Source organism: Triticum dicoccoides, chromosome 3B, assembly GCF_002162155.2.
Source record: "Triticum dicoccoides isolate Atlit2015 ecotype Zavitan chromosome 3B, WEW_v2.0, whole genome shotgun sequence".
Classification (NCBI taxonomy): domain Eukaryota; kingdom Viridiplantae; phylum Streptophyta; class Magnoliopsida; order Poales; family Poaceae; genus Triticum; species Triticum dicoccoides.
The window spans coordinates 776,524,868-776,596,956 of NC_041385.1; the positions used below are offsets into that span (position 1 = coordinate 776,524,868).

Below are 72,089 nucleotides of genomic sequence, written 5' to 3' on the forward strand. Positions count from 1 at the left end.
TCGTGTCGTGTGGCAATAAATCGCACGTCGCTGATCGACGAGATGGCCTCTCGCCTTCCTTCTATCCCTCTCCTCTCAGGTCCTACGTCGACTTAACGTGTGTCTGCGGTCCGAGCTGAACTGTTTACGTCCTCATCCGGATGAGCCTCTGGGAAGACTCGATGGGTCAATTAACGAACGCGTCCTGATGGACTTGGAATGCGTCGCCTCGCGCGCGCGTGGCGTGGGCCGTCCGCGATGGGAGGATGGGAGGTTGGTATCGTCAGGGTGAGACCGACCAGAGCACGGAACCATTCATGCAATCCCGCGTGCGTGTTACCGTCGCGTGCTGGGATTGCTTTGACGTCTGAACGGTTCAGGCTCGGTTTATCCATCTCAGAGTCAGGATGGGATAGAGGCAGCTGATTTGGACTTGAACGAATGAATGGGGCCGTAAAAGCTGAGGTACAAGGGTGGCTGGGGAGGTCCAGCTGATGCTGATATGATCGTCGAGGAAAAACACGAGGAACAAGAACCAGCCGACGCTACAATCGAGTTGATGTTCAGACGTGTGGTCGTACCAACTCAGATGTACTATTATTTTTGGGTGTGGCTAGGTCTCACTCAGTCGACTGAGATTTAACATAACATGCAAGTGAGAAAAAGAAAAAAACTGAATTCTTTTTGCAAGTAACATCCCACGAAGATAGCGTCGACTGATTTCGTTAAGTCTCAGTCGACTGAGACTTAGCAAGACTGTTCTTTTTTATTTTGGCAATGCTCTACGCCGGTCCACCAGCAGAGCATTGGGCCAGTCCATCATGGATAGTTCATCGTTGGATGGTCTTGCATGAAGCTGTTAGATCGGGATCTTTTCTTTCGTCCACTCGTTCTCCTTGCATGCACCTCTTATCCTCAAAAAAACAAAAATCCTCATACCGAAGCTTTCGTCACGCTGCGTCCTCGCCCGACCTCGCCGCTGATGCAGCTCGTGTCCCCCTCGCAGCAAGCTCGTGCTGGTTTGCCACATGCCCACAACACAGTGCCCACCGGCTAGCTCGCAGCACCGTCGTGGCCACTCGCACCACTTGTGGAGGTCTTCGTTATTTCTTCCCTCTGTCTCGCCCGCACGTCTCAGCCATGGACTCCAGATCCAAACAACAGCTCTGTCGTTGGACGGTTGCAGCCCAGAACAGCACCCCTCTCTGCCTGTCGCTGCTCATTGGCTCACTGCAACGCTCACTACAGTTGCTGTACGTGGGTGCAATAACGTACGTGTGCATTGTCGGCTCATCCCTCGATTCCATCTGGTCTTTCTATGGCTTGTTGAAACGTTTTCCGTTTACGATTGAAGTTTTTTTGTGGACGGTTGTAGCTTTCTTTCATTTCTCGGTGCTCCGGTTGAAGCTTTCTCTATCACTGGTTGAAACTTTTTCATCTATGAGTGAAGCTTTTTATGTGAACGGTTACATCTTTTTTTCGTTTCGCAGTGCCCGGTTGAAGCTTACTCTATGACTGGTTGAAACTTTTTTCATCTACTATCGACGCTTTTTTTGTCAATGGTGGCAATTTTTTTCCATTGCGTAGCGCCCGGTTGAAGGTTTTTCTATCAACGGTCGCAACAACCCGCAACCACGATTACAGCTTGCCATAGTGCAACTCGTCAGAAGGCTGAGGTCGCCGTTTGTATCAACACGTGACCACAGTTCCAGCTCGCCGCGGTGACCGTCATTGCTCGCCGCCATGGGACGTGCAGCTAGGTCGGACGCTAGTAGTCGCACCTAGGGTTGTCTGGTTGCAGCAACCCGCGACAGAAGGCTAAGGTCACGGCTGTATCAACACGCGACCACGGTTCCAGCTCGCCATGGTAACCTTCGCCGCTCGCTGCCGTGCGAGATGCAGCTTCATCGGACGCCGGTCGCAGCACCTAGGGTTGTCCGGTTGCAGTGCCGGTTCATCCTTCTTGCACGACCGTGGCGATCGGCTCCGGTCGCATTCGCAGCAGTACGTACAGGGGACGTGAGAACGGGACATGGGGCATGTAGCACTACGCTCCCATCGCGGGAGATGTGGATGAGAGATATAATAAATAAATAAGTTTTTTTAGGGTAACTAGGGATTTTATTCAAAGTTCACGACATTCGGAATACAAGCAATCTATGGCAAAACCCCTAGCCACACATGGCGGCCCACCGCGAGAGACGCATCTCCCTTAGCTAGCGAGTGGGCCTCAAAATTATTTTCTCTACTCTTGAAACGGAACTCAACAGAAGAAAAATTATTGCTACTAGTTTGAATCTCTCTAAGGATAGGAGCATAAGAGGGAGAGCCTGCATATTTGATGTTTGAAATCACTTCTGCACAATCTGAGGCAATGGCAAGATCTTGCAGATTCAAATCCCGGGCTAGGGCTAGTGCCTCGCTGCACGCTTGTGCCTCCAAACCAGCCGGGTCGGTGAGGCCGTCAAAAACCATCGCTGAAGCACCCAAGAATTTCCCAAATTTTTCACGGCATACTACTCCCGCTGCACCCTTGTCTCCTAACGTTGACATGCCCCCATCATAGTTGAATTTTGCAGCCTCGCCCAGAGGCGGTAGCCACACTTTTGCATTCGGCCGGACCGCTCGTGCTTCATTTGCGCTGGGTCTGTGCGAGTTAGCTATGTCTAGCTCATGGTGGAAAGTGGGCTCTGATATTCATTCTCATGGATAGCCTTCCTCTTAGCCCACCATATCGCCCACATGATCACTAAAATTCGAGGTAGGTCTTGTTGATTTGTTGTCTCAAAAAGCCAGAACAGCTAAAGCCTTGCATCTTTGTTTTGGTTTGAGATCACATGCTCGAGCAGCTCATCGTCCTCCAAAGCCCAAACACATCTTGCCATGCGGCAACTTAGTAGCGAATGGTGCCAAGTGTCCTCCTCCGCTCCACAGATAGAGCAAGATGGAGAATCTGCCATATGCCTTTCATGTCTAACCAAGACTGTTGGAATTGATGTATGCGCCAAACGCCACACAAAAACTTGGATTTGTGAAGGAACCTTCACCTTCCACAGCTGGGTCCATGAGTTTTTGTCAGCAATTAGAATGGCATGGTCAATGTTCAAGCCAATCTTCTCTTTGTGTTTTGATAGCACAAATCAATCTGTATGCTGACTTTACCGAAAAGATACCTCGATTATCGTAATGCCAAGCCTAGAAGTCCTCCTGTTGCCTGGTGCTGAGTGGTATATCAAGAATGACCTCAATATCAGCAGGGATGAAATGATTAGTTAGGGCTTGCTTGTTCCATGACTGCGTGACAGGATTAATAAGGTCTGATACCATCATCGTAGGGTCCATTGAACGGGCACAAATGGGCCTCAACTTATAGTCCCTCGGCAGCCAGTTATCATGCCAAACATTAGTGCTTGCACCGGTGCTGATTCTCTTGATAAGCCCCAAGGACAGAATGTCCCGCCCCTCCAAAAGAGAACGCCAGACCTGGGAAGGGGCATTTCCTAATGTGGCATTCAACAAATCTATATTTGGGTAGTACGAGCTTTAAGAACTCGAGCACTCAGGGATTCCGCTTGCTGCATTAACCTCCAAGCTTGACGGGCAAGTAGAGCCAAGTTGAACAGCTCGATATCTCGGAAACCCAGGCCACCCATAAACTTTGATTTTGACATCGTTCTCCACGACATCATGCTGTCCTCTTCTCGCCGTTTTTACTCCCCCACCAGAATTTCCGGATCAAACTATTGATGTGCTCGCATAAACCCCGAGGTAGTTTAAAACATGCCATCGAATATGTTGGGATGGCTTGGGCTACATATTTGATAAGGACCTCTTTCCCTCCAGCTGACAGACACTTCTCCATCCAACCTTGAACCCGTTTCCAGATTCTGTCTTTCATGTATTTGAAAGATCCTTCTTTTGCTCTGCCTACATCTGAAGGCAGTCCCAAATATTTCTCAGTTAGCGACTCGTTGTGTACGTCGAGGATAATCTTGATCACAACCTTTGTCGAGTCTGCTACCCCCTTGCTGAAAAAATCGAAGATTTGTCCACATTTATCCTCTGACCGGATGCATCACAATAACCTCTAAGGAGCCCATTAACACGTGTAGAAGACGTCTCGTTAGCCTCAAAAAAGAGTAGATTGTCATCGGCAAAGAGGAGGTGATTAACCAACAGGGCTTCCGATGCCACTGCTATTCCCTGAACACCATTTTGGGACTTCAACAAGCAAGAAAGTCCCTCCGCTGCAAGCAGGAATAAATATGGCGAGATCGGGTCTCCCTGCCGCAGCCCACGTGAAGGCCTGAAACCATCCAAACTACCACCATTAAACAAAACGGAGAAATAAACCGAAGTCACACACCTCATAATAGTCTCTGTGAATCTGGGGCTGAAACCCAATTTGATCATAACCGCTTTCAGATATGGCCACTCCAAGCGATCATATGCTTTCATCATATCAAGCTTAAGCGCACAAAACCTATTACCCTTCAACCTCCTGGTTTTCATATAGTGCAAACACTCATATGCCGTGATAAAGTTGTCTGTAATGAGTCGTCTAGGGACAAAAGCAAACTGCTCTTCAGAGATGATGCCAGGGAGAATTAACTTCAGCCGGTTAGCTAAGACCTTCGACGCAATCTTGTAGATTACATTGCAAAGGCTTATAGGCCGAAATTGTCCTAAAACTTTTGGACTGGCGATCTTGGGAATTAATACGATGAACATGTTGTTTATCTCCTTCAGGGAATCAGCTCCATCAAGCACTCGGATGATCATCCTTGTAACCTCATCACCATACAAATCCCAATTATCGTGGAATTAACACGTCAGATGTCCTCACGAAAGGACTTAGTCGTGGAGCCATCGCTACGGGTTAGCTTGAAGGGGTTAAACCGGACAAGGGACACGGGAGTTTTATACTAGTTTGGCCCCTTCGAGGAAGGTAAAAGCCTACGTCTAGTTGTGATGGGATTGATTGGGTTTCGATGACCAGGGAGCAAATACGCTTTTCCTGAGTCTCGAGTTGTTGTTCGTCGTCCCCTGAACCGCCGCCGGGTCATCCCTTTATATACACAGGTTGACGCCCGGCCGGTCTACAGAGTCCCGAGGCCGACTCATAAAAGTGTCTGGCTCGGTCTCTCCTTTCCTAACTTACAGTACAAGTTACATAACCATGGCGGTTTAATACTGTGGGCCCTAATCCGCCTTTGGGCTCCGGGCCTCTAAGCTTTATTAGTAAAGCGTCATCTTCTGGGTCTTCGTGGGCTTCAATGTAGCTGAGGGTGAACCGGCCCCTCCTGGGCGGTTTACACCCAGTAATTATATCCCCAACATTAGGCCCCAGATTGATTTGAACCTGTTCATGTCAATCCTTAATACTTAAAGAATTTTTACGAATATCTCCTTACATTTCTAGTAAACCGCCGTAATATCTTCTCCTGCAACTTTTGTTGAACCGCCGCCGTGACGTCATCCTCTGGATACAGCAACGGGTCACCATGACGTCATCTATATAAAAGATTAAAAAGATTCCCTTCATTTAATGGTATCCCGGAAATCGAGGCGACAACTACGCCCTCGTTCGCCGCTTCAGGCTCCTCGATCCCCGCGCCTGCCACTTATCCATTTTCCTTTATAAATAGGCTTGGGGGCCCTTTCTTTCTTCCCCTTCCGTGATTCTTCTTCCTCCTCGTGACTCCCAAGCTCTGAAGCTCCGCCTCCGCCCTCAACCTTCGAGTACTGCATCACCACTGGTCGCTGCATCAACCTGACTATACCAGAGATCTTCGGCTTTTCCTCCGCTATCCCTGCGCATCTGGTAAGTTTCTCCCTCTCAACCCTAGATCTGTACTGAGGGTTCCTGTATTCATCCGTGTTCATAGCTGTTCGTCTCGGTTTCTTCATACCCGCTTCTGCCATAGTTTCTTTGCTCTAACTGTAGCATAAATCTCGCGCGGTAGTTGCTCCGCATCCAATTTTAGCACTAGTAGATCTTCTTTCTTTGTTCAAAATCCTTAGTGGAGCGCACGAACTTCTCTGTTCTTTTTTAACGCCTTTATAGATCGCAGAAATTTTTTCTTACTGAAGCATTGGTAGATCCAAATAAATTTCATCGTTGTGTGAAACCTGTTTTTGTCAACACTTAGCAAATTTTCATCTCTGGCTCCTCCACCTAAGGGCGGTTTAACTCTTTAGTAGCTGGTAATCCGCCATACACCATTAGCCCTCACTTAAACCACCGTATGGTCTTGAATAATAAACTCCGGTTTAACTCACTTGTATGCTTTCATCAGTTTCCCCGATTTAACCCCGATTGGTACACACCAACCATTTGTCGTAAACCAGCCTTATTTTCCCTTTTACAGTTTGTTTCCAAAATGGCCAAGCAATTCGCCTCTTGCAACTGGGTTCCGTCCCGGATCATGGAGACGCAAATCAACGGATATGTTGTAACGGGCGCTTTGGCTCCAAAAAATGTCCTTCACTGGCGAGTTCCTGGCCCTGAGTGCCCTCCTGAGCCTCAAGATGGAGAGGTTATTGTTTTTATGCAGCACCTAGACCGGGGTTTCAGCCCTCCAGGATCAAAAAAATTTCGGGATGTCCTCGCTAGTTTTCAAATCCATCCACAAGATATTGGACCAAATTCCATATCAAATATATGCAACTTTCAAGTATTTTGCGAAGTTTACCTTCAAGAGGAACCATCCATTGAGCTCTTCCGGGACTTTTTCCATTTAAACCGCCGGACTCAGTTTTCTGATGGTCCTAACACGGAACTTGGTGGGGTATCAATCCAGAAGAGGAAAGAAGTCGACTTCCCACATGCAGCACACCACAGCCATCCCAAAGACTGGAACCAAACTTGGTTTTACTATCAGAACACTGCCCCTGCTGGAGAAAATCCCTTGCCGGGTTACCGCCCTCACCGGCTTACCAACCGCCACCCTTTGCCTCGATGATTAACTGCCAAAGAACGGCAAGCTTATGCACCTCAAATCGCCAAGCTCCGGGCCCTCTTGGCTAACGGTTTAACCGGTGTTGATCTTGTTCGCTGCTGGGTCAAATGGCGCATCCTGCCCTTAATTCGCCGCTCCGGATTAATGCATGAGTATACCGGCGATGCCAAGGACCCTCAACGGTTTAATGAAATAGAAATGACTGACGATGAAGTTGCTGAATCTGTGAAGAAGATGTTAGACATAACCATCATCGCCTGCAGCCAAACCGTGCTGGCCCCCTTTTACACCGCCAACAAACCACCAGCGGTAAAGATTTTAACTCTGTGCTTTCTTTGATCCGTTTCCGCTTTTAACCATGTGCTAATACTCTGTTTTAATTTCACAGGCTACCAGCTCTTTCTGGAAGATGAAAGCCCAAGACAAACCGGCTAGGGCTCCCCGTGTGAAGACCAAAGCTACAAAAAGAGTTGGCAAGAAGAAAACCACCGAGTCTTCTAATCCGCCAGAAGATATTGACGAGTCGGATCAAGAGGTAGAACTTGACTCCCTTGATTCCTTTTTCATACACCTTATTGACAATGACTATTCCCAGGATGACGCAGAGGCCAGCCGTGCGGACCATGTTGAGGTAATCTCTCTTTCCTCCGATTCAGATATTGTGCCGGTTCAAAGATTTCGCCATGCAGTTCGGAAAGTAAAATGCTCTCACCCTCTTGCTTACTTGGATCCGCAATTTTCTTTGAAGACCCAGCAAACTGAAGGGTGTCGCACAACCCGACACAATGGCCAACAGGTCACTTCTTCCGGTTTACCGGATACGCCAACCCGGAAATGTCGTCCAGAGGTGACTTGTTCTCCTGAAAAACTTTATCCTTTGAAGGGTTTCTTCCGATGCCCACTCAATCCGTCTGATCCGAATTATCAGGCATCTTCCAATTCATCTGGCGGTTCATCAACCACTCAGCTGCCTCCCCTCAAGACCGTCGCTGGGTAAGCGTATTGCTTTTTGATTTGTTCTCTTCATGCGTCGGTTTATTATATTATTCCTTACTTTTGATGCTGTAGCGCCAAGGCCCGATTGAGCAAGAAATCTAAGACCAGCGGTCCTACTGACGATGTTGATCCGGAGAAGACCCCAGAAATTGCTGGTGAAAATCTTGATATTGGCATAGATGACTCTGCTCCGCAAGACCCAGCTACTGACGCTAATCCACCGGAGGCTGATCCGGTTACACATGTTGATACATCAAGTCCAAATGCCACACCTCCAAGTCCAGTTGTTGATCCGCGGACTTCAGCTGCTGATCCGCCAAGCCCTGCTGCCAATCCGCCAAGCCCTGCCAAAGATAATATCAATCCAACGAGCCCAGCCAAAGATGATGATGATGTTGTTGTTACTGGCACTGCTTATACCGCCCCGGGCAATCCAGTTGTTTTGTCAAAACATTACGCCAAGGATGAATTTGCTTTTATGGGCAAGGGGAAGGGGAAGACCGACTTGTCAAGCTATGCTGATCTGTCTGCTCAGCATCTTCATTCCGGTTTCTTGAACCGCCTCTTCACAAGCCGGGATTATGAGGCCGGTTTGGTAAATCTGATGAAGGAACGCTATGAGGTAAACACTTTTATCCTTATTCTGTACCTTCATTGTATTGTAGCCCCCAAGGGCCGGTTTGTCTTGCAAAGATAAACCGGGACTTCTATATATTGTACTTTGTTGATTTTCCTTGTGTATTTTTTGATCAAACACACATTAGCCCCCAAGTGCCAAGAATAAAACTTATATTAATCCTTGGGACTTCAAACAATCAGTAGAAAAAAAGCCATCCGCATTAGCCCCCAAGTGCCAAGTGTATAACTGGTTATATGCTTGGGACTTTCGATAAGATATTGACATGCTCTTCTGACTGTTGCAAACTGAGATAAATGAACAAGGCTCTCAAATTGCTGATCTTCAAAGAGAATATAAAATCCCAACAAGCAGAAACTTCCAAGGCTAAGGATGAGTTGAAAACCGCTTTAACCACCATGGAGCAACTCAAAGAATGGTTCAAGACCGAGCGTGTCAACTGGGATACTGAAAAGGCTGCATTGCTGAAGCGGGCTGAAGACGCCGAGTCGGCTCTTAAATAGGTGGCGGAAGAGCTTACTGGATTGAAACGCCAAGTGAATGCCATGACCTCTGCAATATTTGGTAAGTACTTTTTGCCAAGGCTTCTTGAATGACCATCTTTGAAATTTGCTGGTTTAACATAAAATCCTTAAACCGCTGTAGGTGGCCACATTGCGCATCTGGGCTCTGATATACGGATGAAGCTGAAGGCAGCATATACTGTGATTGAATAGTTGTATACCGGTGCCCAACGGGTTATCTGCGCAACCTCATATGACAATTCGGCCCCAACATTGATCAAGGACACTCTAGCCAGGTTATCCATGATGCCAGCACGGATAGAAGAGGTGAAGCAATCCGCTGCCAGGGCTGGCGCTTTGTTGGCACTTAGCCGAGCCAAAGCATGGATAGCTGATCTAGATCCGGTTGACATTGCCAAGGGCTTTCCCAGTGAACAAGAAAACGGGGCAGAGTTTGATAACGAAGCCCTCAAAAAGGTGACAAGGGAGATGCGTCCTCTGGCGAGTCAGCTGGCAGAAGAAGCTAACTTGACTGTTCACCGGTCCTTCTATGATGCCAACAACAAACGGATTGAGGCTGTCATTCCAGCAGTGCAAAATCTTATTCCGCCAATCCGTAAGCACACTTACGCCCCTGACGTTGATCCGACTGAACTTATAAGTGAAGAGGCTTTCTTTCAGGCTTTAACCTGGATTGACTGGACCACCACTGACTTCCAGCCACTGGATGGGGAGGAGGAGGCTGAACCGACGCTAGATAACCCATCAACTTCACGGCAATATGGTGATGAGGCTTGATCCGGCAATCTGGTTGACGCTTCATAAACTTTGTCCTGTTGGAAGAAACAATTCCATATTTTGGGCCTTAAAGCGCCTTGTAATAGGCTAGCAAAAATACTTTGATCTGCTGCCATCGTACACTGGGATATACTTTGTGTGATCCGCCATGATAATTTCAGTGTTGGCTTATATATCATATATAGTATGCAATCCCTATGTCTGCATAAAAAGAATTGTCCTGGCGGTTTACCGCCGGACGGGTCATAATGCCCAAGATAAAGCCTGACTAATAACCAAAGCAGAATAAATATGAAATAACTCATACCTGTGATATGAAATCACTTAGTCGGTTTACCAACTTTTATTGTAGTAAGGGTGGAAACCCAAATCTTGAACTGTTTGACCTCTCACCATGTAATAATTAAGTAAGAAGCCATGTCGGGTTACGATGAACACCAGATGATCAAAGTGGCGACACATAGTCAAAGCCAGACCGGGTTAATAAACACCGGTTTACAGTTGGATTTGGTTTTACAACTTATAGTTGAAACCAAGCCGGGTTAACAAACACCGGGTTAATATAATGACTGAAAAGTCATACGGGTCAAGAGACACCGGTTTAACTGAAAACTTTAACAAAGGAAAGAACTTTCAGAAGGCAAATAAAACTTGTAGTCGAGGCTTTTCAAGGGCTGCCAGGCCCAAATTCGAGGCTTTTCATGGGCTGCCAGGCCACTGAGTTGAACCATTTGACAAAGCCTTTTAAGATGGTCCTCCAACTAACCAATCATCGTTTTAACTTTGACAAGTTCAGGGTCTCAATGAGAGTAACTGTCAAACGTTCGACGGGTCATGCCAGGATTACCTGGATAGGAGTGGCTTACTTGATGAAGGCAGGTTAACCCGGGGTTTTAGGTGAATACACCAGGCTTCCAAGCCGTGGGTCGATACCCAGCTACAAGGGTCCTTTCAAACTCCTCGGTATTTTACACAAGGAGCCCCCAAGTAACTATGTGAGTTGTGCTCATGGGTGCCTATGTTTGAGCTGTGCATAGCATCCAGACTCTCTTTGGCCCCTTGGGTGTGAAGCTCCCAAGATGTATTATGGCATGATAGCCGGTTTAATAGGTAGTACTCCGCTTTGTCAGCTAAAGCCCCCATGTAACTCAAAGGATATTTGAGAAAAAACAGCAGAAGCCCTACTTATAGCAAGGATGCTGGTTTATTATATTTGATCATAATATATACATTGTCGAAATATGTACATAAGAAAAGCCTATGGCTCAAGTGTAGTAAGGCCGAAGGAGAACTATGTTCCAAGGCCGCCAGGTCTCCTCCTCAGAACCGCGTGAGTCTTCTCGAACGTCAATGAGGTAATATGATCCATTGTGCAGATTTTTGCTGACCACAAAGGGTCCTTCCCAAGGTGGGGATAACTTGTGCATATCGGTCTGATCCTGGATGAGCCGGAGCACCAAGTCGCCTTCTTGAAAGTTTCGTGTCTTAACCCGGCGGCTGTGATAACGCCGCAGGTCTTGTTGATAAACTGCCGATCGAGCCAAAGCCATGTCCCGTTTCTCATCTAACAGGTCCAGCGCCTCTTGGTGTGCTTGCTCATTGTCCGCTTCAACATAATTACCAACCCGGGGCGAGTCATGATGAATATCACTTGGGAGGACAGCCTCAGCCCCGTAAACCATGAAGAAAGGTGTATAACCCGTGGATCTGTTTGGGTGGTGTTTATACTCCATAACACAGATGGTAATTATTCCACCCAACAACCCGGCGTCCGCTTCAAAGGAACCATAAGCCGGGGCTTGATACCCTTCAGGATTTCTTGATTCGCCCTCTGTGCTTGACCATTAGACTGGGGATGAGCCACGGATGCTATATCAAGCCGGATGTGCTCTCGCTGACAAAACTCCTCCATCTCGCCTTTAGAAAGATTTGTGCCATTATCTGTGATGATCCTGTGTGGAAAACCAAAACGGAAAATGACCTTTTTGAGGAATTGAACCGCCGTGGCTACATCACACTTGCTGACGGGCTCCGCTTCATCCCATTTAGTGTACTTGTCAAGCGCCACCAACAGGTGGGTCTTCTTATCTTTGGAACGCTTAAAAGGGCCCACCATATCAAGCCCCCAAGTGGCAAAAGGCCAAGTGATAGGAATCATCCGTAGTTCTTGAGCCGGAACATGAGCTTGATGTGAAAACTTCTGACAAGTGTTGCACCGCTTTACCAGATCCTCCGCATCAGCATGAGCTGTCAACCAATAGAACCCATGACGAAAAGCTTTAGCTACCAGGGATTTTGAACCGGCATGATGACCACAATCCCCTTCATGGATTTCACGTAGAATCTCTTGTCCTTCTTCAGGAGAAACACAACGTTGAAACACGCCTAAGACACTGCAACAGTGTAACTCGCCATTGTGAACAACCATGGACTTGGACCGTTGGATTATCTGCCTGGCAAAAACCACATCATCTGGTAGCTCGCCCCGGTTCATATACGCCAAATATGGAATCGTCCAATCCGGAGTGATGTGTAAAGCAGCCACCAATTGAGCCTTCGAATCAGGAACAGCTAAATCTTCCTCTGAAGGCAACTTAACAGACGGGTTATGCAGGATATCTAAAAAGGTATTAGGTGGTACCGGTTTAAGCTGAGATCCCAGCCGGCTTAAAGCGTCTGCTACTTCGTTTTTGCGTCGGTCAATGTGCTCAACCTGGTAACCCTTAAAATGACCTGCCACAATATCCACCTCACGTCTATAAGCCGCCATGAGTGGATCCTTAGAATCCCAAGTACCAGAGACTTGCTGAGCCACCAGATCAGAATCTCCAAACCAACAAACTCAACTTAAGTTCATCTCTTTAGCCACGCGGAGACCATGGAGTAAAGCTTCGTACTCAGCTGCATTGTTAGTACAGGGAAACATCAAGCGAAGAACATAGCAAATTTTATCACCTCGAGGGGAAGTAAGGACAACTCCAGCCCCCGAGCCCTCCAATTGCCTGGATCCATCAAAATGAATAGTCCAGTATGTGCTGTCCGGTTTGTCCTCTGGTGCCTGTAACTCGGTCCAATCGTTGATGAAATCGACAAGCGCCTGAGATTTGATGGCCGTTTGAGGCATATACTTCAAACCATGTGGACCAAGCTCGATTGCCCACTTTGCAACCTGGTTAGTTGCTTCCCTGTTCTGAATTATATCGCCCAAAGGAGCAGAACTAACCACTGTAATGGGATGGCCTTGAAAGTATTGCTTGAGCTTTTGACTTGCCATAAAAACTCCATACACCAACTTCTGCCAATGTGGATATCGTTATTTTGAGTCGATCAGGACTTCACTGATGTAATACACGGGGCGTTGAACCAGATACTCCTTCCCGGTATCCTTACGTTCAACTACAATTGCCACACTGACCGCCCGGGCATTGGCAGCCACGTACAATAGCAAGGGCTCATTGTCAACCGGAGCAGCAAGAACCGGCGGTTCAACCAACTGCCGCTTTAACTCCTCAAAAGCCGCATTAGCTGCATCACTCCAGACAAAATCTTCCGTATTTTTCAACATTTGATACAAAGGAATCGCCTTCTCTCCCAAACGGCTGATAAACCGGCTAAGGGCTGCAATCCGACCCGCCAGACGCTGAACATCATTGATACACTTCGGTTTAGCCAGAGATGTAATCGCTTTGATTTTTTCCGGATTAGCCTCAATGCCTCTGTTGGATACCAGAAAGCCTAAGAGCTTGCCTGCCGGAACACCAAAAACACATTTGTCCGGATTAATCATCATTTTGTAAACCCGAAGATTGTCAAACGTCTCCTTGAGGTCATCTATCAGGGTTTCCTTCTTCCTGGATTTTACCACAATGTCATCCACATAGGCATGAACATTACACCCAATCTGCGTGTGAAGACAGTTCTGCACACAACGCTGATAAGTTGCCTGGGCACTCTTGAGCCCAAAGGGCATAGACACATAGCAGAAGGCTCCAAAGGGAGTGATGAAGGCTGTCTTCCCCTGGTCCTTAACTGCCATCTTGATCTGATGATAACCTGAATAAGCATCCAAGAAACTCAGGCGCTCACAACCCGCCATCGCATCAATAATCTGATTAATACGCGGGAGAGCAGAGGGATCGGCCGGACAAGCTTTATTCAAATATGTGTAGTCCACACACATACGCCAAGTGCCATTTTTCTTGAGAACAAGCACCGGATTAGCCAACCACTTGGGGTGAAATACTTCAATGATAAACCCAGCAGCCAACAGCCGGGCTACCTCTTCACCAATGGCCTTGCGTCTTTCCTCGTTAAAGCGGCGAAGAAATTGCTTGACCGGTTTAAACTTGGGATCAATATTGAGAGTGTGCTCAGCGAGTTCCCTCAGTACACCTGGCATGTCAGAAGGCTTCCATGCAAAAATGTCCTGGTTCTCACGGATGAACTCAATGAGCGCGCTTTCCTATTTCGGATCCAGATTGGTGATGATGCTAAACTGTTTGGATGAATCGCCAGGAACAAAGTCAACAAGTTTAGTCTCATCAGCCGCTTTGAACTTTAGTGTCGGGTCATGCTCGGTGCTGGGCTCTTTAGAGGGGTCATGTCTGCCGGATCAACATTTTCTTTATAAAACTTCAGCTCCTCTGTAGCACAAACCGACTTAGCATAGGCCGCATCACCTTCCTCACAATCCAAAGCGATCTTTCGACTTCCATGTACTGTGATAGTCCCCTTATGACCTGGCATTTTGAGCTGTAGATAGATATAGCAGGGTCTCGCCATGAAATTGGCATAAGCCGGCCGCCCAAACAGTGCGTGATACAGGCTCTGGATCTTCACCACTTCAAAGGTCAATGTCTTAGACCTAGAATCATGCTCATCTCCAAACACAACTTCTACAACGATCTTGCCAACAGGATATGCCGATTTACCTGGCACCACACCATGAAAAACAGTGTTTGACGGTTTAAGACTCTTGTCTGTCAACCCCATGCGACGGAAAGTCTCATAGTACAGGATATTGATGCTACTTCCTCCATCCATCAGCACTTTGGTGAACTTATAACCTCCCACCTGAGGCGCCACCACCAAAGCGAGGTGACCCGGATTATCAACCCGGGGCAGATGATCCTCTCTGCTCCACACTGGGCTGCTCGGACCACTGCAAATAACGTGGCACCGTCGGTTCAACAGCATTAACTGCTCTCTTGTGAAGCTTCTGATCACGCTTGCCTAAACTAGTAGTGAACACATGATACTGCCCACCATTCAACTGCTTGGGGTGACTTTGATAACCTGACTGCTGCTGATTCCCTTGATTATTTTATTGGCTGCTACCACCTTGGTTGTTCTGGTTGCCCTGATTATTCTGAAATCCAGAGCTTGAACCGCCGCCACCATGAAAACCTGGTCCTGAACCGCCCGACGGGCCCTGATCATACCGGAATAGATCAGTTTTTTTAAACTCTTTCATAATGTGGCAATCCTTCCAAAGATGTGTTGATGGAGCTTCCTTGGTCCCGTGCTTCGGGCAGGGCTGATTTAACAAACGTTCCAAATTCATCCCTCCGCCGCGCTGGGGCGGTTTACCTTTACGACGCTGCATATTGGTGTTAGCTACAAAATCTGAAATATATGCTTTGCGTTTACCATTACCTCCGTGGCCTCCTTGGTTGTGATGCTAACCTTTTGCACGACCGTTTTTCTTTCCCTTCTCCGGTTTCTCTTCATCAGAATCGGGATCCTTGGTATTATCAGAATCGACATATTTGACCAAGGCTGCCATAAGTGTTCCCATGTCATTGCAGTGGCGCTTGAGCCGTCCCAACTTCATTTTTAGTGACTTAAACCGGCAATTGCGCTCCAGCGTTATGATCGCTTGGCCAGCATTAATCCGGTCCGACGAATGCAAAACTTCTGAAACCCGGCGCACCCAATGAGTTGTTGACTCGTTCTCCCCTTGAACACAGGCATCCAAATCCACAATGGACATAAGCTATTTGCATGTGTCTTTGAAATTGGCTATAAACCGGGCCTTCAACTGGTCCCACGACTCGATGGAGTTAGCTAGTAGGTTTTTTCAACCAAGTACGGGTTGTCCCTTCCAACATCATCGTGAAATACTTTGCACAAGCTGCTTCATCCACATCCAGCATCTCCATTGCCATCTCATAACTCTCGACCCACGCCTCAGGTGGCTGATCAGCAGTGTAATTCGGCACTTTACGTGGACCCTTGAAATCTTTAGGCAGTCACACATTATGTAGAGCCGGAATGAGACAAGACACTCCCCAGGAACTGAAGGCTAACCCGGTACCGCGGTCTACTGACGCCGCAGGCTGAACCGGGGCGGGTTGATAACGACCCGTATATTGTGCTACCAAAGCGGCCTCCCTTCGTGCCCTGCCATTATCCACCACGTCTTGAGCATTTACCTCGCCACGTGCCAGATTGGGTGCTTGGGGAACATTGCGATGCCGCGCACTGCTAGACACTTCCGGTTCATCCATGTGCCTGCTGTAACTTTTGCTCAGACGGGGAGTTGAATGAATTCTATCCCGGCTGTAGGAATAAGCCTGCTGCTACACTACGGCGGTTTGAAGAAGATCTCTGGCCCACCGTGTCTCAATTGCTGCCAGTGAATCACCCTTCATCGGAATAGCTGCCAGGCGAGATGTCCCAGCAATCATGTTATCCAAAGGGCTCGAAAAGTGACCCGGCGGTGTTGACACGTATTGCGGCGGCTTATCCATTCGTCGAGGTGGTTCCATCATCCGCGGTTGATCCGGTGCTGCCCTCGGCGCGTCGGTCCGGTTTGTGGCTACCGGATTACTCGGCCCAGCCCCCGGCTTATTGAAAAGATTTACTCCCTCGAAGACTGGTGGCATACGTGACCGATACTTTCTCCGCATTACATCATTTGGTGCATTCTGATCCAGCATGAGCCGGTAGTTCTGCGCCTGTATCTGTAGTTGCTAGGTCCTCCTTAGCCTGTGATATCTGGTCCTTCAGCTTCACAATATTCGCATTTTGTTGATCCTGCGTCTCCGGGGTAACTGCCGTGGTTAACAAGGTTGCCCAGGCATCCATCAAACCGGAGAGGACTTGAGCCGGTCGGCACGCCGGGCCTCCTACCGTGGCGGCTGATCCGGTATTCATTGCTGCTGTGGATGAAGATTGCAGAGTGGGCTATGTTCCGGCCATGAAAACAGCAACCCGACTTGGCGGTTCAAGGAGGTCCAGAATACTATTGTCATTGGAATATCCTTCAAAAAAACCATCATGAATTCGGTACAGGGACTCGGTTTCACCAGTGGATGACTCGCCATCGGAATAAACAACCGTCTCGACTTCAGACACCGGTTTAGATCTGATCCCATGGACACATCATACGAACGCACGCTTCATGGCGGGTTTCACCTGGGCAGGACTCGCACGCTGAGCCGTCTCGACGAGGTCGGTGTAGATGTCCGGCTCAGGGCCTGGTTTGCCAATCTTGCCAATGAAGACATGAATTCCTCCAAAGGGAACCCGGTACCCGTACTCGATTGAGCCGGCCTCGGGGCCCCATCCTTCATCATCGATGTAGAGCTTGCCGCGACGACTCTTGGTCATCCGGCCAACCACGTACCCCTTAAGTCCTTCAGAGCTGCCCTTCAAGAACTCGAAACCATCGTGCGATAGCCCCACGGTGGGCACCAACTGTCATGGAATTAACACGTCAGATGTCCTCATGAAAGGACTTAGTCGTGGGGCCATCGCTACGGGTTAGCTTGAAGGGGTTAAATCGGACAAGGGACACGGGAGTTTTATACTAGTTCGGCCCTTTCGATGAAGGTAAAAGCCTACGTCTAGTTGTGATGGGATTGATTGGGTTTCGATGACCAGGGAGCAAATACGCTTTGCCTGAGTCTCGAGTTGTTGTTCGTCGTCCCCTGAACCGCCGTCGGGTCATCCCTTTATATACACAGGTTGACGCCCGGCCGGTCTACAGAGTCCCGAGGCCGACTCATACAAGTGTCCGACTCGGTCTCTCCTTTCCTAACTTACAGTACAAGTTACATAACCATGGCGGTTTAATACTGTGGGCCCTAATCCTCCTTTGGGCTCCGGGCCTCTAAGCTTCATTAGTAAAGCGTCATCTTCTGGGTCTTCGTGGGCTTCAATGTAGCTGAGGGTGAACCGGCCCCTCCTGGGCGGTTTACACCCAGTAATTATATCCCCAACACCAATGCTTCTGAAAGAAGTGCGCGGGAAATCCGTCTGGGCCTGGTGCCTTGGTTGGAAACATTTGAAAAGGGGCCTCTTTAACTTCATCTTTGCTATATTCTTCATTGAGGCGAGCATTCATATTTCCATCCACCCGTGTAGGTATATGGGACAAGACCTTCTCCATGCCAATAGTGCCTTCTGAGGCATACAGATTCTTATGAAACTCCGTGGCCATACCAGCCAGCTCGCTCGTGTCAGTGCACACCGTGCGATCAACACATTCAAGTTTCACAATCCTATTTTTTGCCTGACGAGCACTCGCTTTCCGCTGAAAAAACTTTGTATTACTATCACCTTGAGCCAACCAAGTGATTCGAGAGCATTGTTTTGCCATGATTTCCTCCCTGTACGCTAACTCGATCAAGCGATCCATAACCTTCTTCTCTTCCTGTCCTGGGCACGTCGGCATTGGTTCCGCTCGGAGCTCGGCAAGCTGCCGGCGAAAAGCCCTCATCTCCTGACGTACAGAACCAAAAGTTCTCTTACCCCACCGTGACATAGAGGCCGAAACAGATTGCAACTTGTTGGCCAAGTCAGCCACTGTCATCGCCGGTCCATCTCCTATCCATGCTTCGTCCACCATCTCTCGGAAACGATCATCAGTCTCCCATGCACAGTCATATCGGAATGGTTTCTTTCCAATCGTTTGTTGGTAGCCTGTATCTATGTCAGTCTTGAGAAGAATCAGACTGTGCTCACTCTTGGCAGCTGTAAGGTGTTCCAGAGTTGCAAAAGGAAATAAGATTGACCAACTCGGTGAAGCCAAAGCCCAGTCTAGACGAACCCTACAGAATTGATCACCTGTCACTCGCTTCTCAAACGTCCAATCAAGGCCCATATATCCTATATCCGACAAGCCACATACATCCACCGCATCTCTGAATCCCGCCACTTGTGCACTGTCACGGGTATTAGGCCCCATCTGTTCCTCCTGACGAAGTATCTCGTTGAAATCGCCAATACATAACCACGGCAGGGTACTCTCCCCCCTCAACCTCGTCATAGTCTCCCATGTTTTGTACCGCAAGCTTCTTTTTGCCTCCCCATAGAAGCATGTGAGTCGCCACTGATCCGAACCTGGACTCAAAACCCAGGAGTCAATGTGATACTGCAAAAAGTTTTTTGTTATAAATTTAACATCTGACTTCCAAAAAATACAAAGACCTCCACTCCTGTCACTACTAGCTACTGCAAACCTATTATGAAAACCTAAAGACACCGCCAAACCCTCCACTCGATTCTTTGCAATTTGCGTCTCCACAACACAAAGGGACGACGGCGCACTTTCCTCCACGAGAGCATGGAGCTCGTTAACTGTCGCAGGGTCGCCAATCCCATGGCAGTTCCAGCATAAAGTTCTGATCAGGCTTGGCGGCCCTCCTCGAGGGAGGCCGCCTTATTCATAAGCTCCATATCTTCACCCTCTTCTCCCTCCTGTCTCCTCTTCTTTACGATGTGTACCTTCTCCGGCGTAGAGACCACTGTGTTGCTGGGAGAAGATGAAGATGCCCCTTCAATCAACAGAACGGTCCCTGCAACCTTGTCTGCCAGATGAGAAAGTTGTTGTCCTCTAATATTTAGTGAGCCATCCGCAGCTACCAACCTCTTCCGAGCTCCCTTCTCTACTCCATCACCAGAATTTTCCCTCCTATCATCCACATCCATCTGCTACGACCCATGCGTATTTGCTCCTCCAGCTTCTCCCCTTCCTCGACCCCCGGACGGGCCTCTACCTCCTCGTCCTCTAGCCCCTCTTCCACCATCGCCTCCCCGATCTCTGCCAAAACCATCTCCTCGACCTCCACCCCCGTACGGTTGAGCCGCTGGCAGCTCCGGCTCCCACAGCATCCAATCACCCCATTCGAATGAGTCTGGGTCATGTATGCCGTATCCACATTCATCAGCCAGATGACCGATCCGACCACAAGCAAAGCAAACCGGTAGCTTTTCATAGAAAATGCTGAACTTTTTGTGCTCCTTCAAAGTAATTGGAACAAGCCTGACCAGTGGCTCGTAAACATCCACAAAGATCCTGGCTTGTAACGTCATCGCCGGATTTATCCTCCCCTCATTCACTACAACTGTAAACGGAGGGTCTCCCACCTTTGCTGCAACCTTCTTCGCCAACTCCCTTCTCCTTGTAAGTCCATTCGGCAAGCCCTTTACTCGAGCCCACAACGGGATCTTGTTTAGTCTGTAACCATTAACATCAGAGAACCCATCGTACTCCTGAAGCACAACGGGCGCCCGCCGGAACAGTCACGACCCTCCATCCATGATCTTCCTCCAATCTCCCAAACAGTGGCACTGGACAAGAAACATGTTGGGCCCCTTGATATTGAAGGTGACCCCCTGCGCCGCCGACCAGGCATTACGCATCTGTGTTAAGAGCGACGCATGGCTAAACGGCGTTGTCGTATGAACACGAAACAGGGCCAACCAGCGAACATCCTTGATCAAATCTTCCACCTCCTCCGAGAAATCAAGATCCTCCCCTTCCTTCCCATGTAGCTTCATCCCGGCGAACTTATCCTCAAGATCATGCCCCGGCCCAAAGAACGCGCGGTGCTCATCTTCCCCCCCTAAGATGCGTTCCTTCTTGCCTGCAAGCTATGACTCCCCCCATCCGCAGCCCTGGAATTGACTTGGCTGCCTCTTTTCTCTAGAACCCTTAGGCGCTTCAGATCCAATCGCCTCCCCTACACCCAGACCTACTTCCACCGCCATCTCTTCCCCCTGACCCCTGGCTTCTGTTGCGTTTGATCCGCCATGCAAGCGAACGTGCGCGACGGGAATAGGTAGATCTCACCGGCAGCCGGATGGAACCGGCGATCGGCAAGGTTTTACATGGACTCTAGCGAAAATCGCCAGAGGAAGGGTGGAACCCTAGAAACCTAGGGGACTGTCGCTGTAATAAATAAGTAAGTGAAGGATGGAAGAGCGTGGTGGGCCAAAAGGAGAGATGTGCGTGCTTGGGAGGACGTGACCGGTGGGAAGCGTTTTCCTTCTTTATTTTTTTTGAGATGGCTATTCGCTTATTCCAAGCGGAGGATGTAGTATGTGATGCGTGTGTACCTTCTATTCACATGCTACGTACCGGCCCTCAGACATGAGGCGGTCTTCTCTGCAATTCATCTCGAAGCTTGTTTTGGTCGTTGTCTCGATATAAAATGTAAACAGCTTTGCGTCTCGATCAACGGATCCATCCAGGAAAAAAGTTATCTATAATAATCGCCGAACAGACCGAAAAGTCATGGAGAGAACCGCCATTGCCCCGTTACATTTCACCAAGTTATCCTTGCTTTTGCGCGTCTCTCTCTCTCTCTCAAAAAAAATAAATTGCTAGCTAATAGATTCCGTCTTTGGTGCCAGGGACATGGCAGATCGCTAGAGCTTTATCACATGAGTGTCAATCAGTCTTGTTGAGTCGGTTATGCATGTCATTGCAAAAAAAAAAAAGTTTTGTTATGCGAGAAGTTCGTGAGGATACACACCTGCGCAGCCGTCTACAACCATGGGTTGCGCCGTGATCTGGAAACTTGTTTCGGTTGAAATTGTCTGAAAAAGAGATGAAAACTCGATTCGAAATGTCGATATGACACAATATACATGTTCATCATCTACTAAAATACTTCTTCCAACCATTATTGTACATCATTTTCCTCCACGTTCTGTCCTGTTCGTCTCCTTCTTCGATCGGTTATTATTTTCAATCATGTTCCATCCATTCTTACCATTCATCTTCTTCTTCCTCGGTGCCCTGTTACACTGTCATCTTTCAATACTCTTTCCTTTTGTGTCAGTTTTTCTTTCCAATCCTTTCATTATATTCTTGTTAACTCAAAAATCATGGCATGCCTTTTTTCCTTTCAGTACTTAATTTGTTTTCCGTTTGTCCAATTATCTTGTTAACTCAAAATTCATGGCATGCTTTTTCCTATCGTCAACCATGCACTTTTTATGTGACGTCCTTATTCATCTGCCAAACATACACTATTTATGCAACGATTCTTCCAGCTGTTTTCATTCTTAATCCTAATATATTGAATCTTGTTGTCTCAGGTTATGTTCGAAACCTGTATTTGTTTGTTTTTTAACATAATCTTTTACAGTCAATTGCCTAAAAAAGGAAACTTGTTTGCACACGTGTATGCACACATCTAGGTTCTGCTTTTTCCAAACTAACAATGTCAGCAATGTGTGGGTCAGTTTGGTCCTTCCATACTTAAATTCATAATTTCCTTTTCGCCGTGATCGCGCACCGCGTACGTCCTTGGATCAAATTACAAGGAAATTAATTCTGTGTTGGAAATTCCAGTTGGCCTGCATACGCATGAACTTCTTCCTTCCTGCACTTTTCCGCCTAGGGTCTTCGTTCCCAATTGCGTCCTACATATCTGGTTTCTTCTCACTTGTACCAGACGCAACAATCCACTGTCGCAATGATTGCCACCCACGACACCTACTGGATGTCCTTGTTTGTTGTACCCACTCATGGTAGGCGAGAAAACCCTGACGGAGGTGGATATATTGGATGAAATAGAGATAAATTTCCATGTATCGCTCTTAATATCGTTCAAAACAGGGTGAATGCTTCTTTGCTACTGAATCAACTATTTCTATTCATAGTGACCATTCTGTTATGAGGATAGGTGCATGCAGGGACGGAGCATGCACTTATGCCAGACGAACCTGGTTGCAAAACCATACTAAAACTTAAACACAACAGGGTGCCGTCAGGAGGGAAGTAATAACACGGACACATAAAATGTATCCATCATTAATAATCATCAAAATAGCATAATAAATACATAAATGAATGCATCCATCCATATTTCGTCAAAAGAGCGTAAAAATTACATCCATTTATTAATCATCAAAGGAGCATTAAAATATATAAATGCATCCATCTATCCATAATAAATCAGAAGGGCATAGAACTACATGAATGCTTACATTTACAATCATAAACCAAAAATAGTTCCAGCAGAGTGCATAAATTCATCCACAACAACTTGCCGCAACAAATAAATAAATAAATTCATCCACAACAGTACATCGAGCTTTAAATTATGGCTGAACTCTCGTTGTGGAAATGGAATCTAGTTGTGGTTGTCTGGCTGAATTCCGCCGAAAGATCCTTGAGTTGCTCCACGAGCGTTGGATTTCCACAATAGAAAACACCTAGAGATTCGAGTACGTAGTTTAACTATTGTGTGTTCTCGTAAAAGAAGAACTATTGTACTTCATGACAAAGTGTTTATGGAGAATTTAGCTCACCTATACGAGAGTTCTTGTGGGCATTGGCCAAGCAAGAGAACACCGTCCTCCAATTAGGTCTTGCAAAATGCGTCCAAATCTACAAGAGATGTATATGAAGGAAATACCAGAAAATTTAGCAAGCAAAGCCATGCGCGATGGGATGAGAAGTCATAGGTGAGAAAATACCTTGCTTCCAGAGATGACATCAACGCCAGTTTTGGCGTGTTGGAGTGACTGAAGCACGGAGATCATCGCTGACCTTGGATCGCCTTCTTCATACATGCTGGTGAGGTAATTGTGCATCTCTATTACATTCTGCAGTTGCCATATTCTTAGCCCACTCCCTGATTAATCATGTGACTGAACATCTTGGTAAAATGGAAGGAAGCTTAAGATCTTGAGTGAGATAAGTACGCTGCGGTCGAGGTAGGCAATGTCATTCATGATTCCTTTGAACCAGTCGAAGGATTCTTGCTCTCTGGTGACCCAGTAGAAGTAAGCTCTTTCTGGCCAGTTGTTCTTGACCTCAGAACCACGTGTGCTTTCCGCCTCCTATTTCCACAAATCATTTTGTCAGTGACATCCTTCTCTCCTGAAGCTATATATATATACTATGAGCATAATGTTGGGAATACTCTACAGTGAAAGAAATTTACATCGGTGGGATAAACATTGTTCATGATATCTATTAGTACGCTGATAAAAGCAGTGACGCCGAACCCAAGACCGATAAATAAGACAATGTCGTATTTCTTGTAATTCTGCCCCGGTGCACCATAAGGACCGTCAATAAAGACCATGGGAAACCTGAATGAGACACGTCAATGATGATATGTTAGTAAAAGTCTATACTGAAAATTTGTTGAATTTGCATATTAAAAGAAATGAGCTCGAAATAGGCTTTTGTTCTACTTATATAAAGCCCAAATGGCCAAAGTGATACAAAGTGGTGAGAAAATCAAACATGGAGTTTTGGCTCTGGGGAGCATTTGCTCTTGTGATGAACAGTAAATTCAAAACAAAGGCTAAACAAGTTTAAAAAATCTTTTTTTTTCTGTGTACATGTGCATGTTAAATGTCCAAGGCATGCATGGCAATTTTCAAGCGAAAACAGAACAGTACTATTTCATCAATGAAAAAACAAAGTTAATTAGCAGAGAAAATTTGTTGTCCAACTTGCCTTTTTGCACGATCAAAATGCTTGGCCATTCATCTAAACATTTGCACATAACATTTAGACATGAATACGTGCATGTATAATTTTTTCGCATATTTTTGGCATTTAGAAAGCTATTTTTGATGGGTAGGAGCCAATGCTCCCGAGAGCCAAATTGAGTATTTGGAGAAAACCCGCATACAAGGCGGTGGTGAAAGAAATGAGCTTACCGGGCGATTTCGTTCCGGGCAGGTGGCTGGCAGCACTGTATGAATATGAAATTTAATTCTTCAATTTTGGATAATCCACATTAATCTCGCTCTCTATTATAATTGAATGCCCAAACTTATTGCTCTTGTATGTATATTGGCTGAACTGACCTTTGCGAAAATGTTCACGAGCTGAGATGCCCAGTCACCATTACCAACGGTACGGATATACACGGTTAGATTGTCATCTCCAGGTGCAGAGGTGATGGGGAAGGGATGCCTGCAAGATCATCAACTGTAAGCAAGAAGCCCATGTAAAATTATACAAGTATCCTGATAGTATAAGTGGGTAAGGGGTAAAGTGACAGTAATACCATTCAGAAGTCGAGACTTGAGTACATTTGATAAACAGGTGCATCCCACTCTTGTACTTGAAACCCTGTGGGTTATGCATGCCAAGACAAAGCACATTTCCTGGATAAATTGCAACCTGTATATATAGTAGTAAGAAAGAGGCAAACCATGCACGGTGTCCATGTTACTAGTAAGAATGAAATAAACTAGAGCCATGTGAATCGAGTAGACACCTAACCTTGAGAAATTCCATCTGCTCATTGTTCCAACGAACCTTTCTAATAATTCCCTGGCAGGCAGACAAGAGGACAGGGACTATCAGGTGCATCCAGTTCCCGCAGGCCGTTTGACGGGACCAGCCGCGACCTCCTCTCCAGCTTCCCCTCGTGGCCAAATTCACTGTTTTGACCCTTTTTCGTTAGTTTAGCACGATCTGACTCTATATACAAAAGTTTTTCGGATCTGACCCTTTTCCTACCGCCATTGTCCATGGCGGTAGGGTAACACACCCTACCGCCAAGGCCTTTGGCGGTAGGACTTACCTGCACCGTCGCTTTCATTTTTTGCAGAAAGGACCCTACCGCCGCAGTCGATGGCGGTAGGACGTGTAACCCTACCGCCATAGCCTATGACGGTAGGGTCCTTTTTGTAAAAAATGAATCTTTTATTGCATGCGTGTCCTTATTATAATTACATGCATGCCCCTACCGCCAAAGACCATGGCGATAGGGTCCTTTTCACATCGAACGGACGTGACGGTGTAAGTAAGTCTACCGCCAAAGGCCTTGGCGGTAGGATGTGTTATCCTACCGCCATAGACAATGGCGGTAGGAAAAGGGTCAAATCCGAAAAACTTTTGTACATAGGGTCAAATCGTGCTTAAGTTAAGGAAAAGGGTCAAAACAGTGAATTTGGCCTCCCCTCGTACTCCGGCGCCCGCGCGCTCACCGTCCCACGCAGCAACGTCTCCAGCTGCCACATCTGCAATGGAGCAAGCACGTACACGCACACCTTGAGCAACCTCTATATATGTATCGCTTCCTTTCGTTGATTAGATGGGATATAAATGCTTGCTAGTTACTACGAGTCCACGACCTCGATGTAGCCACGGTGGTCAGAGTCGAGCTCTTCCATGACCAGTAGCGCGTAGGCGGCGGCGTCGATCTTCAGCTTGTTCGCCGACGCGCTCAATATAATTGCCTACAATATATATAGTAAGTAGGTAGCTGGGTAAAAAATGGTTACCAATGCTGGACCTGCTTCATTTGTTAAGGGTTTATCAGTTCATTATTTCCACTAGACGAGTGCAGCTGGTGAGTGTGAGATCCAATCGGGCAAACCTTCCCCACCTCTTTGACCTCGTCTTCCGTGAGCCTCCCATCGCCGTTCTTGTCACATCTGTTATGTTTGCGTGATTATAACCACAACTTTGGTGCATTCGGAAAACTCAAAAAAGAAAAGAGAGAAGAAGTTAGCTAGCTTACATGTCAAAGAAAATGCGGAGGCGCGAGTCGAAATTGCGGTCGGTGACCTCCTCCCACAGCTCCTTGAGCTGATCCTTGTTGACACCCTCGTCTGGATCAAGGTTGCTCCGCCTCGACATTGCCACCAACAGCTCCGCCGCGAACTCCTCCGAGTCCCCCATGCCTTGGATGCAGAAGCATGGCCGTTAGTTAGTCTACCATGGATCGTTTTCTTCTTCTTTGTGTTTTTTTTTCGAATGCTTTATGGATTCTTTTTAAGATAGTGTGCCACATAAGGGTCCAACTCCAACATTGGTTGCTTGATACTCCCTCCGTTGCTAAATGTTTGTCTTTCTAGAAATTTCAACAAGTGACTACATACGGAGCAAAATGAGTGAATCTACACTCTAAAATATGTCTATATACATCCGTATGTGGTAGTCAATTTAAAATCTCTAAAGACAAATAATTAGGAACGGAGGGAGTGAACATACACGGGCATGATTTGCCAGCCAGAGATCCATGTTAGCAGCGCGGGCTAGCTACTTTGCTAGTAACTATTCAACTGTTACTGCTAGTACTACTAGTGGTCAGTGGAGTACTCGATTTCTGAGTTCCTGGAACGTTTGGGATAACAGGCACTATTTCGAGGTAATTCTTGTGGGCCAAATACTGGATCTCGGTTAGTTAAGCCAACTCTTTGGGCAGATTAGCTAAAAGGCACAGTTCGTGAGAACAAGCAAACAGCAGTGGCATTCAAATTAAGCATAAAAACGGTGGATTCGACTCCAGTAACCTACGATCCCCATAGTTGCTGCCACTTCGTCCGAATAATTCGCGCACAGTTCTTGCTCAGAACCACCTGCTATCCCGTCTACAGATTTGCCACTCCGAAAATCGCACCATTGCCAAACGTAACATTTTTTCGACAAAGTGCCAAACGTAACATGATTAGCACAGCAGCTTGGCACTCACCGATGCACTTGCCAAAGCTCTCCTTTGGGATGCGCCCGGCCTTGTTCATCTCGTCGAAGCGGCGCTCCACATCCTTCCAGCCTTCCTTGCCGTCCGAGCTCTCGTCGACAAAGTGAGACCCCATTTTCACGGTAGCTACACTGCATCTGTCTCCACTCCCTGTTGTGGGATATACTCGTACTTCTCATGTGGGCCACGAGTTGCTGAAATTAAACTCTTTTAGGCCGCCAAACCATGTGCGAGAGACCACTGTTTACTAGGGCTATCTATCTATCTATCTATTATATATATATTACAAAAGTTAAACAAGCCTTCACGTTCATCCACATAGATTAAATTATTTTGACCATCAATTTTATATATTAACGGTTAAAATTTAATACATGTAGCGTTACATACAAATATAGGTGCGTCAAAACAATTTGGCCTGACACGTATAAATAAATCAGCACATCTTTCGTGCAGTCATATGTTTTTCTATTATAAAAGTCTCTCCTAGACAATTGAAATTGTACGTTCGTTGGGATTGTAAACCAATGCTGCCATCTGCCTAAAAAAGTACGACTCCCAAAAAGCTAGAAAAAGGCACAGCTGCCAAGTATAAGTATAAAGAGTCCGAGCGCCACCCAGAAAAACAACAGTCCGACCGCAACTTCCGACCAAGTTATATGTTTTTTCTATTAAAAATACTGCCCTAGACAATTAGAAGTGAGCGTGTGTTAGTTGTCAGAAAAAAGTGAACGTGTGCTGGGGATTGTAAAGCAAGGCTGCCCGCTCCCGTAAAAGCAGCATGGCTACCCAACAGCTAAAATAGGCACGGCTTCCAACTATAACAAGTCAAAGTGGCCTGCAAAAAAAAACAAGAGTCCAATCTTATTCTTTTTTTTCTGCTTTTGAGGTGAAAAGCATCAGATCATAATACTACTTTTAGTGACATCATTTATGATCTCAGCCAAAAAATTGGGATACGATTTTATGAAAGTAATCAATCTGGACGGCTACATTAGTGCTTCACGTGGAATAAGAAACTTTCTCTAAGTCACAAAAAAAAACTTTCTCTACCCATGGGCGATAACATACTTTCTCAACCCAGATAAAAAAGAGTGCATGTGTACGCACATAGCATAGAGTTTCGGGGAAGCAAATTCTCAATATACTCTTGATCCAGAAAGACACGTCATGAGGCATATCCACATGATCCAAGTATATCATATTGATTCAGAGTGTTGACCTCATGAAGATACGATATTAATAGAGAGAACATAAATAATTCTTTATGTTTATTATATGATGGGTCCTAATTCCGATAGTTGAGATTAAAAACTGGAACTAAAAGTTATATGTGTATTAGTAGCCAAATCAGCTATGATGAAAATCAATCGGAAGCAATCCATATTGCATGAAGTGCATGCAATACCATAATTGCAGATGGCACCAGTTAACCAAGTAATCAGTCTGATCGGTTTTATATAGATTATGAGAATCAATCTTATTTGATAGCCATAAAATAACATCTGAATATGGTTTTCCTCGCAAGCACATGCAAGCAAGAATGCAACAAAAAAGTTACTTATATGTCATGATAAAATTTATTCTCTAATTTTGGTTAAATAGTCCACAATGATGGCACTTTGCAATTTCTTCATGTAACAAAAGAACACTACTAATTGAAAGACATATGTGGTAGTAAAATATTTAGTGGAGACTCAATAGAAATATAAGTATGATTTTGATAAGGATATTAAAAGAGTAGTGCCGTGAACAGAAGCCTAAAAATGATTATATCTAGCTAAGTAACACGTCTCCTTGGAATTCAATTTTGCAGAACTTCCCTATGGACAATGTATAGGTGAATATAATCAAGCTAAGTAACACTACTAATTATTGACAAAAAAAACTATGTACAACAATATGTAATAAATTTACGGCCACAAATGCACGAGCCACCATGCCGGTAATGTTGAGTCCTGCGGAGGACGAAAACCTATGATAGGATGTAATAAATTCATATTTATATTTATTCCAATGTTGGAGTTTATTTATATATTGAAAATATCAAAAAGACTTATGCCTCCTTTGAGGTCATTGCAAATCGACGATGAATGTAAAATAGACCGAGAGCGTGTGTGTCCATTTATCATTTATTTCCTAAATATACCAACATCCTATGTGGCATATTCATATGAAAGTAATGAACAAATTAGTTACAAGTTAAAAATCTAGCCGCGCGAATGCGCGGGACACTCTGCTAGTTAGTTTATTAATCTAGGAGCGCTCTGAACTTTACACATGAGAAATGAGATGTTTAAACCTCGCAAACGGTGGTAGTAGTCAACGAGAGGTGCGAGGAAAATACCAGGTTAGCTTCCACTATAGAAAAGAAAAGCCGAAAGGAAAAGGAAGGAGAGAAGATTGAAAATATCCATCTCACTGTATCTTTTCAGTTGTGGTCGCACCATCTTTGAATCCTTGATAGAGATTGTTCTGGTCTTGGCTTCTGCAGAAGTGTTGCTTTTGCAATGGAGAGCAAACCATTCAACATTGGTTGATCTCTTGCCCGTTAGCACCACTGGTGTGGTGGGTGGTTTTTACAGCCTTCAACTTGCCACTCCAAATAGTCAAATCGGGATGGGAGTTTGTGCTATATGAAGAAGTCATAATGATATTATTTTTAACAAACAAAGGGTTTCCAATTCTTTTGCACGTTATCCACTGACCACGTTTTAGATGTGTACACGGTTCTCGCTTCAACATGTAGATGCGTGGAATTCTCAATTACTCCCTCCGTAAAGAAAAAATTGGATTACTAGGTGCAACCACTTAAAGACAAGTGTAGCGACCACTATGTTCGGCCTATTTGGATGGTAGTCTAGCCGATTTGTTTCCGCACTTTTTACCCTATTGTAAGACCTTGATACTTCACAATAAAAGATGATTGTGTGCATAATTTGATGCTAAAGGGGGTTAATTATTGTCTTAAAAAATGACTTCTTGCTGGTGCTATCCAAGAGCATCTCTAGCTGAATCTTCAAAGTTTAACTCCTCAAACACCTTCTCAAACCTTAGAGCATCTCGAAAAGCCCCCTTATAATTTAGGTCTCTATATGACATCTTATCCTTTAACTCCTTATGTTTGCTCTGTTGGAAATATGCCCTAGAGGCAATAATAAAAGGATTATTATTATATTTCCTTGTTCATGATCATTGTCTTTTATTCATGCTATAATTGTATTATCCGAAAATCGTAATACACGTGTGAATACATAGACCACAATACATCCCTAGTAAGCCTCTAATTGACTAGCTTGTTGGTCAACAGATAGTCATGGTTTCCTGACTATGGACATTAGATGTCGTTGACAACGGGATCACATCATTAGGAGAATGGTGTGATGGACAAGACCCAATCCTAAGCATAGCACAAGATCGTGTAGTTCGTTTTGCTAGAGCTTTTCCAATGTCAAGTATCTCTTCCTTAGACCATGAGATCGTGTAACTCCCGGATACCGTAGGAGTGCTTTGGGTGTACCAAACGTCACAACGTAACTGGGTGACTATAAAGGTGCACTACAGGTATCTCCGAAAGTGTCTGTTGGGTTGACACGGATCGAGACTGGGATTTGTCACTCCGTATGACGGAGAGGTATCACTGGGCCCACTCGATAGTGCATCATCATAATGAGCTCAAAGTGACCAAGTGTCTGGTCACGGGATCATGCATTACGGTACGAGTAAAGTGACTTGCCGGTAACGAGACTGAACAAGGTATTGGGATACCGACGATCGAGTCTCGGGCAAGTAACATACCGTCTGACAAAGGGAATTGCATATGGGGTTGATTGAATCCTCGACATCATGGTTCATCTGATGACATCATCGAGGAGCATGTGGGAGCCAACATGGGTATCCAGATCCCGCTGTTGGTTATTGACCGGAGAGCCGTCTCGGTCATGTCTGTGTGTCTCCCGAACCCGTAGGGTCTACACACTTAAGGTTCGGTGACGCTAGGGTTATAAGGAAGACTTGTATGTGATTGTTGAATGTTGTTCGGAGTCCCGGATGAGATCCCGGACATCAAGAGGAGTTCCGGAAGGGTCCGGAGGTGAAGATTTATATATGGGAAGTTGTCATGCGGACACCGGAAAGTTTCGGGGGCATATCGGTATTGTACTGGGGCCACCGTAAGGGTTCCAGGGGTCCACCGGGAGGGGCCACCCCTCTTGGTGGGCCACATGGGCCGCGTGGGGCAGGGAACCAGCCCCTGGAGGGCTGGGCGCCCCCCCTTGGACCATGCGCCTAGGGTTGGGGGGGAACCCTAAAGGGGGCGCACCCCCTTTGCTTGGGGGGCAAGCCCCCTCCCTGGCCGCCCCCCCCCCCCATCTAGAGGGGGCCGGCCCCCTTCCCCCTTCCCCTATAAATAGAGGGGTGAGGGGAGGGCTGAACAGCTGATCCAAGGCGCAGCCCCTCCCCTCCCCAACACCTCTCCTCCTCTGTTGAGCGCTTGGTTCAGTCCTGTCGGAGTACTGCCTCTCCACCATCATCACGCTGTCGTGCTGCTGCTGGAGCCTTCTTCCTCAACCTCTCCTTTCCCCTTGCTGGATCAAGAAGGAGGAGACGTCATCCGTATCGTACATGTGTTGAACGCGGTGGTGCTGTCCGTTCAGCACTTGGTCATCGGTGATTTGAATCACGGCGAGTACGACTCCATCATCACCGTTCCCTTGAACGCTTCCGCACGCGATCTACAAGTGGTATGTAGATGCAATCTCTCTCCCATGACTCTTTGCTTAGATGAACTCATAGATGGATCTTGGTGAAACCGTAGGAAAAAATTTAATTTTCTGCAACGTTCCCCAACAGTGGTATCAGAGCTAGGTCTATGCATAGTTCTCTATAGCACGAGTAGAACACAATTTTGTTGTGGGCGTAGATCTTGTCAACTTGCTTGCCGCTACTAGTCTTTTCTTGCTTCAGCGGTATTGTGCGATGAAGCGGCCCAGACCGACCTTACATGTACGCTTACGTGAGACAGGTTCCACCGACTGACATGCACTAGTTGCATAAGGTGGCTAGCGGGTGTCTGTCTCTCCTACTTTAGTTGGAGCGGATTAGATGAAAAGGGTCCTTATGAAGGGTAAATAGAAGTTGACAAAATCACGTTGTGGTTATTCGTAGGTAAGAAAATGTTCTTGCTAGAACCCAATTGCAGCCACGTAAAAGATGCAACAACAATTAGAGGACGTCTAACTTGTTTTTGCAGCAATTGTCATGTGATGTGATATGGCCAGAAGTTGTGATGAATGATGAATGATATATTGTGATGTATGAGATCATGTTCTTGTAATAGGAATCACGACTTGCATGTCGATGAGTATGACAACCGGCAGGAGCCATAGGAGTTGTCTTTATTTTTTGTATGACCTGCGTGTCATTGAAGAACGCCATGTAAATTACTTTACTTTATTGCTAAACGCGTTAGCCATAGAAGTAGAAGTAGTCGTTGGCGTGAGAACTTCATGAAGACACAATGATGGAGATCATGATGATTGAGATCATGGTGTCATGCCGGTGACGAAGATGATCATGGAGCCCCGAAGATGGAGATCGAAGGAGCTATATGATATTGGCCATATCATGTCACTACTATATAATTGCATGTGATGTTTATTATGTTGTATGCATCTTGTTTACTTAGAACGGCGGTAGTAAATAAGATGATCCCTTATAATAATTTCAAGAAAGTGTTCCCCCTAACTGTGCACCGTTGCTAAAGTTCGTTGTTTCGAAGCACCACGTGATGATCGGGTGTGATAGATCCTTACGTTCACATACAACGGGTGTAAGACAGATTTACACATGCAGAACACTTAGGGTTAACTTGACGAGCCTAGCATGTACAGACATGGCCTTGGAACACAGAGACCGAAAGTTCGAATATGAGTCGTATAGAAGATACGATCAACATGGAGATGTTCACCGATGATGACTAGTCCGTCTCACGTGATGATCGAACACGACCTAGTCGACTCGGATCGTGTAACACTTAGATGACTAGAGGGATGTCTAATCTGAGTGGGAGTTCATTAAATAATTTGATTAGATGAACTTAATTATCATGAACTTAGTCTAAAACTTTTGCAAAATATGTTTTGTAGATCAAATGGCCAACGCTCATGTCAACATGAACTTCAACGCGTTCCTAGAGAAAACCAAGCTGAAAGATGATGGCAGCAACTATTCGGACTGGGTCCGGAACCTGAGGATCATCCTCATAGCAGCCAAGAAAGATTATGTCCTAGATGCACCGCTAGATGAAGCACCCATCCCAGAGAACCAAGACATTATGAATGCTTGGCAGTCACGTGCTGATGATTACTCCCTCGTTCAATGCGGCATGCTTTACAACTTAGAACCGGGGCTCCAAAAGCGTTTTGAGAAGCACGGAGCATATGAGATGTTCGAGGAGCTGAAAATGGTTTTCCAAGCTCATGCCCGGGTCGAGAGATATGAAGTCTCCGACAAGTTCTATAGTTGTAAGATGGAGGAAAACAGTTCTGTCAGTGAGCACATACTCAAAATGTCTGGGTTGCACAACCACCTGTCCCAGCAGGAGATCAACCTCCCGGACGAGGCGGTCATTGACAGAATCCTTCAGTCGCTCCCACCGAGCTACAAGAGCTTTGTGTTGAACTACAATATGCAGGGGATGGTGAAGACCATTCCTGAAGTATTCTCAATGCTGAAGTCAGCAGAGGTTGAAATCAAGAAAGAACATCAAGTGTTGATGGTCAATAAGACCACTAAGTTCAAGAAGGGCAATGGTAAGAAGAACTTGAAGAAGGACGGCAAAGATGTTGCCACGCCCGGTAAGCCAGTTGCCGGGAAGAAGTCAAAGAATGGACCCAAGCCTGAGACTGAGTGCTTTTATTGCAAGGGGAAGGGTCACTAGAAGCGGAACTGCCCCAAATACTTAGCGGACAAGAAGGCCGGCAACACTAAAGGTATATTTGATATACATGTAATTGAGGTGTACCTTACCAGTACTCGTAGTAACTCCTGGGTATTTGATACCGGTGCCGTTGCTCACATTTGTAACTCACAGCAGGAGCTGCGGAATAAGCGGAGACTGGCGAAGGACGAGGTGACGATGCGCGTCGGGAATGGTTCCAAGGTCGATGTGATCGCCGTCGGCACGCTACCTCTACATTTACCTACGGGATTAGTTTTAAACCTCAATAATTATTATTTAGTGCCAAGTTTGAGCATGAACATTGTATCTGGATCTTGTTTAATACAAGATGGCTACTCATTTAAATCCGAGAATAATGGTTGTTCTATTTATATGAGAGATATGTTTTATGGTCATGCCTCAATGGTCAATGGTTTATTCTTAATGAATCTCGAACGTAATGTTACACATATTCATAGCGTGAATACCAAAAGATGTAAAGTTGATAACGATAGTCCCACATACTTGTGGCACTGCCGCCTTGGTCACATTGGTGTCAAGCGCATGAAGAAGCTCCATGTTTATGGACTTTTAGAGTCTCTCGATTATGAATCATTTGACACATGCGAACCATGCCTCATGGGTAAAATGACCAAGACTCCGTTCTCCGAAAAAATGGAGCGAGCAACCAACTTATTGCAAATCATACATACTGATGTGTGTGGTCCAATGAGCGTTGAGGCTCGCGGAGGATATCGTTATGTTCTCACTCTCACTGATGACTTGAGTAGATATGGGTATGTCTACTTGATGAAACACAAGTCTGAAACCTTTGAAAAGTTCAAGGAATTTCAGAATGAAGTAGAGAATCAACGTGACCGAAAGATAAAATTCTTACGATCGGATCGTGGAGGAGAATATTTAAGTCACGAATTTGGTACACACTTAAGAAAATGTGGAATCGTTTCACAACTCACGCCGCCTAGAACACCTCAGCGTAACGGTGTGTCCGAACGTCGTAATCGCACTCTATTGGATATGGTGCGATCTATGATGTCTCTTACCGATTTACCGCTATCATTTTGGGGATATGCTCTAGAGACAGCTACATTTAATTTAAATAGGGCACCGTCTAAATCCGTTGAGACAACACCGTATGAATTATGATTTGGGAAGAAACCTAAGCTGTCGTTTCTAAAAGTTTGGGGATGCGATGCTTATGTCAAGAAACTTCAACCTGAAAAGCTCGAACCCAAGTCGGAAAAATGCGTCTTCATAGGATACCCTAAGGAAACCATTGGGTATACCTTCTACTTAAGATCTTAGGGCAAGATCTTTGTTGCCAAGAACGGATCCTTTCTGGAAAAAGAGTTTCTCTCGAAAGGAGTAAGTGGGAGGAAAGTAGAACTCGATGAAGTACTACCTCTTGAACCGGAAAGTAGTGCAGCTCAGGAAAACGTTCCTGTGGTGCCTACACCGACTGGAGAGGAAATTAATGATGATGATCAAGGTACTTCTGATCAAGTTGCTACTGAACTTCGTAGGTCCACAAGGACACGTTCCATACCAGAGTGGTATGGCAACCCTGTCCTGAAAATCATGTTGTTAGACAACGGTGAACCTTCAAACTATGAAGAAGCGATGGCGGGCCCAGATTCCAACAAATGGCTAGAAGCCATGAAATCCGAGATAGAATCCATGTATGAAAACAGAGTATGGACTTTGACTGACTTGCCCGATGATCGGCGAGCGATAGAAAACAAATGGATCTTTAAGAAGAAGACGGACGCGGATGGTAATGTCACCATCTATAAAGCTCGACTTGTCGCTAAGGGTTATCGGCAAGTTCAAGGGATTGACTACGATGAGACTTTCTCTCCCGTAGCGAAGCTTAAGTCCGTCCGAATCATGTTAGCAGTTGCCGCATACTATGATTATGAGATATGGCAGATGGACGTCAAAACGGCATTCCTTAATGGGCATCTTAAGGAAGAACTGTATATGATGCAGCCGGAGGGTTTTGTCGATCCTAAGAATGCTAACAAAGTATGCAAGCTCCAGCGATCCATTTATGGACTGGTGCAAGCATCTCGGAGTTGGAACATTCGCTTTGATGAGATGATCAAAACGTTTGGGTTTATGCAGACTTATGGAGAAGCCCGCGTTTACAAGAAAGTGAGTGGGAGCTCTGTAGCATTTCTCATATTATATGTAGATGACATACTTTTGATGGGAAATGATATAGAATTCTTGGACAACATTAAGGCCTACTTGAATAAGTGTTTTTCAATGAAGGACCTTGGAGAAGCTGCTTACATATTAGGCATCAAGATCTATAGGGATAGATCGAGACGCCTCATAGGTCTTTCACAAAGCACATACCTTGATAAGATTTTGAAGAAGTTCAAAATGGATCAGTCCAAGAAAGGGTTCTTTCCTGTACTGCAAGGTGTGAGATTGAGCTCGGCTCAATGCCCGACCACGGCAAAAGATAAAGAAGAGATGAGCGTCATCCCCTATGCCTCAGCCATAGGATCTATTATGTATGCCATGTTGTGTACCAGACCTGATGTAAACCTTGCCGTAAGTTTGGTAGGAAGGTACCAAAGTAATCCCGGCAAGGAACACTGGACAGCGGTCAAGAATATCCTGAAGTACCTGTAAAGGACAAAGGACATGTTTCTCGTTTATGGAGGTGACGAAGAGCTCATCGTAAAGGGTTACGTCGACGCTAGCTTCGACACAGATCTGGATGACTCTAAGTCACAAATCGGATACGTGTATATGTTGAATGGTGGAGCAGTAAGCTGGTGCATCTGCAAGCAGAGCATCGTGACGGGATCTACATGTGAAGCGGAATACATGGCAGCCTCGGAGGCAGCACATGAAGCAATTTGGGTGAAGGAGTTCATCACCGACCTAGGAGTCATACCCAATGCGTCGGGGCCGATCAAACTCTTCTGTGACAACACTAGAGCTATTACCCTTGCCAAGGAGCCCAGGTTTCACAAGAAGACCAGGCACATCAAGCGTCGCTTCAACTCCATCCGTGAAAATGTTCAAGATGGAGACATAGATATTTGCAAAGTACATACGGATCTGAATGTCGCAGATCCGTTGACTAAACCTCTTTCGCGAGCAAAACATGATCAACACCAGAACTCTATGGGTGTTCGATTCATCACAATGTAACTAGATTATTGACTCTAGTGCAAGTGGGAGACTGTTGGAAATATGCCCTAGAGGCAATAATAAAAGGATTATTATTATATTTCCTTGTTCATGATAATTGTCTTTTATTCATGCTATAATTGTATTATCCAGAAATCGTAATACACGTGTGAATACATAGACCACAATACGTCCCTAGTAAGCCTCTAGTTGACTAGTTCGTTGGTCAACAGATAGTCATGGTTTCTGACTATGGACATTAGATGTCGTTGACAACGGGATCACATCATTAGAAAAATGATGTGATGGACAAGACCCAATCCTAAGCATAGCACAAGATCGTGTAGTTCGTTTTGCTAGAGCTTTTCCAATGTCAAGTATCTCTTCCTTAGACCATGAGATCGTGTAACTCCCGGATACCGTAGGAGTGCTTTGGGTGTACCAAACATCACAACGTAACTGGGTGACTATAAAGGTGCACTACAGGTATCTTCGAAAGTGTCTGTTGGGTTGACACGGATCGAGACTAGGATTTGTCACTCCGTATGACGGAGAGGTATCACTGGGCCCACTCGGTAGTGCATCATCATAATGAGCTCAAAGTGACCAAGTGTCTGGTCACGGGATCATGCATTACGGTACGAGTAAAGTGACTTGCCGGTAACGAGACTGAACGAGGTATTGGGATACCGACGATCGAGTCTCGGGCAAGTAACATACCGTCTGACAAAGGGAATTGCATACGGGGTTGATTGAATCCTCGACATCGTGGTTCATCCGATGACATCATCGAGGAGCATGTGGGAGCCAACATGGCTATCCAGATCCCGCTGTTGGTTATTGACCGGAGAGCCGTCTCGGTCATGTCTGCGTGTCTCCCGAACCCGTAGGGTCTACACACTTAAGGTTCGGTGACGCTAGGGTTATAAGGAAGACTTGTATGTGATTGCCGAATGTTGTTCGGAGTCCCGGATGAGATCTCGGACATCACGAGGAGTTCCGGAAGGGTCCGGAGGTAAAGATTTATATATGGGAAGTTGTCATGCGGACACCGGAAAGTTTCGGGGGCATATCGGTATTGTACCGGGGCCACCGTAAGGGTTCCAGGGGTCCACCAGGAGGGGCCACCCCTCTTGGTGGGCCACATGGGCCGCGTGGGGCAGGGAACCAGCCCCTGGAGGGCTGGGCGCCCCCCCTTGGGCCCATGCGCCTAGGGTTGGGGGGGGGAACCCTAAAGGGGGCGCACCCCCTTTGCTTGGGGGGCAAGCCCCTCCCTGGCCGCCGCCCCCCCTCTAGATCTCATCTAGAGGGGGCCAGCCCCCTTCCCCCTTCCCCTATAAATAGAGGGGTGAGGGGAGGGCTGAACAGCTGATCCAAGGCGCAGCCCCTCCCCTCCCCAACACATCTCCTCCTCCGTTGAGCGCTTGGCGAAGCCCTGTCGGTGTACTGCCTCTCCACCATCATCACGCCGTCGTGCTGCTGCTGGAGCCTTCTTCCACAACCTCTCATTTCCCCTTGCTGGATCAAGAAGGAGGAGACGTCGTCCGTACCGTACGTGTGTTGAACGCGGAGGTGATGTCCGTTCAGCACTTGGTCATCGGTGATTTGAATCACGGTGAGTACGACTCCATCATCATCGTTCCCTTGAACGCTTCCGCACGCGATCTACAAGTGGTATGTAGATGCAATCTCTCTCCCATGACTCGTTGCTTAGATGAACTCATAGATGAATCTTGGTGAAACCGTAGGAAAAATTTTAATTTTCTGCAACGTTCCCCAACATGCTCCTCTAAAAAATTGTGGTTCCTAACCGATCCCCTAACCTTAACTCCATATCTTTTTCTAACAAATTCATTTATGTTTGGGTCATCTAGATAAACTTCACTACTCAATTATTTCATTAAATGACATCTTGACCACATACTTCACCAGTTCTTTGCTAAGAGAACTGATCCAAAAAAAACTTCTATAAAATGATTACACACTTCAATAGAAACACCACTTCCTTAACTACTCCCTCCTACTAGTTAGATCAATAGCTTCTCCATCTCTTCGTTGCCTAAAGTTTTTGCTTTACTCTGTTGGATTCTCAAGCTTGCACACTTTTTTCTTCTCTGCCTCCTCATACCTGGACATTGTGTCTTGTGTAGTCCCATCTTTAGCATCCAGTGCATCAACATCTAGCAGATTTATCACTATCAATAGATCAATGTACTCCTTTTCCCAATACTAAAACTTGCATCCTTCCTACTTACAACTTTAAGCAAAAAGTGAGTTTCGAATAGCGATAAAACCGAAGAATCAAACAACCGTACAAATTTACACCCACTCCTTCCTTTTCACAGTTGTAGAAAACCCATCCAAGATGTTTGGGTGTGCTCGAGATGAGGCGCACCAGCAGCCGCCGACAGTCATGACACTTGATGACTGGTAGAGGCTGCTGGGCGAGGGCTAAGCCCGGACGATGGACGGACTTGGCTGTGTCGGCAGTCGTTCAACAAGTGAGATGCAAGCGCCGAGAGGAGGAGGACATACTGCGGGAAGCAGTTGAGGTGGGAAGTGAAATTTTAGGTGTCGGGGCCTCGGTGCGTCAAATCCGGTGACGTTTTTAGGCGCCAACGACGTGAAGGGACCGAATCTAAGTGGGGAAGGAGCGTGACTAGTGCTACGGGGTGTCGGCGATGGCTGGTGGCGCATGGTGGCCGGCGAAGGCAGGTAGGGCGCCGCCTTAGTGGATGTGGCGCGGGGTGGGGAGGGTGCGGCCGAAAAGGTGTACTCCGACGGCGGGTGGTCGACTATATTTAGGAGTCAGGGCTGTCGTGGAGTAAAAAGATTACTCCTCTAAAGATTATAAGGGATTGGTCGGGTGCGGTTTGGAGGAGGAAACCCCTTTTTTCTCTCCTCTAAATATTTATAGGGGCCCGGTTAGAGATGCCCTAAATAGTTTTGAAACATGAACATAACCAAATTCTCAAAGTTAACTCAAACAAATTAGACCCCACATGGAAGCCTCTCTCTTCTTCTTCTTCTTCTTCTTCTTCTTCTTCTTCAAACATACACAAAGCAGGTAACGGTGCGACAAAGGATTAACCACTAAGGTTAGATAACGGAACAACAACCAAAAATCATCCGTTCAACAAAAAGCAAAATAACGAGGTTCCCTTTGCCGCCTACTGCTAGCGGGCGAAACACTGACTCGAGAGTAGATACAACCTTTAGTTTAAACTTAAGGTGAGAAATCGATGCCACACATCTCACCAAACTGAGATTCTGCGTTCTGTGCCTCTAGCCGGAACCGGGGACATAGCAGCTGGTAGAGCTTTATCACCGCAGGGATGTCGATCAATCAGTTTGTTGTTGAGTTGGTTATGCATGAACCCGACGTAGTAACTTGTTCATGTGGCAAGAAATCACACGTCGCTGATCGACGAGCTGGCCTCTCGCCTTCTTTCTATCCCTCTCCTCTCAGTCCTACGTCGACTTAACGTGTGTTTGCGGTCCGAACTAAGCAGCCCACATCACTATCCGGAGCCTCTCGGAAGACTTGGTCGGTTAACGAAACGTGCGCGCTGGTAGTAGCAATTAACAAATTGCTACTCCCTCCGTCCGAAATACTTATCATCAAAATTGATAAAAGAAGATGTATCTAAACGTATTTTAGTTCTAAATACACCTTCTTTTATCCATTTTGATGACAAGTATTTTCGAACGGAGGAAGCACTTGCCGGCGCAATGGAATGCATGGCAGAAGGCCGACACGAAAGACCAAAGGAAATTTCAGGCGCGCGTGGGTCGTCAGAGATTTTTCTTCTTCAGAAAAGGAGGATGTACCCCTGGCCTCTGCATCTGAAAGATGCATGCTGCCATTTTATTAATTACTACCTCCGTCCTGGTTTATTGGTCCCCATCGTATTTCATGCTAAATTTTGATTATAAATTTAACTAATAAAATGTTCACGCATGTCAACAAAAACTATATCACTGAAAATTATGTTCAAATACGAATCCAACAATATAATTTTTGTTGACATGCATTAACACTTTGTTAGTCAATTTTTTGGTCAAAATTTGGCACGGAATACAATGGGGATCAATAAAGCACGACGGAGGTAGTATTCACAAAGACCATACAAGATGATAAATCAATAAGCATGAAGTCACCATCTTGGCAACGCCTGTTGCTACTCCTATCCCCTCGATGAAGGTGTGCCGAATGTCCGGGCCTAATACCAAACATACATCGTATCAAAACCTAACATCTAAAGCCAGATGCCCCATCCAAGCCACTACCTGGATTGGGCCACACACCGGTCCGGCACTATCCCAGTAAGCACCACACGCTGCAAGAGCCGTCACCTCCATCTTTCATCTATCCATCCTCAGATCAGAACTGATATACCGACCTTGCCAGACCTCTCTGTCAACGACGCCACCACGACGCCAAACAGCGCCGTCCTCCTACGCGAGTCCGCCAAGCTGCATCGGACGCTGGGACTCCACTGCGCCACGCTGTCGAGATCCGTCGTCGTCGATGCGTATGATGAAACACCGCTCCACCTCCTAATCCAGATCACCGCCAACGCCCACCCAATTATGTCCATAGTCACACAGCTTCCAAGGTGGCGCCTTCAAGAAGGGAACGACGCCGAAGGCGTCATCGCCACCCACCACAGTTAGGGCTTTCACCCGGGAGACAAATGACCACGCTGTCGAGATCCCTCGGGCGTCGCCGTGGCCGAAAAGTCGGCGAGGGATTTCTCCCGATCTGAATCCTGACCTCCAGCTCTGTCCGCATTGAGGATCGGCAAGTCTTGCGACCCAGATCCGTACGGTGAAGCACACCTAGCGGGGACGAAGGCTACAAGGCGTCCCGATCCAAATCAGGCATCTCCGGGCGAGCCCAACCGCCAGTGTCCTGAACGGCCGAAAGTATCAGACGGAACAGCCAGGTCCGATCCATGGGCTTATCCGGGATAGCCGCACCGGCTGACCACGCAGAGGCAAAGCTCCTCCGAACGGCCGGACGGATTAGGTGTCCGATCCATGTGCCTGCCCGAGCGCGAGAAGCTCCCCGCCGCCATCTTCCTTGGCTGCGTCCAAGGCCTGCCCGGCGCCAACCTCTGACAGCGGCGAGGAAAGGAGTCAACGCGGGGAAGCCTAGCGGCAGCGGCGCGAGATCGCCCCCGTGTCGCCCTAGCGGGGCGGCGCCGGGGCCCGAGGCACGGCTATCTCAGAGAGAAAAAAAATCCCGTCATGCAGTGAAATCCCGTGTTACCGTCGCGTGCTTTGACGTCTCGACGGTTTAGCCTCCGTTTATCTATCTCGAGTCAGGATGGGAAGAGGCAACTGATTTTTTTTTTGAGCATCAGTACAGACACAAGCGCTCATATACACGCGCATACACTCATCCCTATGACGCACACACGCACACCCTACCCCTATGAGCACCTCCGAGAGACTGAGCCGGCATATCATCTTGAGATTTACAAAGCCACCATAAGCGCCTCGTCGTCGACGGGAACGTTTCCTCCCACTGAAAGCGTATCGCCGGAAATCCTGAAATAAAACCAGGAATAATGCGAGCACCAGGATTTGAACTCTGGTGGGTTGGGGATACCACTATCCACCTAACCAACTCAACCACAGGTTGATTCGCGGAAGAGGCAGCTGATTTCGACGGGGCCGTAAAAGCTGAGGTACAAATACAATGAGAAACATTTATAATCGGCGGATCGGCCGAAGCTTGGGCTGGTCACGCCTCGCTCGCTCAGGAAACAACCACCAGACTCAGCCCGCTCGTGACACAAACGACAGGAAAGAGGAAACATGCATCGCGGGACCCACACACAATCTATCCCCACCTTATCTCTTCGTCCCCTCTCCCTTCTCCTCCCAATTTCCTCGTTCTGCTCATCCCGATCCCCCGCCACCGCGCCGCTGTGCTCCTCCCGGCGAGCTTTTTATCCTTGGCAAGATGAGGGCGAGATGTTGTACGGCGACGACAGGGTGTGCGCCCTGAGCAGATGACGGTGGTGCTGCTAAATAGGCACTGGACGACGACGCATGGTGAGCGCGAGCGACGCCATGGCCGACGAGTGCAAGTGATGCGGCCGTCGATTGTGATGGGCGCGATGGTGCTGCAACCGCAGTTCGCCGGGGCTGCAACCGTGGCCGGGAAAAGCTGGAATCGTGGTCTGGCGAGCTGTGAGGCTCCTACATGTTGGAGAGGGGGTTGCTACAACTGCAGCCAAAAAAGCTGGAAGCACTGTCCGGCTGTGCTGGAACCATCGCCCGGTGGAGCTGCAAGGCGATGCCCCTGCTGGCTGCATGCTACAACCATGTTTTGTCAGCGCTAGATCCATAGACTGGCGGAGCTGCATTTCTGCAACCACAATCCAGCGAAGCTATGAGGCGATGCCCCGTTGGCTGGAATGCATCGGTGGAAGAACAAGGGCGTGAGTTGTTTGCTACAATTTTTTGTGTTTTTTGCTGGAAACAACATTGATTTTTGCTGGAATCAACCAGCTGTTTTTGTTTCAACCCGTGAGATAGTGCTGGGCGGCGACGGCGATGACCGCGTGATTTTTTGCTGCAATCTTTTTGTGTTTTGCTGGAAATAGCATTTGATTTTGCTGGAACCGGCTAGGCGATTTGCTTCAGCCGGCGAGATGTGTTGGGCGGCGATTTTTGCTGGAACGGTGGCTTTTGCTGCAATCTTTGTGTTTTTTTGCTGGAAATAGCTTTTGATTTTGCTGGAACCAGTTAAAGCAGAGATCTTGTTGCAACTGTCCAACGGGATGAGTGGCCACGGCGAGCTGTACCTGTGAGCCGGCGAGCGGCCACGGCATGCTATGCCTGCGAGCCGAGGGGCGGCGACGGTGTGCCGGCGAGCGGCGCAAGGGGCTCAGGGCGACAATCAAAACACATGGAGTACGCTGGATCTGACGCGAGGAAGGAGGAGATGCGCGTGGGGGATAGCTCGCTAATCGGGCGGTTAAGGATGCCCTAATCGTGTGGCTGCGCGGCGACCGGCCGAATTTGGGCTGGTCGGACGGCGCCTATCAGCTGCCAAATACTCCCTCCTTCCCGAAATACTTGTCGGAGAAATGGATAAAACTGGATGTATGTATAACTAAAATACATCTAGATTCATCCATTTCTCCGACAAGTATTTTCGGACGGAGGGAGTACAATCGAGTTGAAGTTTAGACGTGTGGTCGTTACCAACTCGGATGGATCTGATGCGTACAATATAGGAGGAGTACACAGTTGCTGTGCTGTTTGTATTGACATGGTAATCGCTCTAGTACCTTTTCTTTCGTTGTGCCTTTCTCTCAAAAGAAATGAAACAAAGAGAAGTTGATTCTGCCTTTGGTGCCAGGGACATGGCAGCTAGAGCTTTATCACATGAATGTCAATTAGGTTTGTTGAGTCGGTTATGAATGTCATGGCAAAGAAGAAAATGTTTGTTGTGTGTTGTGCATGAATAATTGGGCGTAACTTCTTATGCAGCAACTACGGGAAATGTGCACCAGGGCTCTCAACGATTGCTTCAAGATTTTGGGGACCTGGCACTCGCTACTCAAACGTATAACTAGACTGCGCGCCGGAAGGCCATGACTTCCCTCACTACTAGACTACGCACCGGAAGGCCATGGCTTTCCTCATCATGCTTGTGTGTTGGGTTGTTTGAAATGAGAGAAATGCTAGCGTGTTTAGAAAGAAGTTCACGCCTCCCTTCTCCCTCCGTTTCAAAATAGATGACTCAACTTTGTAAATCCTCAAGCTCATCCAAGATGAAGCCAAACTATGGATCGCTTCAGGGGCTAGGCATCTGAGTGTCATCATGCCGCAAGAGTAGTCCTACTTTTTTTGGTGGTGGTGTATCTTCTGTGACGGGCTATGTTGTGAAGCCGATGTATTGCACTACGAACTCTCTTTCTCTCTTCATTTGAATGAGGCAAATCTTTTGTCTTGGTTTCAAAAAAAAAGTATAACTAGACTGCTTCAAGATTGTACTGTATATTATAGATGTGTGGCGGGGCAGGGAATTTTGCAATCACTCACTGACTTGTTATAAGGATTTGGTATGAAATAATTAAGTGTAAAGTATATTTTTACACTATCTTACAACAAGAGTATATCCCTAAAAACAAGATAATTTAAACCAATAATGAGGCTGGGAAACTCGCTCCCAGGATGCTCCCCCGAATTCATCCTTCGATAGCCGTTCGATCCCGGTCAACGCAGTCTTTTTTTCGCTACTGCCCGTTGGATCCTCGTCGGGAATTCCTCTGTTTTGTTTTGACCGCGTGGTAAAACCTGGACGGGTATGACCTGTGGGCTCGGGCTGGATCGAATTGACTGGGTGCCAGTTTTTCGGGTGATGAGGCAGCCTCTCCTACCTCGCCGCGTGCGCGCGCACGCGTCGTGGGCGCAGCGGGCACAACCGCACAAACCCTACCCCAATCCACAACCGCCACCCGGTCCCTCCTCCTCCTCCTCCTCCTCCCTCCCTCGTATGCCGCCGCCACTCCCTCCCTCCTCCCTCCTCGTCGCCCCTGCCTCTACCCTAGGAGCTCCGCCACCTCCCACGCGCTCGTCCTCTCATCTCCCATGTCACGCCGTCGGCCCCTGCCAAGCCATAGTGGTGCTCTACTTGCGCCCTCGCCTCTGGTATCACCAGGCCCTCGATGCCGGCCTCGTCGGCTTGCCGCCGCGCTCGAAGTTGTGGCCCTGGCTGCGCGTCTCGTCGCGCTCGGGATTCACCCATGCGCCCTCCCGCCCTGGGGAACGTGCAAAAGGGTCAAAACCCTAGCCGCCAGCAGTTCTCGTCAAGCCTCCTCCGCCTCGTCTCCTCCCTGCTCCCTCATCTCCCACGTCGCCGCCTTCACTTCGTCTCCTCCCCGCTCCCTCCTCTCCAACGCCGGCGCCCTCGATGCACTGTAAGGGACGCCGTCGACAGGTCGGGGATACGCAGCGACGGAGCTCAGCCAGAGCAGAGCACAACCCCACTCCTAACCCTATTCGCTTGATGACAAGAGCAGGGCAACGGATTGGATCGAGGGCGCCCTGGCTTGGCCACCGCTGCCACCTGGATTCGCTAGCCGCTGCGTGGAGTTGCCCTGGCCGCCGCCTTGAGTCACCTCCGTCACCGCCTTGAGTCAGCTCCACCGTTGCCGCCAGGAATCCCATCCCGGCAAGGTAACTTCCTCCAAATCCCCGCTCTCCCTGGTCCTTGATGCGTGTGTGTTGTGTGCGTTTAGCCATGATCTCCTACTTTTACAGGTACCCTACGCCTACCTTCCGATCTTCAGATCTCCATATTTGGTGAATGCGATGTTTTGGTTTCGTCAGATTACTATCTATATTTGGGGATTAGCTACGAATTGATGTTCTTAGTTCGAGCGAGGATACTCGACAGTGGTGATTTAGATCTTTTTGTAGAACAGAATAATTAACTTGGTCTATTTCTGGAGAACTGCAGTGTAGATGATATATGCATGAACGATCGTAGCACTGAAAATGCAAAATTTACAGTATGGTGTAATGATGGTCGGGTGTGACTTTTTCGATGGCATTGCCCAGTGCAGTTTTCGGATTTCTACTGAGTGGTACCGTGTTCTGAGATATTTTTTGTGTGTTGCTATCCGCAGGAAAATTCCTAGGGATTTGATTGATGGAGGCATCACTATTTGGCGCTGGATTATCCATTTTTGCAGCACCAGCAATGTTGTTTTTTGTTTGGAATGGTCAATTCTCAATTTCTAAATCAGCTATACTATACTTCTTGTCAGGTTACATTATCTTGCTTGGTTTCAGTCTATATGTAGCACAAAAATAGATGACATGGTTGGTTTGTAGGTTACATTAAGGAACACCACCATAAGGAACGCCGCTCTCGCATTGCACTTCTTTGTTTATATTTGATCTGTTCCTATTCGGTTTGCTGTAGTACTTAATTGATACACCATTTCAATTCTCTTGCCGTTTTCTTCTTGCTGCTTCATTGTATTCAGTTATGATATATTTTTCAACTGTACAAGCACTTGGGGAAGTCAGGAAAACTGAACCAAAGACAAACACTTTTACTGGAGATGTTGGGGCTTTTTTTAACTGAGATGTGACAGATGCATCTTATTCCCTGAGATATATTGCCTTTAATTTCTTGATTTTTTTCCCCGACATGCTAATATAGAGCCAGATATGCATGATTCATCATACACATTACAGTCAATTATCCATTGGAATCTTTTGTCCATAGAGGTGATCTTGTTTGGACCATTAGTCTAGGTAGTGACATTTTGATCGATAAGGCACAAGTTTATTTTCTTTTTCACTCGGGCTACACTAAAGTAAGCATCATCATCAGTGAAAAGAAGGCATACAAATCATGAAGTTTTTGCCTTGGCTGTGTGCCTCGTTTAGTTGCCACTTATTTATTTCTAGGAAGTTATTCAATTCTCATCGAGCTTTCCTTATGCTTTCCATTGCTAAAGAAGAAATTTAAATACGCAATATTTTTAATATCTGAGGAGGCGACAGGGGATGAAAAAAGGTTGTAAGGTCGTACTTTGGTGCGTCTCTGGCCAACGATGGCTGGATCCATCTGACGCTCTTCCAAGCAGAGCAGTGCAGATTTGCTGACTGGTACAACATCTATGCGCTATGCATGATTCATCATACACATTACAGTCAAGTATCCATTGGAATCTTTTGTCCATAGAGGTGATCTTGTTTGGATCATTAGTCTAGGTAGTGACATTTTGATCGATAAGGCACAAGTTTATTTTCTTTTTCACTCGGGCTACACTAAAGTAAGCATCATCATCAGTGAAAAGAAGGCATAAAAATCGTGAAGTTTTTGCCTTGGTTGTGTGCCTCGTTTAGTTGTCACTTATTTATTTCTAGGAAGTTATTCAATTCTCATCGAGCTTTCCTTATGCTTTCCATTGCTACAGAAGAAATTTAAATACACAATATTTTTAATATCTGAGGAGGCGAGAGGAGATGAAAAAGGGTTGTAAGGTCGTACTTTGGTGCGTCTCTGGCCAACGATGGCTGGATCCATCTGACGCTCTTCCAAGCAGAGCAGTACAGATTTGCTGACTGGTACAGCATCTAAGCCTTGGCTACTCTAGCTTCTTTTTACATCTCTTAGTATCAAGAAATAAGTAGGTTACTGTATATACTTGAAGATTGCAGCAGGCACATAATGCTTGGCTAACCAGCTGGTTAATTGAGTTGTGCTTACAAAGGGTCAGTAGAGTTGTTGGTTTTTTCTAAAATAAATGAGGATTAGTTTGGTTGCCATGTGACGGTAAGGCCAGAATGTGGTACTGATAAGTGGTTCTGTAATGGTCATATGTGTTCTAGAGTTGGAAGTTGATTCTTTTTAAGTTGGAGTGGCTAGGTTGTCTATATGTATTGCATTATTTTTCTACGATGTACTGCTCTTTCTAATGATTTTTAAAGTTTAGTATTTAAGTTTACGACATTATTCTTATGCTTTTCAACATTACACGGTTGAAATCTTCTGTATAAGATATTGCGCTTTCAACATCTGCTCATGGCGATGTGTGTATTCTGCTATGAACTGACTACATTATAGAGAGTTGTGGTACCTACATTTGTATGATTCCTTTTAGCTGATGTTGGTTGCTCATACTGACAAAAGGTGCGTTAACAAATGATCGCAGAGCAGTGGAGAAACATGTTTCTATGAATGTGCCAAAACTGATGGATTTAACTACAGGTATTTGCACTATCATTCTACCGGTATATTGTCGTATTGCATTATTCAACTGTAAGTCTGTTCTAAACTCTAAGCCCCATGTTGTAAGTCTGTTCCCTATGTAAATCTGATGGAAGATCGGGCCATTTAATTTGAACAAAAAAGGGTAGTATGCTCTCAGTTGCTTAAATCTGTCGAGACCTGAAAATTAGATATACTTTGAAAGCTTGATGTACGAGTAGGAGATAGTTGATAAAGTTGTACCTCTTGTAGGAGATTATTAGTTGATTACCTGCTTCTATGCGGTGAACAAATGAGTAAGCAGTTTTAGTTGATAAAGGTGTAGGCAACACACCTTTTTTGCTTCATTTTTTGGTTTGTAAGTCCAGGATGTTTAGACTTTTCTGAATATCTTAATTGTAAAATAATTTTGATGAATTTTTTGAACCATTCAGTCTGTTTTGTTCATGCAGTTCATGATACCACATCTGCAGGCTACATCTTTTGTAGATTTGGCTACCACATTATATGATGATTTTTCACGTTGCTCAGTCAAAGTTTCAGTAAAAAATTGAATTGAACATCTTTTTGTAGACATACAAAAATGGTCTGCATTTTCTACATCGCCCTGACATCCAATTCAAACTATATTTTCTGCCTAAACTATTGTGTACCTATGATATCATGGGATAACTCAGACATGAGCCGGTGTCCAGTCGCAATTGGGTGCATTATTTGGTGACATCTAGTGCTAACTGTTTTTTCAAGGCCACCCAGTGGAGTGAGGGTTAGTAATGTGGCATCAGCCTATTCTGAACCTCTGTATTATACTCCCTCCAATCCAAATTAAGTTTCGTGGTTTTAGTTCAAAAACCATGACACTTATTTTGAATGGACCTGTGTATTATGCTTCCTCTGATCCAAATTAAGTGTCGTGGTTTTAGTTCAAAAACCACCACACTTATTTTGGATCGGAGGGAGTAGTATTTAAGAGATTCCTTGCATACGCATGATTCATAAAAGTACAGTGTGGGATGCCATTATAAACTCATGAAATCTGATCCTGATAGTGACATGATTTACTCTGTAAAAGCTGTTTTTATTGAATCTGATGATGTCACTGCTGCTTGTTGCTGTAAGCAAGGAGATTGACTACAAGTTTCGATGTCAACTTGAATATTTATTGTGGATGTTTGAGCGTCGACCTGAATTTTGTTTAACCTACTACAAAAATAACTTTTAGGATGATTGGCTGTACTACCGTCACAAATAATCAGGAAAGATTATTTTGTAGGATGATCATTGTCTTCCATAATAATATTATAGCCGCCGGCCGAACAACGAAGGTTGCACTGCAACTACTTGACTACAAGTTTTATGTGGAGTTTCGCTGTACAGTATGCACAAACTCAGTGAGATAAGGAATCATCGTCGCTCACATTTTTTTTTCTCTTGAAAGTGAGGTGTCACCGCCGCATTTTTTTTCTCGGAATCAGGGATGTTTCAAACATTGTGTGTGAGCCCACCTTCATAATGTGGAAACAGACCATGTCCATACATGATAAAACAAACCAAACTGACATGTGTATACTGAACCGTCTTTAGAGACTTCAATTTCCACAAAATGGTTTCCGGTATTTCTCCCTCTAATGTGCATTGTTGTGAGTGCAACTGTCTAAATCTGAAGTATTCAGTTCTTCTGAATGCTATGACGTTCAATGTCATAACAAATTTCAGGATCGAAGCAAAACATTTTGCTATGTGTCGGAATTCCCTTTTTGAAGACGATACAAGCTGAGTTTTCAAGGGGAAGATCTTTTACCTACAAGCCCCATCCTAATCCCTCTGAGCTGTTAAATGTGAGTCGCCCTTCGTGCTGTAGAAAATAGTGCGTCTCTAACTCTTCAACTATGGATTAATGGAGAACTATTTTAGTGGTAAAAATGCAAATATTTTCATCGTGTGCATGGTTTTAAAAGGGACTCTGTGCCATTTGGCGCAACCGGTCATCTAGATTATTTTTTGGGGCAATGGGTTATACAATTTTTTTTTCAAACTCGGATTTCGCAATGTGATAGACAGTTTCAAAATAGCATGGTTTAATACATGGTCTTTCTACTATGAGTATAGAATATGGTCTTGAAAAATAAAACTATTTTCATTGACAACATGGCTTTAGCAAGTCTCTGCGCCATTTGGCGCAACGGGTCAACCAGTGAATAGAAATATGACAGGAGGACATCATTTTGGAGCTCAAGCTCATCTAAACCCCATTGCAAAAAATAAATTCAAAAATAGCAAGAAAACTTAAAAAACAAGCTTTTTTTTCATCAAAGATGCAAAATTGTGCGAAATGCTAGAAATTTTTCATGACCAGATGACATATGGGGAGCTATGCACAAAATAAATAAAATTAGACCTCTCAAAAGACTTAAAAAATAAACATTTTTAGCACTGATTTTTTGTGTGTCAACGGAGCACCAGGGCAGTCATGTTGGAAGAAAAATAATGGCATATGCATCTAGAACACTTGACCATCATTGATGTACAGGAAATTTAGAATTTTTTTAATTTGTTTACTTTTTCCTAGAATTTACTGCACATTCGGGAGTAGATGAGCTCGAGCTCGGTATGACATCACTTTATTCAGTGTGGTGCTACCTTAAAAACTGAAGAGCGCATGATGAACCGCGAATTACGAACCGAGCGAACCACAAATCCAGCAAAATTAGTACCTCGAATAAGTAGTCAACCTGCCCTTATCGGCTCATTGTTGGCGTATTCAGAAGAACATGAGAGAGCAGATCGTAGAGTCGAGGAAGCGAAGGAGCAGATCGTAAAGTCGAGAGAGCAGATCATATTGATGGATCATATTCAGAGCAACTCTAGCAAACCCCGCATCCCGCTGGCCCGCAAAAAAAGTTTGCAGTTCATAAAAGAACGGCTTTGCAGGCTAACGCGGACGGCCGCAGAGGCAGACTCCCCAAATGGACCCGTATAAAAGGATATTCGTGAAATATTCTTTTTTACAAGTCGGCTTTGCGGGGTCTTTTTTTTCATGGTAATATGTGTCTCATTCATATCATAAAGTTCAAACTACAAGTCACGTGAGAACCGACATGACAAAACTGAAAAGTTAACAGAACATCTCTGAGCTTGACATCAATGCCTGTCACCTACCTAAGGCACAACGACAGCAGGCACCGAAGAAAAGAATGACGGATCGCCTCCTCACCCGAGCTCGACGCGGCTCCATCACTGATACGCAGCTTTGCGGATCTCCAAGGTGGCTCACCAAAATTGAAACCCTTACAGTTGAACGAATCAGACCGGGGCAACATTCCGGACACGTCATCGAACTCCAGATCTGGCACTCAACCGCGACTTAGACACTGATGACCCACAAGTATAAGGGATCTATGATAGTCCTTTCGATAAGTAAGAGTGTCGAACCCAACGAGGAGCAGAAGGAAATGACAAGCGATTTTCAGTAAGGTATTCTCTGCAATCACTGAAATTATCGGTAACATATAGTTTTGTGATAAGGTAATTTGTAACGAATAACAAGTAGTGAAAGTAAATAAGGTGCAGCAAGATGACCCAATCCTTTTTGTAGCAAAGGACAATCCTGGACAAACTCTTATATAGAGAAAAGCGCTCCCGAGGACACATGGGAATTATCGTCAAGCTAGTTTTCATCATGCTTATATGATTCACGTTCGTTACTTTGATAATTTGATATGTGGGTGGACCGGTGCTTGGGTGCTAACCTTCCTTGGACAAGCATCCCACTTATGATTAACTACTCTCGCAAGCATCCGTAACTACGAAAGAAGAATTAAGGTAAACCTAACCATAGCATGAAACATATGGATCCAAATCAACCCCTTACGAAGCAACGCATAAAATAGGGTTTAAACTTCTGTCACTCTAGCAACCCATCATCTAATTATTACTTCCCAATGCCTTCCTCTAGGCCCAAACAATGGTGAAGTATCATGTAGTCGACGTTCACATAACACCACTAGAGGAAAGACAACATACATCTCATCAAAATATCGAACGAATACCAAATTCACATGACTACTTATAGCAAGACTTCTCCCATGTCCTCAGGAACAAACGTAACTACTCACAAATCATATTCATGTTCATAATTAGAGAGGTATTAATATGCATATAGGAATTGAACATATGATCTTCCACCGAATAAACCAACTAGCATCAACTACAAGGAGTAATCAACACTACTAGCAACCCACATGTACCAATCTGAGGTGTTGAGACAAAGATCGGATACAAGAGATGAACTAGGGTTTGAGAGGAGATGGTGCTGGTGAAGATGTTGATGGAGATTAACCCCCTCCCGATGAGAGGATCGATGGTGACGATTTCCTCCTCCCGGAGGGATGTTTCCTCGGCAGAACAGCTCCGCCGGAGCCCTAGATTGGTTTCGCCAAGGTTCCGCCTCGTAGCGGCGGTGTCTCGTCCCGAAAGCTCCGTCCTGATTTTTTTCAGGGTAAAAGACTTCTTTATAGTAGAAGATGGGCACCGAAGGCCTGTCAGGCGGCCCACGAGGCAGGGAGGCGCACCCAGGGGGGTAGGGTGCGCCCCCACCCTCGTGGATGGTGGGTTGCCTCCCTCTGGTATTTTCTTCGCTCTGTATTTTTTATTAATTCCAAAAATAACTTCCGTGGAGTTTCAGTACTTTTGGAGTTGTGCAGAATAAGTCTCTAATATTTGCTCCTTTTCCAGCCCAGAATTCCAGCTGCCGACATTCTCCCTCTTCGTGTAAACCTTGTAAAATAAGAGAGAAAATGCATAAGTATTGTGACATAACGTATAATAACAGCCCATAATGCAATAAATATCGATATAAAATCATGATGCAAAATGGACGTATCAACTCCCCCAAGCTTAGACCTCGCTTGGCCTCAAGCGGAAGCCGATAACGAAAAATATGTCCACGTGTTTAGAGATAGAGGTGTAAATAAAACAAAATACGGACATGAGGGCATCATAATCATTCTTATAACAGCAACATATATATATATATTTTCATATGATTTCTTATGCTTAAGTAATAATCTATCCACAATGTCAAGTATGAATCAGAAACTTCATTGAGGACTAACAAACTATGCCCTCGGTCATTGAAGCAATTGTAATTTATCATAACATCGGAAAGAGTCAATATAAGAGCTTTTCAGCAAGTCCACATACTCAACTATCATTTAGTCTTTCACAATTGCTAACACTCACGCAATACTTATGGGTATGGAGTTTTAATCGGACACAGAAAAAGATAGGGGCTTATAGTGTTGCCTCCCAATCTTTTACCTAATGTCAACAATAATAGTTCATGCTAACATACATCCAATTGGATATATATATATATATATATATATATATATATATATATATATATATATATATATATATATATATATATATATATATATATATACATACATAAACACTATTCTGATCACGGGATCAAAATAATATTCTGATCACAACCTGGCCTGCCCCGCTAGTAGTACGTTAAACTTTCCTATGAACTCGGTTGAACTTCCGCCAACATTGCCCAAACGGGGCTTGCGATATACCGTTGAAAAGTTATGGACACCAATATCATGACCCAACTTAAATTTTTGGCAAAATATAAGTGGTTTAAGAGCAGTTTTGAAAACCGTTTTTTCTTCGCACAAAAACGTGAATCGTATTTTCTATCGCATTTCTAAAGCGTTTATCGGAATGAAGCATATAATATGGCGTTGGAAAGCTGCTGCAAAACCGCTCCTTCCATATGTTGAAAGTTTTTTCTAATTCCCTATGGTTAAAGAGTAATTTGAAAAAACGTAAAATTTCATAAACCAAACAACTGAGTTCGTTTTTTCGATGTCATTTCTAAACGGCTAATCTAATGGAGGCATATGATATGGCGTTGGAAAGCTTATGAAAATGCGCTACTTTTTCATCTTGAAAGTGTTTTTCTAATTTTGAATGGTTTAAGAGTAATTTAGAAAATGATCCAAGTCCTATCGAGTTCGTACTTTTGAGCTATTTTTTTCACCGTGCGTCCGAATGCAGCAAATGATGTGGCGTTGGAAAGCTTGAAAAAATGCGAAACTTTTTGGTATGTATTGTTTCTCCCAATTCTATACGGTTTTAAGTCAGTTTCGAAAATGGCGAAAAAGTATTTTCGCCGTAATTTCTACAAACTTTGTTGGAATTGGGCAAATAATATACCGTTGAAAAGCAATGAAAAATGCGAAACTTTTTCATATTGATGGTTTTCTCTGATTTCTAGCCGTTTTCAAGTAATTTCGAAAACGGCGGGATCATTCGTTCTGCCTCTATCGTGAAACAGATTCTTCGAAAATGCACCGCGTGAAGAACCTGAACTTCTCGGTGCGTGTACCTGAACTTCACTCGGTTTTTCACGTGATTTTTTTGCTCGTAGATCTTCATCCACTGCTCGTAGCTCTCCATCCCACTCAAGGGAATTGAGCGGGTGATATACCGATGGAAAGCTGCTGTAAACACGCAACTTTCCCGTGTTGATCATTTTTTCATACTCGTTTGATTTTGAAAGTTTTTCATCTAAAATTCATTCAGTGTAGTAGGTGAACTTCCTGTTGTTTTCACGTTGAACTTCCGTGACGTATTTTCGTTTGCAGTAATTGAACTTCTGTGTTGTTTTCACCTCTATCACAAGAATTTTTGAACTTTCTCCGGCTGAGCACTTGAACTTCTAGCAAGAAAACTTTAGGCTTTGCATTTTCATTCTTTTTTTAATACAAAATGCACACCGTGTACTACGTGAACTTCTGGCAGTTACCGATCTGAACTTCTGAGATCACGCGTTCTGCCTTCATCGAAATAACAGAGTCTCCGAAAAAGCACTTCGTGAAGAGGTTGAACTTCTGGATCAGTTCTTTTTGAACTTCACTCTATTTTTCACGTGTTATTTTTTACCCGTAACTCCCCAACCACTTACGAGAATTGAGCAAATGGTATATCAATGAAAAGTTGTTGAAAACACACAACTTTCCTGCGTTTATCATTTTTTTCATACTTGTGACGGTTCAAAATAATTTTTTTATTACACAAAAACGTGTTTTAATTGGTATACATGAAACTTTTAAACTGTACATCGGAATGTAACATATAATATACCGTTGGAAAGCTTATGAGTAGGAGCATCTTTTTCATATAGATAGACGTTACAATTTTTGTCGTTTGAGAGTAGTTTTAAAAATGAAAAACGACGTCGTTTTTTGCCTTTTTTTTACATGTAATTGAAGGTTGGACATCTCGCACTAGAGATCTTGAACTTCACCAGGAAGAGCACGTGAACTTCTTGCAACAAACTTTCTAAGCTTTTTATTTTCTATTCTTATATTCCTATCTAAAACGCATTTCCTGTACTAGTTGAACTTCCCGCTGTTTTCACCTTGAACTTCTATCACATATTTTTGTTCAACCTCCCTCACATGAATTTTTGAACTTTCTCGGGCTGAGCACCTGAACTTCTAGTAACAAAACTTTTGTCCTTTGCGTTTTCATTCTTTCTTTTCATACAATGCACACCGTGTAGTATGTGAAGTTTTGGTAGTTATCAAACCGAACTTCTCTCGGTTACGTGAAAATATCTAAGTTTTTTTATAAACATTGAACCGCTTCGCCTTTTTTACTTGAACTTCATTTGTGTATTTTTAGAAATGTGAAAATTGGAGGTTTTTAGAAACATCAAACTTCTTCGTTGTTTGAAATTGAACTTATTGGTTTTATTCTTTAGTAAATATAAAAGTCCGATTTTTCAAATAAGTATTAAACTGCTCCGTTTTTTCCAATTGAACTTCTTGGTTTTATTCTTAGTAATGTGAAAATCTGAGTTTTTTATATACATTGAACTACTCCGTTTTTTTGAAATTGAATTTCTTGATTTTAATCTTTAGAATTGGGGAAAATTTGAGTTTTTATAGACATCAAACAACTTCATATATTAAATTTTTGGACTTCTTGGTGTTATTTGTTAGTAACGGGAAAAGTGCTAGTTATATAATAAATATCGAACCGCTCAATTATTTAAAGTTGAACTTCTAGGTCTTATTTTTAAAAGAAGGAAAAATCTGTTTCTTATAAACTTTTTGAATTGCTTGGTTTTTTTGTTACAAATATTTGAATGGCTCTATTATGTTACTTTCAAATTTTTTGGTCATCATTTTCCAATCACGGAGAAATCAGTGATAATTTTTCTTTTGTACACACATAACATTTTTTTCGAATTCTCCATTTTATTAAATTTGAACTTCAAGAGTTAACATTTTCTAAGTGATGCTTGTTTTTTCTTGGTATACGAACATCGAACAACTCTCTTATTTTAATTTGAACTTCTTTGATATATTTTTTAGTAATTGAAGAAAACCAAGTTTTGTAATAAACATCTAACCGGTCCACTTTTTAAATTTGAACTTCTAGGATTTTTTACCTTCTTGGTTATTTAAATTTGAACTTCTATGTTCTGTTAGAAATTGGAAAACCACTTTTTTTCTTGACTTCAAAATTTTAGTTTTCTTCCAAAAAAATTGAGGGAGGGGGGGTCTCCACACTAAATTTCCTATGGTTCGTATTTTGCATTTTTATCCAAAGTTTTGTAAATTTTCAGACCCGACGTTCCAAACTTTTAGACTTGCAAATTTGTGAAACATCATTTTTTGGACAAGCAGGTGATCACAAGAAGCTTCATTTCAATATAAAAGGAGAAAAGAAAATTGTGCTAGGATGTACTAGAGCTTCGATGCACTCTTTTCTGCATTTGGGGAGCATTTGCACCCAATACACGCGCGCGCACACACACACATATCCCGTTTGCATCACATTTTTTAAAACAAGGCATCATTTGCTTATGGTATCTTTTTCAAAACGAATATTTTCAGTTTTTGTGAGTGGTTTTGTTATAACCGTGTGATCAAGAAACACACACACAGTAACTTCAGAACCATCACTTTTTTTATTTAGGCATAAATACAAACACATTTTTTATGAACAATAGCTTGTCTACAAGTATCATACTTCTTTTATCAGACTCGAGTTCTCTACAATATTGAAGCTCCATTGGGAAGCTAGCAAGCTCTCAGATGAAAATCAATCTACCAACAAATAGCCTCTCCACCTCCACGGTTCGTTCATGATCTACTGTTGCTTTGTTCAACTCCACCGTTGGGTGGTGCAGCCTGCTGCTGCGTTCAGAGAAACTGCTTTTTCTAGGCAGCAATACAAAAGAAGCAACTTCTTGCAACAATTTGGAAGAAGCAAGATATGTGTTTTTGTGAACTGACAGAAGGAGCTGAGTAATCCCAAGGTAACTGTGGTAAACACATGTGACAGAAGATTCATGTTAATGAAACCTGACAACCTCCCAAGAAACTTCAGAAAAATGGGATCTTCTGTCAAATGTGGCAAGAAGGCATGCTTGGTCCAACCGTTTTGTGCAGGGATCCGGTTAGCTCGCCATGGTGTCCACCACATGCAGTTAAAGATGAGGGGGTGGCGGAGAAGACACGGGCATGAAGGTCACATCGTAGGACTCGGGTAGGTCGTCGCTTCGGCCTTGGGCAGGTCGTCGAGGGTGCTGCGGGAGACCCACAACGAGCACCTGGATGGACTGCTCGCACGCGAGGCATGAACTTCATGTGCTCGAGATAGATGGTTGGGCCGCCGGCGCGGGCATGGCCATGGGCAGAAGAGGGAGGAGGCACGGGTGGGGCGGAGCGAGAAGGCCGCATCAATGGCGAGCATCTGGATGACCCCGATCCAGATCCTCGTTGGGGAAGCGCCAAAGGAGGAGGGTGGAGTGGTTCGACATGGGGGGTGGCGCAGCACCGGCCCGCGGTGGTCAGGAGGCCTGGCGTGGCGGATGTGCGCCGTGGGTAGGAGGCGCGTCGGGGCCGGAGGTACGGTGACAGGAGGCGCGTGGGGACTAGGGGACCATGGATGGAGGCACGTCTGGGACGGTGTGGGTGGCGGCGGAGGCGCATCAGGGCAGGGGTGGGCGGCGGCGGATGCACGATGCAGGGAGGGAGGTGGCGGCGGAGGCGCGATGCAGGGAGGGAGGTGGCGGCGGAGGCGCGATGCAGGAATGGAGGCGGCGATGGAGGCGCGTTGCAGGGAGGGTGGCGGCGGCGGCGCACTCTAGGGAAGGTGGGGTTAGCGGCGGCGTGATCCAGGGAGTCAGGTCGCGACGGTGATCCGGGAGGTTATCGGGGAAGGTCAGGGGAGGGGATCAGGGGAGTGGTTGGGTGGGCTTTTTTTCTGTACCGTCGGGTGGGCAGGATCCAGGAGCATCCTGTCGGGCCCTTATAGGGCTTGTTGTGATCCAAATAGTTATTCTAATCCTAGGATTAGAATAGTGATATCCTATATGTATGTATGTATGTATGTATGTATGTATGTATGTATGTATGTATGTATGTATGTATGTATGTATGTATCAGGATCTTTCCAACACAAGGCGCTTGCCGAAGGATAAAAGATGTCCAAGATAGTATATTTATATATGAGAACCTATCTTTCTTTATTACTTCCTATTAATTGCAATGATGACCAAAACTACGTTTGTCAACTCTCAACAACTTTTATTCACCATACTCTTAATATGTGAAGTCATTACTCTCCACAAGATCCATATGATCTCTTTATTTCTTTCTTTTTATTTTTTCTTTTATTCCCTCAAGATCATAGCAATATAGCAAAGCCCTTGACTCAAGACTAATCTTTATTATATATAGCTCACGGACTTAGTTACATAGAGGGATCATAAAGCAAAATTCAAAACTAGATCATTCTAAAACTTTATTCTACTAGATCAAGATATTATTAAAAGGAACAAACTAAGAAAACTGTAAAGATAGGAGTGTGATGATGATACGATACCGGGGCACCTCCCCCAAGCTTGGCAATTGCCAAGGGGAGTGCCCATACTCATGTGATTATGTCTCCTTCTTCGGAGGTGATGATGATGGAGTTGTTGATCATGAAGGCTTGTCGTCCCTCTTCCAAGGCATAGGCTCACCATCATAGAAAGATGATCGAGTCTCTGGGATCCTTAAATCTGCAGCCAAACTCATCCTCTTGAATCTATATTCATACTCACAGTTTTTGTTTTGCGGCTCATAGATCTGGGCTTGGAGGTGCTCGATTTTCTCATGAAGCTTGAAGATGGCCTCCCCAATGTTCTTGGCATCCAGCTTGTGGTTGTTGGTGAACTCCGTGATCAGCATGTGGTTGGCATCGAGTCCGCGTTCCACCATCCCTTGGCACTTGAAAACCTACTGCTCCATTGCTTCGAGTCTTGTCTCCATGCTTCCGGTTCTCCTTGGTCCCTTGACATCGCGGATGTGCAGCACCCCCTCATGCATCTCAATGGTTTGAGGGTGTTGCACCACCTCCGCGAGGTAGGGGTTGATGACCTTCTCGAAGAACTTGTCCTTGGGTGCGCTCGAAGACGTCATGGTGATCTAGATCTGTCAGAAAAACAGCTCGAAACAAAAACAAGAGATATTTGCATGGTGCAGTGGTCAAAACCTTCGGGAGATTATATAATGTTTTTTTACCGACTAAAAGAAGTATCGTGCAAGAAAACAGAGTCCGGAGAGCACACGAGGTGCCCACGAGGCAGGGGGCGCGCCCAAGGGGTAGGGTGTGCCCTCCACCCTTGTGGACGCCTCGTGTCCTTCCCAGACTACTTCTTATTTTCCTATTTTCTTAAATATTACAAAACAGAGAGAAATTGCCATTAGAACTGTTTTGGAGTCGGTTTACTTACCGTACCATATACCTATTCCTTTTTGGAGTCTGGAATGTCCTGGAAAGTGTCCCTTATGTATTCCTCCGGGGTCACGGTTTCAATAACATTAGTTTCAACATTTATTGGATTACCTGTGATATAATGTTTGATTCTTTGATCGTTCACCACCTTCGGATTTGTGCCTTTGAAGTTGTTGATTTTTATGGCACCGGAACGATAGACCTCCTCGATAACGTAAGGACCTTCCCATTTAGAGAGGAGTTTTCCTGTAAAAAATCTTAACGAGAATTGAAAAGCAACACATAATCACCTACATTAAACTCACGCTTTTGTATCCTTTTGTGATGACATCTTTTAACTTTTTCTTTAAACAGTTTGGCATTCTCATAGGCTTGAGTTCTCCATTCATCAAGTGAGCTAATGTCAAATAACCTCTTCTCACCGACAAGTTTGAAATCATAATTGAGCTCTTTAATGGCCTAATATGCCTTATGTTCTAGTTCGAGAGGTAAGTGACATGCTTTTCCATAAACTATTTTATATGGAGACATACCCAAAGTATTTTTATATGCAGTTCTATAAGCCCACAATGCATCATCAAGTTTCTTGGACCAATTCTTTCTAGATCTATTAACAGTCTTTTGCAAAATCAATTTAAGCTCTCTGTTACTCAGTTCTACTTGGCCACTAGACTGTGGGTAATATGGAGATGCAATTCTATGATTAACATCATACTTAGAAAGCATTTTACGAAAAGCACCATGAATAAAATGTGAACCACCATCAGTCATTAGGTATATAGGGACTCCAAACCTCAGAAAAATAACTTATTTAAGCATCTTAATAGAGGTGTTATGATCAGCACTACTAGTTGGAATAGCTTCTACCCACTTAGTAACGTAATCAACAGCAACTAAAATATGTGTATACCCATTAGAGGAAGGAAACGGTCCCATATAATCAAAGCCCCAAACATCAAATGGTTCAGTAACAAGAGAATAATTCATAGGCATTTCTTGACATCTACTAATATTACCAATTCTTTGACATTCATCGCAAGACAAGACAAACTTACGGGCATCCTTGAAGAGAGTAGGCCAATAAAAACCGGATTGCAATACCTTATGCGCAATTCTATCTCCAGTGTGGTGTCGTCCATAAACCTTGGAGTGACATTTGCGTAGGATCTATTCCTGTTCATGCTCAGGTACACAACGTCTAATAACACCATCTACTCCTTTATAAAGGTGTGGGTCATCCCAGAAGTAATGTCTTAAATCATACAAAAACTTTTTCTTTTGCTGGTATGTGAAGCTAGGTGGTATAAATTTGGCAACAATGTAATTAGCATAATCAGCATACCATGGAGCAGTATGAGAAGCATTTATGACAGCTAATTGTTCGTCAGGAAAGCTATCATTAGTAGGTAGTGGGTCATCAAGAACATTCTCTAACCTAGACAAGTTGTCTGCAACAGGGTTCTCAGCTCCCTTTCTATCAATAATATGCAAATCAAATTCTTGTAGTAGGAGAACCCATCTAACAAGTCTAGGTTTAGCATCTTTCTTTTCCATAAGGTATTTAATAGCAACATGATCAGTGTGAACAGTTACTTTAGAGTCAACGACATGAGGTCTAAACTTATCACAAGCAAATACAACTGCTATTTTTTTCAGTAGTGGCATAATTTCTCTGGGCACTGTCTAGAGTTTTACTAGAATATTGAATAACATTTAGTTTCTTATCAACTCTTTGTCCTAGAACAGCACCTACGGCATAATCACTGGCATCGCACATAATTTCAAAGGGTAAATTCCAATCAGGTGGCTGAACAATAGGTGCAGAAATCAAAGCTTTCTTAAGTATTTCAAATGCTTCTACACAATCATCATCGAAGACAAAAGGAATATCTTTTTGTAAGAGATTAGTCAGAGGCCTAGAAATTTTAGAGAAGTCCTTAATAAACTAATACGTCTCCAACATATCTATAATTTATGAAGTATTCATGCTATTATATTATCCATCTTGGATGTTTTATATGCATTTATATGTTATTTTATATGATTTTTGGGACTAACCTATTAACCTAGAGCCCAGTGCCAGTTTCTTATTTTTCCTTGTTTTTGAGTTTTACAGAAAAGGAATACCAAATGGAGTCCAAGTGACGTCCCAATTTTTGATGATTTTCTATGGACCAAAAGAAGCCACCAGAGTAAAAGAGTTGGGCCAAAAGAGTCCCGGGCTGCCCACGAGGGTGGGGGGCGCGCCCACCCTCTTGGGCGCGCCCCCTATCTCGTGGACGACTCCGAGAACCCCCTGACGTGGGACCTATGCCAAAAATTCCTATAAATAAAGAAACCTCTAGAAAATACCATAGATCGGGAGTTCCGCGGCGGCAAGCCTCTATAGCCACCAAAAGCCAATCGGGGCCCTGTTCCGGCACCCTGCCGGAGGGGGCATCCTCACCGATGGCCATCTTCATCCTACGCCTCCCAAGGATTGATAAACCTTAGGTCATCCACTTGAGGGAAATTTGCTACTGTCCTACAAACCTCTGCACTTGGAGGCCCAACAACGTCTACAAGAAGAAGGTTGTGTAGTAGACATCAAGCTCTTTTCTGGCGCTGTTGCCGGGGAGGTTAGTGCTTGAAGGTATATCTTTAGATCTTGCAATCGAATCTTTTTGTTTCTTGTTTTATCACTAGTTTAGTCTATAAAAGAAAATTTCAAAAAAATGGAATTGAGGGTGCCTAATATGCTTCATCTTTTTAATGTCTTCCGTGAAAATAAGGATTCCGATAATTGTGCTCATTTGCTAGAGGAAGAATGCATTAAAATGTTTGGCACTAAATCGTTGAATGATGAGCATGATTGCAATGTTGTTAGTATGAATTCTTTTAACAGCCATGATGCTAATGATATGCAAAGTCACAAGCTTGGGGATGCTATGTTTGATGAAGATGATATGTTTAGTTCCCCATGTTTTGATGAGGAAATTTATTATGATGAGTTATTGTGATGACACGTATGCTATAAAGATTAATGATAACAATGAAAATTGTCGTCATGATTTTAATTTTCAATTGGATTATTCCTCACATGGTAGTTATTTTGTCGAGTTTGCTCCCACTACTATTCATGAGAAGAAATTTGCTTATGTGGAGAATAATAAAAAGTCTATGCTTGTGCATCATGAAAAGAATGATTTATGTGATAGTTATATTGTTGAATTCATTCATGATGCTATTGAAAATTATTATAAGAGAGGAACATGTGCTCTTACATATCGCAATAATATCAAATTTCCTCTCTATGTGTTGAAAATTTTGAAGTTGCACTTGTTTTGCCTTCATATGCTAGTTGATTATTGTTCCCATAAGTTGTTTGCTCAAAAAATCCCTATGTATAGGAAGTTGGTTAGACTTAAATGTGCTAGTAATATTCTTCATGATGCTCTCTTTATGTTTCAATTCTTATCTTTTATGCGAGCATCATTGAAATCATCATGCCTAGATAAAAGGCATTAAAGAAAAGCGCTTGTTGAGAGACAACCCAATATTTAAACTTACTGTTTTTGTGTGTCCACATGATTATGCTACTGTACTAATCATGTTTTATAGCTTTTGTTTCAATAAAGTGCCAAGTAAGACCTTTAGGATAGCTTACGGTGATAGTTGTGTTAATCCTGCTGAAAATCAGAAACTTTTGCGCCGAGTAAATTAGTTTTGATAATTATCAAAAACGTTCTTTTGATCTGATTATTTTTGCTCTGGATTGCTACACAAATTACTCAGGTTTTCCTAATTTTGTAGGCTTTTTGGAGTTACAGAAGTATTCGAGAGTTACAGATTACTACAGACTCTTCTGTTTCTGACAGATTCTGTTTTCTATGTGTTGTTTGCTTATTTTGATGAATCTATGAGTAATATCGGAGGGTATGAACCATAGAGAAGTTGGAATACATAATATATTACAGAAATATGAATTTATAATGAGTTCACAACAGTACCTAAGTGGTGGTTTTATTTTCTTATACTAACGAAGCTTATGAGATTTTCTGTTGAGTTTTGTGTTGTGAAGTTTTCAAGTTTTGGGTGAAGTTTCGATGCACTACGGAATAAAGTGGCAAGAGCCTAATATTGGGGATTCCCAAGGCACCCAAGGTAATATTCAACGACAACCAAGAGCCTAAGCTTGGGGATGCCCCGGAAGGCATCCCCTCTTTCGTCTTCGTTCATCCGTAACTTTACTTGGAGCTATATTTTTATTCACCACATGATATGTGTTTTGCTTGGAGAATCATTTTATTTTGTTAGTATTTGCTTGCTGTTATTTATAATAATGTTTTGCATCTCTATTTTCAATAAAAATGTCAAGAATAGCCTTTACCATGCTTATTTTGCAAGTATACTTGTTGCTGTTTGAAAACAGAAAGTTTATCGATGTTGCAAAAATTCCCTAGAAAAGTCAGAATATGATAAATTGTTGAAACTTTTTGAAAAATAATCTCTGATAAATTTTATGCAGTGTAGTATTTTTCTCATAATTTGTGGAGTTAGGGAAGTATGATGAATCTTGCATTCTTTACACACTATACTGTTTTGGCAGATTGCTGTTATGTTTGCATTGTTTGTATATGTTTGCTTGTGTAATGATTCTATTTGAGGATAGGAGTATTAAATATGCAGAGACATTTAGTATGCAATGTTGAATAATAATTTTTGTGATTTTCTATAGTAGAGAATGATAAGGTTTTTGCATTGGTTTATACTAACTTATCTCACGAGTTCTTGTTGAGTTTTGTGTGGATGAAGTTTCTGAGACCGAGATATAAAAGGAATTAAGGAGACACAAAATTTCAAGCTTGGGGATGCCCAAGGCAACCCAAGATGATATTTCAAGAAGTCTCAAGCATCGAAGCTTGGGGATGCCCCGGTAGGCATCCCACCTTTCTTCTTCAACAATTATCGGTTAGTATCAGTTGAGCCTAAGTTTTGCTTCTTCACATGAGTTGTGCTATCCTTGCAATGCCAGTTTATTTTATTTTGCTTGCTGTTTGAATAAAGTACTTAAGATCTGAAATACTTAAATGAGAGAGAGTCCTCACATAGCGACATAATTATTTGACTACTCATTGATCTTCACTTATATCTTTTTAGAGTAGTTTGTCATTTACTAGTGTGCTTCACTTATATCCTATGAGTAAATGGTTGAATGAGTTGAATATCATAAATATGAAATTATATATGTTTCATATGCTTATCCCATGGGGAGTAATGACTCCACATATAAGAAGTAGAGGTGGTAAATTTATTTAATGTTAGCAAACATTGTATTGGTCACTTGAACAATTCATGAAAGGATATTGAAGGAAGAGAGATTTCACATATAAATATACTATCTTGGACTTCTTTTGATTGTGAGCCCCAATAATTATTTTCAAACCTGAGCAAATTAGTTGAAGTTGGACAAGGAAGACAACATAATGAGTTGTGCTTGGGTATATTTGTATAGAAGTTATATTGTCATGGATCCTCTAACATGTGGTGATTGCAATTTAGAATCCTTTGCTAGCCAAAATATCTGTACTAAGTGAGAATACTGCTTGTGCATCCAAATTCCTTGAACCAAGTTTGTTCCATGAGTGTCCACCATATCTACCTATATGCGGTATTTACCTGCCGTTCCAAGTAAATTTGCATGTGCCAAACTCTAAACCTTCAAATAATAATCTGTTTTGTATGCCCGAATCGCTCATGTAGCGACTAGGGGCTTTCAGTATCTTCCATGCTAGGTGAGTTATTCTCACGATGAGTGGACTCCGCTTATCATTCACGAGAAAATGGATGGTAACTGGGATGCCCAGTCCTATGATCAAAAGATCAAAAACAAAATTGCAAATAATTTAACTCCCCCAGGACTGTTGATAGTTGGACGGCACCCATTGTTTCGGACAAGCCGTGGAGTGTGATTGTTGGTGGAGGGGGAGTAAAATCTTTACCTTTTTGTTTGGGAACCGCCTATAATGTATCTTGTATGGAAGATATCGGGAACTCTTGGTCGTTATGTTGACAATGAAAGCATACCTCTCAAAATTATTTTCATCTCTGTTTTAAAGCTTCGAGCTCTGGCACCTCTGCAAATCCCTGCTTCCCTCTGCGAAGGGCCTATCTTTTACTTTTATGCATGAGTCAGTAGTATTCCTTCTGATTCCAACCTACTCTTTAGTTGGCAAGCATCATGTGATGGGGAAAGATCCAAGCATATACGGCCATTCAAATAGATTTTATCATGAATTATTACTGTTGACAATTATCTATATGATAAGTAAGTTGGGAGGCAAAACATTAAGCCCCTATCTTTCTCTGTGTTCGATGGATGCTATTTGTTCTAAAACTATGCTTTGAGTGGTAGCAATCATGGAAGACTATGATTGAGTATGTGGGATTTGCTAAATCAAAGCTCTTATGTAGACCCTTGCTGAAAATAAGATGAATTGCAATTGTTTGATGACTGAGAACATAGTTTGTTAGTTTTTCAAGAAAGTTTATGGTATATGCTTTAACATGTGAATAGCTTATTACTTGAGAAGCTTTATGATATGAACTACTATTATGACATATGATGATGCTAGAAAAGGTGACTGAAATTATCATTGATCAAACTTGTGCTCCTGCTAGCATTCATACTTCATAAATTATTTCTTTTATCATTTACCTACTCAAGGACGAGCAGGAATTAAGCTTGGGGATGGTGATACGTCTCCAATGTATCTATAATTTATGAAGTATTCATGCTATTATATTATCCATCTTGGATGATTTATATGCATTTATATGTTATTTTATATGATTTTTAGGACTAACCTATTAACCTAGAGCCCAGTGCCAGTTTCTGTTTTTTCCTTGTTTTGAGTTCTACAGAAAGGAATACCAAATGGAGTCCAACCGACATGCCAATTTTTGATGATTTTTGATGGACCAAAAGAAGCCGCCAGAGTAAAAGATTTGGGCCAGAAGAGTCACGGGCTGCCCACGAGGGTGGGGGCACGCCCACCCCCCTGGGCGCACCCCCCTATCTCGTGGAAGCCTCCGAGAACCCCCTGACATGAGACCTACACCAACAATTCCTATAAATACAAAAACCTCCAGAAAATACCATAGACCGGGAGTTCCGCCGCCGCAAGCCTCTGTAGCCACCAAAAACCAATCAAGACCCTGTTCCGGCACCCTGCCGAATGGGGGATCCTCATCGGTGGCCATCTTTATCCTACGCCTCCAACGAATTGATAAACCTTAGGTCATCCACTTGAGGGAAATTTTCTACTGTCCTACAAACCTCTGCACTTGGAGGACCAACAACGTCTACAAGAACAAGGTTGTGTAGTAGACATCATAAACCTTCTATAAAAACCGGCATGACCAAGGGAACTTCTTATACCTTTAATGTCTTTAGAGCACGACATCTTTTCAATAGCATCCACTTTAAATTTATCAACTTCAATACCTCTTTCAGAAATTTTATGCCCCAAGACAATGCCTTCATTAACCATAAAGTGGCATTTTTCCCAATTCAAGACAAGATTAGTTTCTTCACGTCTCTGCAAAAATCGATCAAGGTTGCTCAAGCAATCATCAAAAGAAGATCCATAAACGGAGAAATCATCCATGAAAACCTCATCAACCTTTTCACAAAAATTTGAGAATATAGCCATCATGCATGTTTCAAAGGTAGCAGGTGCATTACATAAACCAAAAGGCATATATCTATAAGCAAAAGTACCGAAAGGGCAAGTAAAAGTGGTCTTTTCTTGATCCTGTTTCGACACAGGTATTCGAGAGAAACTAGAGTAACTTTCTAGAAAGCAAAAATGTGTATGTTTGGATAATCTTTCTAGCATTTGATCAATAAAAGGCAAAGGGTAATGATCCTTTTTAGTAGCTTTATTTAATTTGCAGAAATCAATTACCATCCTATAACCTATAACAATTCTTTGCGGGATCAATTCATCTTTATCATTAGGAACGACAATAATACCTCCCTTCTTAAGGACACAATGGCTTTCCCAAAATAAACAAATATTGAGGATTTAATAAAAAATCAACTAAGTTTTATTTTGGAGTTTTTGCTATTTTATTTGAATTTAGGAAAAATTGCATGTTTTCAAAACTGCATTTTTAGGGCCAAGAAAATGTTCATCTCGATCTAAATATTTTATTTAGATGGTGAAAATTTGTTTTGGCATTTTTTGATTTTATTTATTTTTCTCGAATTTATTTTATGTTCGGCGAAATTAATTTAAAAAAATCTCTCCCGAGCACGACTGGGCCGATGGCCCAGCCGAGCTAGGTCGGCCCGCCTCCGCGCCGCCGCCTCCGCGCCGCGCGCCGCCTCTGCCGACCCGGACTAGGAGTCCGAGCCAGACTCCTCTCCCCGCCACCTTGCCCTCTTCCCCAAGCCGCCAACCCCCCTCTTAAATACCGCCGCCGCCCCTCCCCACCCCTCCACCCGACCTGCCCCGCCGCAGCAGCAGCAGCAGCCGCTGCCGCTGCCGCACCAGAGCCCCACCGGAGCCCCGTCAGAGCCGAGCCGAGGTAGCCGCCCCGCCGCCCCATTTTTTCTAAAGAAAACCGATCCGTTTTTTTTAGAAAACCCTAGTTTCGTTTTTTTAAAATAGATCGGTTTTATTTTTTTTCCGGTTTATTTATTTAGCGAGCGTTCGCCCGTTCGTTCGTTTTAACGGACACATTCACCGTTTAATTTCAGTTAACGAACATTTGTTCGTTAATCTGTTCGTCAGTTTTTCTTTTCTCGGATTTTTCCGCGGTTATTCCACATCGCGATCTCTGATCAGATTTTCGTTCTAGTATAACTTTTCGCTCATTTATCGGAATCAGGCGATTCAAGCGCCTAGAGTTTCGTCTCAAAACCCTCTTTCCGTTTAACCTACTCAAACAAGATTTTGCTTTTGTAAAGTTTGACTTAGATCCATATTAGTAAACGAAGCTTGTTTCTTTCGTCGTTTGACTTTTGTTGCTTCTTTCGATTTGATTCTTTTTGCAAACCGGACTTCTTAAGTTGAACTTTCTGGTTAGATCTCTTATTTGAGTTTCACCCGTGCATTAGACGAGTACTTATTTTATGCTTGTTTGTTTGCGATAGAGTACCCGGAGTGCGCCGCTTGCTACTTTGAATCTCTAGGTTTCACGGATCATCAGCAAGGTAAGTAACACTTTGATCATACCTATTTACTACCCAGTTTTATTGCATTAGATCAATCCTCAAACAATTGCATGATTAGGATATGATTAATATGTGGGTTTTGGGAAGTAGATGAGGTAGTACCTATTACCTGTTTTGTTATCAAACCCTTGGCAGTTACTTCTACATTTGCTTATTATGCCATGCTATGCTAGTAGACGTGGATTGGGTGAGTGTATCCATGACAGATGTGAGATTATTAATTAATGGTTTATTTAAGGTGGAAACTTAAACACACATCTGGGTGGATGGAGGCACCTGGGTATTCCAGTGATTGCCTATTTTTCTTTATGGACCGCCACCTAGGATCAAAGGGATCATGAGATTATTCATGCTAGAAACTTCCGTGTGCAGCCACAAGCTACTATGGGATCTAGCATAGTTGACTAAGTCGTGCAAACTCTTACAGTGGTAGACTAGCAGATGTAGGGGATGTAGGTTGGTACTGTCTACCCGATCGTATGGTGCTAGCGCTTCTGAAAGACTATGTCTCGGTTATCCGTTTCTCAAACATCATGTAGTGCGAGAATCCCAACGAAGGAGATCAAGTCTTGTGGGGAAAAGTGCACAAACCTCTGTAGAGTGTATAAACTAATCATGGTTAGCCGTGTCCCTGGTTATGGACATCTTGAGTATCTAGTACCTGGATTATCATGTGAATCTTATCATGTTACTTTAATCAATTTTGTTGGGTTTAATGATGATGCTTAATTGGGATTGAGAGGATGTCTATCTTCTCAATGTTTAACAACCATCATGATAGTTAAATAAAATTTATTCCTTTGCGGTAGGAAAAAATTGGCTTTATGCAAAACTGTAACCATAGAGCTCTCCACCAGCCATATATGCATGTAGTATAGCATAATTCTGTTCATTACTCTCTATGTGTTACATTGCCAGCATATTCCATGTGCTGACCCGTTTTCGGGCTGCAATGTTCATGTTGCAGACTTTTCAGACGACGAGTAAGGTGCCTTAGGTCGTGGTTCTATACTCAGTGATGCCGTTGGAGTTGATGGACTCACTTATCTTCCAAGCCTTCCGATGTTATCGTTATTAGATGGCCTTAAGCCATATTTATTGTAATAAGTTCTCTTTTGAGACATTCGATGTAATAAGTGTGTGATTGCTACTCTGTTATAAATCCTTCAAGTACTGTGCGTGTCAGCATTACTAATCTAGGGATGACACTAAGGCACAGAGATCAGACTGTTTGAGGTCTGGTCGCTACATTCACGAAAAACTTCAGTATCCATAAAAGATTTACCACAGTCAAACTTAGGTGTTATACCTGACTCCTTTCCCCCGTTGAGATCCCAATCTTCCGAGTTGCATTTAATTCTTTCCACCCATTTGAATTCAATAGTATTCATAATGAAAGAGCCAGTACTAGAAGCATCGAGCATGGAGCGATTGTTGAGAGAAAGCCGAGCATAACTTTTTTGAATAATAATTTCTATTGAGAGCTCATGATTGGGGCATGAATATAACATTGACTTAAGCCTCCCCCAAGCTTGAGCGATGCTTTCTCCTTCACGAGGCCAAAAATTATATATATAGTTACGATCACGATGAACAAGATGCATAGGATAAA

General features: G+C 44.3%; 1 long non-coding RNA gene and 1 pseudogene across 4 annotated transcripts; one reads left to right on the forward strand and one right to left on the reverse strand.

Annotated features, from left to right (window-relative positions):
- Positions 1 to 23,211: 23,211 nt before the first annotated feature.
- Positions 23,212 to 27,689, reverse strand: LOC119279991 (annotated as a pseudogene).
- Positions 27,690 to 46,107: 18,418 nt separating this feature from the next.
- LOC119278435 lies at positions 46,108 to 50,577 on the forward strand. Of its 4 annotated transcripts, none has more exons than XR_005137784.1 (3): positions 46,109 to 46,650; positions 46,733 to 46,889; positions 47,342 to 50,577. It is a non-coding gene; the product is annotated as an uncharacterized LOC119278435 (long non-coding RNA). The 4 variants fall into 4 exon arrangements; XR_005137785.1 differs by having other exon boundaries at positions 46,110 to 46,889; positions 47,342 to 48,797; positions 49,385 to 50,577; XR_005137783.1 differs by having other exon boundaries at positions 46,108 to 46,889; positions 46,974 to 50,577.
- Positions 50,578 to 72,089: the final 21,512 nt, after the last annotated feature.